The sequence below is a fragment of the Dicentrarchus labrax genome, unplaced genomic scaffold (genome assembly GCF_905237075.1).
Source record: "Dicentrarchus labrax unplaced genomic scaffold, dlabrax2021, whole genome shotgun sequence".
NCBI lineage: Eukaryota > Metazoa > Chordata > Actinopteri > Moronidae > Dicentrarchus > Dicentrarchus labrax.
In genome coordinates this window covers 292,779-355,000 of record NW_026136718.1, presented here as the reverse complement: position 1 = coordinate 355,000, position 62,222 = coordinate 292,779, and the positions used below count along the sequence as shown (strand labels likewise).

The 62,222-nt window shown below is 39.8% G+C and overlaps 4 protein-coding genes and 1 long non-coding RNA gene across 8 annotated transcripts in view; 3 read left to right on the top strand and 2 right to left on the bottom strand.

Moving 5' to 3' along the window:
- The first annotated feature begins 1,648 nt into the window (after positions 1-1,648).
- si:ch73-60h1.1 (calcium/calmodulin-dependent protein kinase type IV) lies at positions 1,649-24,642 on the top strand. Its single transcript, XM_051375629.1, has 11 exons — positions 1,649-2,450; positions 7,147-7,225; positions 9,192-9,254; positions 10,041-10,123; positions 10,758-10,830; positions 16,601-16,691; positions 17,270-17,344; positions 17,645-17,720; positions 18,156-18,282; positions 19,917-20,069; positions 20,277-24,642. Exons 1-11 carry the CDS (start codon positions 2,344-2,346, stop codon positions 20,787-20,789), a joined length of 1,440 nt encoding a protein of 479 aa, XP_051231589.1. The 5' UTR covers positions 1,649-2,343; the 3' UTR covers positions 20,790-24,642.
- Positions 11,812-14,053, top strand: LOC127349790 (uncharacterized). The gene is made up of 2 exons (XR_007880412.1): positions 11,812-12,018; positions 12,056-14,053. It is a non-coding gene; the product is annotated as an uncharacterized LOC127349790 (long non-coding RNA).
- A 14,788-nt stretch (positions 24,643-39,430) lies between the features above and the next one.
- sid1 (secreted immunoglobulin domain 1) lies at positions 39,431-41,090 on the bottom strand. Its single transcript, XM_051375674.1, has 2 exons — positions 40,922-41,090; positions 39,431-40,380 (listed from the first exon to the last, which is right to left on the bottom strand). The coding sequence occupies exons 1-2, from the start codon at positions 40,965-40,967 to the stop codon at positions 40,052-40,054; spliced, it is 375 nt and encodes a 124-aa protein (XP_051231634.1). The 5' UTR covers positions 40,968-41,090; the 3' UTR covers positions 39,431-40,051.
- Positions 41,091-47,927: 6,837 nt separating this feature from the next.
- si:ch211-1a19.3 (uncharacterized) lies at positions 47,928-58,946 on the top strand. Of its 2 annotated transcripts, none has more exons than XR_007880379.1 (5): positions 47,928-48,524; positions 53,218-53,314; positions 56,431-56,584; positions 56,891-57,171; positions 57,634-58,946. XR_007880379.1 is itself a non-coding variant. In XM_051375663.1 (5 exons), the coding sequence occupies exons 1-4, from the start codon at positions 48,198-48,200 to the stop codon at positions 57,042-57,044; spliced, it is 732 nt and encodes a 243-aa protein (XP_051231623.1). In that variant the 5' UTR covers positions 47,936-48,197; the 3' UTR covers positions 57,634-58,946. The 2 variants fall into 2 exon arrangements, 1 of the variants encoding a protein (XP_051231623.1); XM_051375663.1 differs by having other exon boundaries at positions 47,936-48,524; positions 56,891-57,044.
- Positions 58,947-59,059: 113 nt separating this feature from the next.
- Positions 59,060-62,222, bottom strand: part of LOC127349760 (survival motor neuron protein-like) — an 11,730-nt gene continuing 8,567 nt past the window's right edge. For 2 of the 3 annotated variants that reach the window (XM_051375645.1, XM_051375647.1), the window contains 7 exons: positions 62,086-62,222; positions 61,697-61,891; positions 60,439-60,528; positions 60,183-60,308; positions 59,968-60,102; positions 59,738-59,774; positions 59,060-59,311 (listed from right to left, as the gene is read on the bottom strand). The exon at positions 62,086-62,222 is cut by the window's right edge and continues 49 nt beyond it. In XM_051375645.1, coding sequence (XP_051231605.1) covers positions 59,739-59,774; positions 59,968-60,102; positions 60,183-60,308; positions 60,439-60,528; positions 61,697-61,891; positions 62,086-62,222 — 719 coding nt within the window. In that variant the 3' untranslated portion in view covers positions 59,060-59,311; position 59,738. The remainder of the gene's footprint in view (positions 59,312-59,737; positions 59,775-59,967; positions 60,103-60,182; positions 60,309-60,438; positions 60,529-61,696; positions 61,892-62,085) is intronic. The other variant, XM_051375646.1, reaches the window with a different exon arrangement.

Sequence of the window (62,222 nt, the reverse complement as noted above, 5' to 3'; positions counted from 1 at the left end):
TCTCTCTCTCTCTCTCTCTCTCTCTCTCTCTCTCTCTCTCTCTCCCCACCCACCTAGAGCCGGAGGATCTGTCCTAGGTTTCTGCCTTTTAACAGGCAGTGTTTCCTTGCCCTTGTCTCCAAGGTCTTGCTCATGGTGGTACTGTTGGGTCTCTGTAATTAAAGTTATAAGGAGTTCGGTCTAGACCTGCTCTATTTGAAAAGTGAGAGATAACTTCTGCGGGCACTGTGCTCTCGCTCAGCTGTAGGAAGGAGTCTAAACTACACACAGTAGTTTCATCATTCACTAATATTTATCAGGTATTTTACTGATAATGTTTTGGATTTCTGATTTATCTTTGTCAGACATGTGATTAATATTTTACAATTAGTTTTAGGATATTTTAGTATATTATTATTGATTATTATTGTTATCTGTAATCACTTTATTACAGATAACAAGCCCCAGAGACACATACATGTTCTTTTAATGAGGATCCTGAATATAACAACAGTTTACCTTATTTACATCATGATCTGATAATAATAATAATAATAATAATAATCAATGATAATAAACAATAAATACAATATCTTCTCCTATACTTCTGAGGACCCTCGCTGACCTCAAACCTGAATCTGACCCACATTCCTGAAGTCCAGATCCCACCAGTCCTCTCTTTACAGAAGCCTAATGTGGACTCTCCAGATCCTCCTGATCCTGATCCTGATCTTGTGCACAAGAAACTATTTTTGGACTTTGGGGACCAGTTAGTTAGTCACCCCCAGAAATACACCAGGTATGGTTTCTAAGGTGTTTTGAAGTGGTTGCTAAGGTGTTACTAAGTAGTTGCTATGGTGTTACTAAGTGGTTGCTAAGTGGTTGCCAAGGTGTTGCTAAGTGATTGTTAAGGTCTTGCTAAGTAGATGCTAAGGTGTTGCTAAGTGGTTGTTAAGGTGTTGCTAAGTGGTTGTTAAGGTGTTGCTAAGTGGTTACTTAGGTGTTGCTAAGTGGTTGCTTATGTGTTGCTAAGTGGTTGCTAAGTGGTTGCTAAGGTGTTTTGAAGTGGTTGCTAAGGTGTTGCTAAGTAGTTGCTAAGGTGTTTTGAAGTGGTTGCTAAGGTGTTGCTGAGGTGTTGCTAAGTGATTGTTAAGGTGTTGCTAAGTGATTGTTAAGGTGTTACTAAGTGGTTGCTAAGGTGTTACTAGGGTGTTGCTAGGGTGTTGCAAAGTGGTTGCTATGGTGTTGCTAAGTGGTTGTTCAGGTGTTGCTAAGTGGTTGCTAAGGTGTTGATTTAATATTAACTTAATATACTTGCAATGCTATTGATATTTAGTAGTACTATTTTAGTAAATAACATCAATAACAGATCAATAACAGATCAATAACAGACGTTTAAAAGCCTCCATGTGAATAAAAGCTGATCATCATCAAGTATTTAATTTAATGAGTAAGTGAATGACGGACACAGTCACGTGTTTCCGGGTGTGGCGGTGTGAGGTTGCGGGTTTGAGTCCCGCAGGATCAGCGCGCGCAGATGTCACTAATGTACATTTATGTATTGAGGTTATTTCTGTATTTAGGTTGCTGACAGGCTGCAGTGACTGACAGCCCGGCCGACCAATGGCAGCGCGGCTCTGCTCCCCTGCAGGGCTGTGATTGGTCGGCGCGGTGACAAGGGGCGGGGCTGTGAGATTACAGCAGCATCTCGGTCTCTGCAGATCCAGCGGACATCTGGAGCAGCCCTGCCCGGGAACCAGACCTCCAGGAGCCAGACCTCCAGGAGCCAGACCTCCGAGCACCGACATCCCGCTCCGACACTGCCCGCGGCTCGCTGCCTGATTCCCGGGGAAAACGCAGCCGGGCTCCGGTGTTGTTGTCGCGGCTCTCCGGGCTGGATCTCCGCCGGGAGGCTGCTGTGCTCCGGACGGACGGAGCGTTTAGTCCCGGTAAAAACACGGAAATACGAATAAAACCCGGGAGGAGGGTGATGGACTGAACTGATCCGGTATGTATGAGGGCCCATGGATCTGCAGCATCTGGATCCTGGTTCCTGCTGTAGTCCAGATTAAAGATCTGACTGAAGATTGAATTTATTGATTTTATTTTGTAGTTTTTTATTATTCCTCCTCCTCCTCCTCCTCCTCCTCATCCTGGTCTGGATTAAAGCCCATCAGGATCATGAATCATCCCCCCTCTGCTCCTCTAATCTGGGCTTTACCGAGCTGGATTTAAAACTGAGATCTGATCTGGATTACTCTGCTCCTGGTTCTGATCGGGTCACATCTGACCCGGTCTGAACTCTGGTCCTCCTGGTCCTCCTGGTCCTCCTGGTCCTTGGTTTTGGGGAGTTCTGCTGTCGCCATGCCGACGTCCCGGCCTGGTTCGGAGCCGGTGGAGTTCTGGGTGGACGGGTCGAGGCGGGACGGGGCGGTGGAGGAGTTCTACAACCTGAGCTCCGAGCTGGGCAGGTCTGGACCACATCCTAAAGGGGGCACAGGGGTAAAAACAGTGGGCGGAGCCTAACTGGTGTCAGAAAGAGGCAGTTCTGTGGTAGCTAGTAGCTTAGCATCGGCCAACAGTGACAAACACTGAACGCAGCAAAATAACTGACGATCATATTTATAATATTTATCATATTTATCATATTTATCATATTTATAATATTTATCATATTTATAATATTTATAATATTTATCATATTTATAATATTTATAATATTTATCATATTTATAATATTTATAATATTTATATTTATAATATTTATCATATTTATAATATTTATAATATTTATCATATTTATAATATTTATAATATTTATCATATTTATAATATTTATAATATTTATATTTATAATATTTATCATATTTATAATATTTATAATATTTATCATATTTATAATATTTATAATATTTATCATATTTATCATATTTATAATATTTATCATATTTATCATATTTATAATATTTATAATATTTATCATATTTATCATATTTATAATATTTATCATATTTATCATATTTATAATATTTATCATATTTATAATATTTATCATATTTATCATATTTATCATATTTATAATATTTATAATATTTATCATATTTATAATATTTATAATATTTATCATATTTATAATATTTATAATATTTATAAAATTTATCATATTTATAATATTTATAATATTTATCATATTTATAATATTTATATTTATAATATTTATCATATTTATCATATTTATAATATTTATCATATTTATCATATTTATAATATTTATCATATTTATCATATTTATAATATTTATAATATTTATAAAATTTTTCATATTTATAATATTTATCATATTTATAATATTTATAAAATTTATCATATTTATCATATTTATCATATTTATCATATTTATAATATTTATCATATTTATAATATTTATCATATTTATAATATTTATAAAATTTATAAAATTTATCATATTTATAATATTTATAATATTTATATTTATAATATTTATAATATTTATATTTATCATATTTATCATATTTATAATATTTATCATATTTATCATATTTATAATATTTATAATATTTATAAAATTTATAATATTTATCATATTTATAATATTTATCATATTTATAAAATTTATCATATTTATCATATTTATAATATTTATCATATTTATATTATTTATCATATTTATCATATTTATAAAATTTATCATATTTATAATATTTATAATATTTATAATATTTATATTTATAATATTTATAATATTTATAATATTTATATTTATCATATTTATCATATTTATAATATTTATCATATTTATCATATTTATAATATTTATCATATTTATCATATTTATAAAATTTATCATATTTATAATATTTATAATATTTATATTTATCATATTTATCATATTTATAATATTTATCATATTTATAATATTTATCATATTTATAATATTTATAAAATTTATAAAATTTATAATATTTATCATATTTATAACATTTATCATATTTATCATATTTATAATATTTATAATATTTATCATATTTATAATATTTATCATATTTATCATATTTATAATATTTATAATATTTATAATATTTATAATATTTATCATATTTATCATATTTATAATATTTATCATATTTATCATATTTATAATATTTATCATATTTATAATATTTATAATATTTATATTTATAATATTTATAATATTTATAATAACGTTTCTATCTGCAGTGTTCCTGTAGTTTATTTAGACCGTTAGCTCCATGCTAATAACTAGCTCACCGTTTACAAATCAGCCATCAGCCAACACCAGACCCACAATGCAACACCAGACCCACAATGCAACACCAGACCCACAATGCAACACCAGACCCACAATGCAACGCCAAGATACAGCCGGACAACCCCAGTTAGCTTAGCTACAGTTAGCTGCTGGATGCCCCTCCCTCACATCACTCTCAGCTAGCAGAAAGCTATCGTTAGCTTTGTGCATCATTAATAGTCAGAATACAGAAGTTAGCCGGGGAAGCTAACGTTAGCCAACCATAAACACTCGATAACAAGCTAACGTTACGATTAATCTGTTAATATCTCTGCAGCACCTTTGTTTACCTGGAGATAGCAGGAGAACGGGGTCACACGCCCAGCAGTGCAGGGGCATCTGCGTTACATGATGTAATACGGAACCGCCGTCGCCATCTTTCTTTTTGACAAACTCGTTCGACCTAGCAACGGTAACTAAGGGGGCGGGACTTTTTCTTAATGGAAGAACTGAAATTCACTTCCTGAGGATCAAAATCCTGTTTTTAAGTTTTCTAATCTAATAAGTGATTTTAACTCCAAAACATTACTTTACTCAGTTTTTGTGAATTCAAAAAGTTTCTTGGTTTCGATTTTACGAGTAATTTTAAGTGACGCTAACTTAGTTCTGTAAGTTTTCACAGTGCAAATAAAAATGACTAAATTAAACCCAGAATGTTTTTTATTTTACGAAATGTAGTTAATTCTTTGAGTTGCTGTCCATCCACGTGTACGATGCTAACGGGAGCTGCTAACAGCTAACTGAGCTACAGTTCAGGGCTATATGCTGCTGTTAGCATGTTAGCATATATCAGTTCCACTTTAACTCTAATGAAGGAGAAGAAGTCAGGAGCTCATTGGGTGTAATGAGGAAACCACTGACCTGAGATCAGCTGATGACCTGAACCAGGAAATGAAGGAAAGGTTTTCATTTTTTTATATAATTGATTACAAATCAACTTGTTCCACACTCTAAAAATGTATAATAATATAAATTAAACTTCTAATGATTTCGGTTACGTTGCAAACAGTATTTTGATGATTTGTGTTGACACAACGTGGAAAAATATATATTTATGAGAAGCCTCATCATCTTCCAACCTCGTGTTTATGCTACCAGTTATTGGTGATTAAAAATACTTCTTATGTAGAAGAAGAACATAACTTCATTAGACGTTGCAGAAACTCAGAAACACTGTAAATAATATTCCAGCTGCCAGAAAACAGTAAAATAACAGAAACTAATGACTCATAAAAATACAGCAATGTTCTATAATAATAAATATATATATAATAATTATACACTTTTTAGATTTAATGTGACATAAACTCTTGTGTATTTTAATGTTTAAATAAAGATAATTAAAGACATAAATACAGGTGAACTCTGTTGTTATTGGATTTGAGTCAGTTGTTGAGAACAGATACTGCAGTATATATACAGCACTGAATCATCACGCAGTAATAATAATAATAATAATAATAATAATAATAATAATAATAATAAACAGACTTTATGTTCTGGACTTTTCTCTCTGTTGTTAAAATGAAATCATTCACAGTTGATCGGTGTGTCCAATAATCTAATAAACTTTATTAGTACAGTTCAGATGATTGACAGACGATAATGAGACAGAAATAATATTTAAACAATAAATCCATTACAGGTAAAACAATAATAAATAAAATCAATAAAAAGGATAAAAAATAAAATATTAAAAATAAGGAAATAAAAGTTTCAGTCTCTTTAAAAAGTGTTTTTGTATTGATTATGAAAAAAGATCAATGAATTAGATTTCACAGGTGTACCTCGTACAGTGTGACATCACCAAAACTGTCCAATCAGTGACTTCTTGTTTACAACAACAACAACAACAACAGTGATTTTGTTGCTGAAGCTTTACTCAGTGTTTGTTTACAGTTTGTGTATTTCTGTGTGTGTTTAAACACAGTGTGTACTTGAGTGGTGTTGTCGTTATTTCAGTAAACAACAACAACAACAACAACAACAACAACACTACCAGCTCCGGGGAAACAGTGCGAAGATGTCAGCAGTGAATTCAGAAATGTGTGTGCAGGTCGCCACCAGCTCCATTACCAGGTGTCCTGTTGCCATGGAGACCAGCCAGGACTGTGTGTGTGCGGGGGGGGGGATCTGTTATTCTGCTGGGACAGATGGAGGAAACACACACACACAAACACACACACACACACACACACACACACACACACACACACACACACACACACTGACACAAACACACACACAAACACACACACACAACTGACACAAACACAGACACACAACACACACACAAAACACACTGACACAAACACACACACACACACACACACACAAACACACTGACACAAACACACACACACACACAAACACACACACACACACACAACACACACACAAACACACTGACACAAACACACACACACACACACACACAAACACACTGACACAAACACACACACACACACACACACACACAAACACACTGACACAAACACACACACACACACACACACACACACACAAACACACTGACACAAACACACACACACACACACACACACACACACACACACACACACACACACACACACTCACAGTGTATTTTCACAGAAGAAGGAAACTTGCTGTTCGTGTGAGATTTGTTAGTTCGACTGTCGACATCAAAACTCATTTTCACCTTTTACTAACTACATCAAAGTCACATGACTTCAGTGTCACCACCACTAAACCTCCAACGTGTAATTAAGATCTCATGTAGACACGTAAAGGCTGAGCAGCTGTTTACTGATGTTTATTGTCTCTAACTGTGGTTGCTGCTCTGTGTTTTCTTCCAGAGGAGCGACGTCCATCGTGTATCGCTGTGAGGAGAAACAGACTCAGAAACCCTTCGCCCTCAAAGTCCTCAAGAAAACGGTCAGTGTTGGGCCATTAAGGAGGACCAGAGGTCAGAGGTCAGGATGAGGGTCCCTGTTTGGAAAGAAAACGTTGTAATTAAAATGCACCAGTGTAACACATTAATGACTCATAATGACTCTAATTAAGTTTGAAATCTTTCCAACATGTTCAGTGTCTTTAAAAACTCTCAGGAACACAAACATTTGCTTCACTCACGCGAGCTGTGTTCATGAGGAGAACATGTCAACAGTGTTGGGCAAGTTACTTTTAAAAAGTAATTAGTTACAGTAACTAGTTTCTTCTTCCAAAAAGTAACTAAATTAGTTACTCAGTTACAAATTATAAAAGTAACTAGTTACTTCAGAAAGTAACTATTGCGTTACTTTCAAGTCAATTTTTAAATGCTGCAATGTGACCCCACCTCCACCCCTCTTTAACTGAACTTAAAATACATGTTCAATTATTTATGATAAATCTGAATATTATAATGAGATGGACTCTTACTACAATCCATTATTAACAGAAACAATGGACACAAATCTAAACTATTTTAATGTTGGGACAAAGTGAGACTAGCCTCCAATCAAATGCCATGTATGTAGATATTATGTTCATATAGTGGATCCATACAATAACACAATAGATGTTTTGGAACTTTTGATATTTATTGCCCCTCAACAGGCCACAACTGGGCAAAATTCAATTATGTTTGTTAAGCACTATACCAAAAATAAATAACAAATATATACACTCTTTATAGCGCAAATAAAACAAAAAAAACTTCAGACAATTGGTAGATATACTGTACTTCAAGTAACAGTGTAACAATATGAGGTGCTTTCAATCTAACATAATAATAATAATAATAATAATAGCATAATGTGCATTTCACCATTACATTGGTTCCTTTCATTCTTGGAGGGAACAGTAATGACTATACTTCCATTTAGAGAAGGCTACTTTTGGATTATTGGAGCTCGCCATACCTGTCTCTCGCTGACTGACTCTTGTGTTGTTCGTTGTGTGTCCGACTCTGCGTGCTTTCGAACATCGTCCAACTCTACCTCTGATTGGCTGCCCATGACTCAACCTCAGCCAGTCGTCAGCATTTATGCGTTTGTCTCGTGCACTGCCCACTAACCGAAGAACAGTAAAAAAAGTCTTTGCCTCTCGGCTCAGAGATCTAGTTGGTCTGATGAAACAAACAGCTTCAATTATAGTTTCTGGCAGTAACGGTAACGGCCTTATTCAGATGGGAAGAGTAATCGATTAGATTACTCGTTACTGAAAAAGTAACGCCGTTATAAATAAATAATGACTGCATGTGAACATGTGAACAACCTCCAGAGGGGAAGTTTTCTGCCGAGTTCACGTGTGCACGACTTCCCTTTGAGGCAGCAATAGGTGCTGAAAACATTTAGCCTAGCTTAGCACAAAGACTGCAAGCAGGGGGAAACTGTTAGCCAAGCTTCAAAAAGAGAAACTCTGTCTGATTTATATATTGTGCGTTAGCTAACATGCTAATCACCACTGGGTGTGGTTTTATAGAGCCAGGGGTCAAGATTCAGAAGCTAACTCTAAGCTAACAGGAAATATAAGCTTGCTAACTCTAAGCTAACAGGACGTCCGTGGTTTATGTTGCACGTTGTTACCTTCTATTGATTCCAGCATCATGTTAGACCTACAGGATGTAAATACATATTCCTGAATACAGTCGGCCCATATTCACTGTTATAATATTAAAAGAAGGATTATGAAAAAGAAAAGTGACACCTTTGATGGAGCTAGGCTAGCAGTTTCACCCAGTTTCAGTCCTAGTGCTAAGCTAGGCTAACTTTATGGTGGACCTACAGTCTCTCTGTACTGCACATGAGAGGAAACTGATCAATAACTGGATATTCTCAGCTGGTTGGTTAATGCGAACTGTGGAGGACATTTTGTGTTCATTGTCAGTTTGAATCAGATTTTGTTTCTTCTGTCGCAGATCGACAAGAAAATAGTTCGCACTGAAATTGGCGTCCTGCTGCGTCTTTCCCACCCGAACATTGTAAGTACGTCACTGATGATTTATTTCAGAATGATTCAGTGTGAAATCGATGGGATTCTTTGATGTGTATGTCTGGTTTATATACGTTTGTAATATTGTGTTTCTGTAGTGTTTGTCTGCTCTGTATGTACAGGTTCCCTCTACCAAGACGCTAACGCTAAGCTAACAGGGCCAAATGCTAACTCTAAGCTAACAGGACCGAGACTTTAGACGGATTTAGATATAAAGAATACGCAAAAATTATATTTTATACTGTGAAAAAAGTTAAAATATCAACGTCAGTTCAAACCGACAATGACAAAATGTAGATCATGAACGACATATTTTTATACCTGCTGCAGCCACATTAGACCACCTTTACATTTCACTGCCCCTGCTGTAATTAAAATATACTGAGTTATATTTAGTTCAATTTCAATTCAATTTTATTTGTATAGCGCCAATTCATAACAGTTATCTCAGGACACTTTTCAAATAGAGCAGGTCTAGACCGAACTCTTTATAACATTATTTACAGAGACCCAACAGTACCACCATGAGCAAGACCTTGGAGACAAGGGCAAGGAAACACTGCCTGTTAAAAGGCAGAAACCTAGGACAGATCCTCCGGCTCTAGGTGGGTGGTCGTCTGTCTCGACCAGTTGGGGGGAGAGAGAGACAGACAGACAGACAGACAGACAGACAGGTGCACAGCAACAACAGTAGCAAAAACTACACTAATAGTAGTGACTGATGATGATGAACATGACAACAGCAACGTCTAATGTTTTCACTCCTTCACCTTAGATCCAGCTGAAAGAGATCTTTGAGACAGACACTGACATCGCTCTGGTGCTGGAGCTGGTGACAGGAGGAGAACTGTTCGACAGGTCTGTTATATACACTGTATACATTATATACACTATACACTATATACATTATATACACTGTATGCATTATATACACTATACACTATATACATTATATACACTGTATGCATTATATACACTATACACTATATACATTATATACACTATACATTATATACATTATATACACTATACATTATATACACTGTATACATTATATACATTATATACACTATATACATTATACACACTAAATACACTATATACATTATATACACTGTATACACTATACATTATATACATTATATACACACTGTATGCATTATATACATTATATACACTATATACATTAGATACATTATATACACTATATACATTATATACACTATATACATTATATACATTATATACACTATAAACGATATATTATATACACTGTATACACTATACATTATATACATTATATTAAACTTTATACATTATATTAAACTTTATACATTATATACACTATATATACTATATACACTATACAACATTAAACATATGGAAGCTTTAATACATAAAACATAAATTATGTTTTCCATGTGGCTTTATTTGGATGTAAATGTTTACAGGCGTCATGTGACTCGTTGTAATGTTTTTATGTTGTTTCCAGGATCGTGGAGCGCGGTTATTACAGTGAGAGAGACGCTGCTCACGTCATCAAACAGATCCTGGAGGCTGTGGCGGTAAGACTGCTGCCTTCAGTGTCTGTTCTCACTGTCAGGAAAATCCATCACTGTCTGAGTTCCTGGTTCTCGTCACAGACTAGATCATCCCTCTGTTCATTAGATTACTGGTTCCTCTGTCTCTGCTCAGTCTGCAGCTGCAATCACTCAACCACAGATCATAAAGCAGCTGTTCTCAGATTCTGTTTAAACCAACTGTGAACCTATCGTGATGTAACTTTTCACTTTTCGTGACTAATTTTGCCCGCTGCCATGGGGGTTAGACAGAGCCAGTGGAGGTGACATACTGCGAGTTGAGCTGCTCTCATTGGCTGCTCTTGGTTTAAAAGGCTGCAATATAAACTGACCCCATTCACTCTAATGGAGAATGAGCTCAGTAAACAGTTTCCTGATGAGTTTCTGGTTTCAGTCTCTAGTTTTAGTCTTCTTCCATACAGCATGATGTTCATTTAGTAACCGATGGTCCCATTTAGAGTAAAACAGACCATAAAGCAGGGTATGCTTTAGGGCGGGGCTACCTTGTGATTGACAGCTCATTCTCAGTGAGTCTGTCCAGCTCAGTGCTGATCAGATATAGATCCATATTCTGTTGTTGTTGTTGTTATTTCTCTCCTCAAATCTGTTCACAAACACATTTTACTGTTTGGTTGCTGCAGTTGGTTGCTGTAGTTAGTTGTGCAGTTGGTTGCTGTAGTTAGTTGTTGTAGTTGGTTGCTGTAGTTAGTTGCTGCAGTTGGTTGCTGCAGTTGGTTGCTGTAGTTGGTTCCTGTAGTTGGTTCCTGTAGTTGGTTGCTGTAGTTGGTTCCTGCAGTTGGTTGCTGCAGTTGGTTGCTGTAGTTGGTTCCTGTAGTTGGTTGCTGTAGTTGGTTCCTGAAGTTGGTTGCTGTAGTTGGTTCCTGTAGTTGGTTGCTGTAGTTGGTTCCTGAAGTTGGTTGCTGTAGTTGGTGTAGTTGGTTCTGTAGTTGGTTCCGCTGCAGTTGGTTGCTGTAGTTGGTTCCTGTAGTTGGTTGCTGTAGTTGGTTCCTGAAGTTGGTTGCTGTAGTTGGTTCCTGTAGTTGGTTGCTGTAGTTGGTTCCTGAAGTTGGTTGCTGTAGTTGGTTCCTGTAGTTGGTTGCTGTAGTTGGTTCCTGAAGTTGGTTGCTGCAGTTGGTTGCTGTAGTTGGTTCCTGAAGTTGGTTGCTGCAGTTGGTTGCTGTAGTTGGTTCCTGAAGTTGGGTTCCTGAAGTTGGCTGTAGTTGGTTCCTGTAGTTGGTTGCTGTAGTTGGTTCCTGAAGTTGGTTGCTGTAGTTGGTTCCTGTAGTTGGTTGCTGTAGTTGGTTCCTGAAGTTGGTTGCTGCAGTTGGTTGCTGTAGTACTAGCGGCTGCCGTTCAGAAGCAGATTGTGTTTGGTGCTGTGGGAGTTCTTCCTCCTCAAGCTGATGATTCACTGCAAATTGAATCAAACGTGAAAGTGGCACAAAATCATATTCAAATGTCAACATGTGAACACCACGAGGCGTTCACTGACGTGCTTACACAACACTGCACCTTTCACAGCAACAAGGAGGTTGTTTGGGGCCAACATGGCTGAATGTGCAGAGACAGGAAACAAAGTGTAATTGAGTAAAGAAGTCAGTGATGATCATAACGTCTAATTATTGTCAGAATGACTCAAAATAATCTCCTGCACAAAAAGACCTACACAGGGCAAACTGCTCTCTTTGGAGTAGGTCTTTTATTTTGAAAATTCATTGTTGCACACTGGGTTCAGCTGGGTTCAATGGGGGATCAGGTCCAGAAGTTTGGACCCAGGAAGACTTAGTTCCTGTAGTTGCTGTAGTCAGTTGCTGTAGTCAGTTGCAGGTGTTGCTGCAGCAGCGTTGCTGCACACGGCGGCAGCGTGCAGCAGCTGCAGGTCTCTTATGTAACAGCAGCTTCCATCCTGCTGCTGAACAGATTAAAACCAGAGAGGATTAATACACACACACACACACAGCTGACCTACATCCAGCTCACAGGGAAACATACGCCTGTGTATGTTTGTGTATATGTGTTTATATGTGTGTGTGTTAGGATTACTGTACAGTTGTATTTGTTGTATCAGATGGGTGTATAGTGTTAATCTGCAGCGTAGAAACATCCTGCAGTCCCTGAACACACCAACATCTACCAGTTTCTCAGACTGGAGGTTGTGACCTCACCAGGTAGATGTTATTCTCATGTAGATGGAAATGCAGTAGAGAGCAGTAAATAAACACAGTAGAGAGCAGTTAATAAACACAGTAGATTGCATTGAATAGAGGAAGTAGAGTTCAGTAAATAAACACAGTAGATTGCAGTAAATAAACGCAGTAGAGTGCATTAAATAAACGCAGTAGAGTTCAGTAAATAAACACAGTAGAGTGCAGTAAATAAACACGGTAGATTGCAGTAAAGAAACGCAGTAGAGTGTAGTAAATAAACACAGTAGAGTTCAGTAAATAAACACAGTAGAGAGCAGTAAATAAACACAGTAGATTGCAGTGAATAGAGGCAGTAGAGTTCAGTAAATAAACACAGTAGATTGCAGTAAATAAATGCAGTAGAGTGCAGTAAATAAACGCAGTAGACTTCAGTAAATAAACACGGTAGATTGCAGTAAAGAAACGGAGTAGAGTGTAGTAAATAAACACAGTAGAGTTCAGTAAATAAACACATTAGAGAGCAGTAAATAAACACAGTAGATTGCAGTAAATAAACGCAGTAGAGTTCAGTAAATAAACGCAGTAGAGAGCAGTAAATAAACACAGTAGATTGCTGTAAATAAATGCAGTAGAGTGTAGTAAATAAATACAGTAGACTTCAGTAAATAAACACAGTAGAGTGCAGTAAATAAATGCAGTAGAGAGCAGTAAATAAATGCAGTAGACTTCAGTTAATAAACACGGTAGATTGCAGTAAATAAATGCAGTAGAGTGCAGTAAATAAACGCAGTAGACTTCAGTAAATAAACATGGTAGATTGCAGTAAAGAAACGGAGTAGAGTGTAGTAAATAAACACAGTAGAGTTCAGTAAATAAACACAGTAGAGAGCAGTAAATAAACACAGTAGATTGCAGTAAATAAACGCAGTAGAGTTCAGTAAATAAACGCAGTAGAGAGCAGTAAATAAACACAGTAGATTGCAGTAAATAAACGCAGTAGAGTGCAGTAAATAAATGCAGTACACTTCAGTAAATAAACACAGTAGAGTGCAGTAAATAAATGCAGTAGAGAGCAGTAAATAAACGCAGTAGAGAGCAGTAAATAAACGCAGTAGAGTTCAGTAAATAAACACGGTAGAGAGCAGTAAATAAACACAGTAGAGTGCAGTAAATAAAATAGCAGTACACTTCAGTAAATAAACACAGTAGAGTGCAGTAAATAAATGCAGTAAAGAGCAGTAAATAAACGCAGTAGAGAGCAGTAAATAAACGCAGAGAGTTCAGTAAAAAAACGGTAGATTGCAGTAAATAAACGCAGTAGAGTTCAGTAAATAAACACGGTAGATTGCAGTAAATAAACACAGTAGAGTGCAGTAAATAAATGCAGTAGAGAGTAGTAAATAAACACAGTAGAGCGCAGCTAATAAACGCAGTAGAGTGTAGTAAATAAATGCAGTAGAGAGCAGTAAATAAACACAGTAGATTGCAGTAAATAAACGCAGTAGAGTTCAGTAAATAAACGCAGTAGAGAGCAGTAAATAAACACAGTAGATTGCAGTAAATAAACGCAGTAGAGTGCAGTAAATAAATGCAGTAGACTTCAGTAAATAAACACGGTAGATTGCAGTAAATAAACACAGTAGAGTGCAGTAAATAAATGCAGTAGAGAGCAGTAAATAAACGCAGTAGAGCGCAGCTAATAAACGCAGTAGAGAGTAGTAAATAAACACAGTAGAGAGCAGTAAATAAACGCAGTAGATTGCGGTAAATAAATGCAGTAGAGAGCAGTAAATAAACACAGTAGAGAGCAGTAAATAAATGCAGTAAAGTGCAGTAAATAAACGCAGTAGAGTTCAGTAAATAAACACAGTAGATTGCAGTAAAGAAACGCAGTAGTGTAGTAAATAAAGACCGCAGATTTCAGTAAATAAACGCAGTAGAGAGCAGTAAATAAATGCAGTAGAGTTCAGTAAATAAACTCAGTAGAGGGCAGTAAATAAACGAAGTAGAGCACAGTAAATAAACGCAGTAGAGAGCAGTAAATAAATACAGTAGAGAGCAGTAAATAAACACAGTAGAGTGCAGTAAATAAACACAGTAGAGTGCAGTAAATAAACGCAGAAGGGTGCAGTAAATAATTGCAGTAGAGAGCAGTAAATAATTGCAGTAGAGAGCAGTAAATAAACAGTAGAGTGCAGTAAATAAACACAGTAGAGTGCAGTAAATAAACGCAGAAGGGTGCAGTAAATAAACGCAGTAAGAGCAGTAAATAATTGCAGTAGAGAGCAGTAAATAACAGTAGAGGCAGTAAATAAACGCAGAAGGGTGCAGTAAATAAACGCAGTAGAGAGCAGTAAATAAACGCAGTAGAGTTCAGTAAATTAACACAGTAGAGAGCAGTATATAAACACATTGCAGTAAATAAACGCAGTAGAGTGTAGTAAATAAACACAGTAGAGTTCAGTAAATAAACACAGTAGAGAGCAGTAAATAAACACAGTAGATTGCAGTAAATAAACGCAGTAGAGTGCAGTAAATAAATGCAGTAGAGAGCAGTAAATAAACACAGTAGAGTGCAGTAAATAAACACAGTAGAGTGCAGTAAATAAACGCAGAAGGGTGCAGTAAATAAACGCAGTAGAGAGCAGTAAATAAACACAGTAGAGAGCAGTAAAGAAATACAGTAGAGTGCAGTAAATAAACACAGTAGAGTTCAGTAAATAAACACAGTAGAGAGCAGTAAAGAAACGCAGTAGAGAGCAGTAAGTCCCCCATCGTTGCTGTTGTCATGTTCATCATCATCAGTCACTACTGTTAGTGTAGTTGTTGCTACTGTTGTTGCTGTGCACCTGTCTGTCTGTCTGTCTGTCTCTCTCTCTCTCTGTCCCTCTCTCTCTCTCTCTCTCTCTCACCCCAACTGGTCGAGACAGACGACCACCCACCTAGAGCCGGAGGATCTGTCCTAGGTTTCTGCCTTTTAACAGGCAGTTTTTCCTTGCCCTTGTCTCCAAGGTCTTGCTCATGGTGGTACTGTTGGGTCTCTGTAAATAATGTTATAAAGAGTTCGGTCTAGACCTGCTCTATTTGAAAAGTGTCCTGAGATAACTTCTGTTATGAATTGACGCTATACAAATAAAATTGAATTGAATTGAATTGATAGACTGATTAATCGGGCCGATTATTTAGCATTTTGAGGTAATCAGTATCAGCCGATGTCAGCGCTGACAGGGCCGATGCTGATATCGGCATTATATATCAGCCGACGCCAGCTCTGCTCTCTAAATATCGCCATCGGCCAGTGAAAGACCTGTATTGGTCGACCACTGGTAGAAAGACTTGCTGAGTGATTTATCTGTTATCTGTTGTTCGCGCTCTCTGATCTGAGGGGAGGAAGTGAGTGTTGAGGGAGCACCAGGGGATGCTGGGAGCTGGAGGAAAAGGCCATCTGTCAGTTCAGTCCTGCCAGATCATCCACAGACCTATCCAACACTTTCCTGTTGTGGCTGTAATGACCACTGCGGCCTGTAAGGGGCGCTACAGGCAGTTCACACTGTTAATCAGCAGCTTTTGCACTGTGTGTGTGTGTGTGTGTGTGTGTGTGGTTTCAGTATCTACATGAGAACGGCGTTGTGCATCGTGACCTCAAACCAGAGAACCTGCTGTACGCCGACCTGTCACTGGACGCTCCGCTGAAGATCGGTAACAGACCACGTTTGAATAAAACTTTATTGAACAGTCTGGGATCAGGGTAACAACACAGACTCATATTTTACTTTTATTTTAATTTACCAGTTTTTTCATTTTACATTTATTTTTAATCATTTATTTATTTACTTTGATTTTTACTTTTACTTTTAACATTTGTTAGGTATTTGTACTGTTTATGTCCATACAAGCTGAACTTGTGATAATGCTATTTTTGACAGCACTTGAATGTACAACAGGACGGACAGTGAACCATCGCTGGCTGATTGTTTGGTCCGTTTATAAACGGACCAGGAGAAGCCTCAGTGTGTGTCAGCCTCCAGATGGCCGGTGGGCCTCCGGCTAACAGATGGAAGAAGCTTACATTCAGACTCACCACCACCTTCCTTTAGTTCAGAGACTCTCCTGCAGAGAGACACATTCTCCTCCACCTCCACCTTCCACTGCTTTGCCTACTCGTTCCACTTTAAATAGAAACAGGAAACACATCAGTGCAGGAACAGATTTTTATCTCCAAACGTGAACAGTTAAAGAAACTATGAACAATGTTTTCATGTCCTCCTCTCTTACAGCTGACTTTGGTCTTTCCAAAATCATTGATGACCAGGTGACCATGAAGACTGTCTGTGGTACACCGGGGTACTGCGGTGAGTTTATCACCACTACTACGCCGAGACAAAGCTGGACAAACTGTACTACTTTCTGTACTACGAGTACTGGAGGGAGTAGCAGTAGTAGATGGTGTAGTAGCAGTAGTAGATGGTGTAGTTGCAGTTGTAGATGGTGTAGTAGTAGTCGCTGATGTGTTCTATGACCCCTGCGTTAGTGTGATATCCGGTAGTGGGCAGTGATGCGTTTACTGCCCCCACAGCTCTGTGGGATTTCACATAACTCTCAGTTAGAGCTTCTGTCAGCCATCTGGTGGCTAACAGCTCCTCTGCCTGCAGCTCCAGAGATCCTGCGGGGAAATGCCTACGGCCCTGAGGTGGACATGTGGTCAGTGGGCGTCATCCTCTACATCCTGTGAGTCCATTAACACCTCCCTGCAGACACACACACTCACAGTGGACTGACTCACTGCTGTCAGTATGGATGAAGTTTTCTGGACTTCCGTCCATCTCATAAAGCCATTAAAAGCGATGACATAATGAACACTGCTTCCTGTTAATCTGACTTTAATCAGTGTGTTAATGGTGCCTTCAAATGGGGTTGCTGTTGCTTCCCCAGCAGAGTCCACAATGACACATTGCTGCGTTCTCTCTGCTCTGCAGGTGGAAATGTGATATGATTGTGACATTTTAAAGTAGTTTAGTGCTTATTGTTTCAGCATTCATTTCTTGGTTGAAAGCCTTCACTAATTTAAAGAGAGACCTTGTAGCGTTTCCTGTTGTCAGTTTCTGATCCTTACTGTTTGTCATAAGTTAACCCCTTGATTGAACTGGAGCATCTGTTCCCCAGACTCTGTGGGTTCGAGCCCTTCTTCGACCCAAGGGGGGATCAGTACATGTACAGCCGTATCCTCAACTGTGACTACGAGTTTGTGTCACCGTGGTGGGACGAGGTCTCCCTCAATGCCAAGGATTTGGTGAGTTTCACAGACCCTCCTCCATTTTATTTCACGTGATCAATCAATGTGAGAGACTTGGACTCGTTGTAAATGACTCAGACTGGTCACTTGGACTTGGAGATATCTTGAAACTTTGTCTCAAATGACTTTGGTGTCTCATGATACTTGACTTGGATTTATCCTGAAGCACTTGAGACTGACCTTGGACCTGTTTCAAATACCTGGACACTCGACTTGGACTTAACTCAAATAACTTGGATTTATTTGGAAATGAGCAAAGACATTCCTAGTCGACCAGCAGTGGTTAGATAAAGCCAGTAGTCGACTAGTCGTCAAACGTTTCTGATATTCATTTAAATACATGAATCTCTATAGTCTAAGAGCAGCCTGTTAAATGCTAACAGCTGTAATGATTTACAACATTTAGTTCATTTATACAAACATAAACATGTTTAATTCAATTTAATTCAATTCAGTTTTATTTGTATAGCACCAATTCATAACTAAAGTTATCTCAGGACACTTTTCAAACAGAGCAGGTCTAGACAGTACTTAGTGTTACACTAAAACATGGAATACTTTACAGTTACTTAGAAATCTACTTGCTATCAACTCGCTCCTCTCCTGTCCCTGCCTGAACCCGCTGTGTCTAGTCCTGGTCAGATCCACTGTGAATCACCTGTCCTCCGACGGTGTCAGAGGTTGAGTTCGGTCTTGGTGTCGTGGTCAACGGGAGGCAGCTGCTCATTCTGGCCCCGTTTCCCAGCAGACAAACCTCCTAGGTCGAGGATACGACCGCTAACTAGCTCGTAAAGTTAGCATATGCAGTTGTCCCAGTGACAAGACACAGCTCCCCTTTGATGCTGTTTGTTTTTCTGTGAATATCCGATTTATGAAAGGTGTGTCAACTACAACTCTTCCTGTCAGCTGTGTTTTGAAAAACTAGGGCTTGTCTGGGATGACTTGAGACTTGACTTGAATGTTTCAAGACTTAACAGCTTGACACTTGACTTGGACTTGACTCAAATAACTTGAACTCTTGACTTGAACTTGTATCAGGACGTGTCCTGGATGTGTCTGGAATGACTTTATGCTCAACTTGGGCTGATGTTGAATGATTTGGACTTGGACTTGATTGACTTAAGACTGGCACCTTTGTCAAACTGCTTGAAAATTGACTTGGACTTGTTTTAAAAGACTAGGGATTGTCTGGAATGACTTGAAACCTTAAAAAATCTTGTGTCAGATGACATTACTTGCCTAAGCAGTTTAAACTGAACTTGGACCTGATTCATTGTGAGTCCGTCTAAATGTATGAATATGACTAATAACTGCAGCAGCACAGACACAGTCAGTGACTCACTGAAGAATTATTCTGAACATTCACACAATGACACTAAACTGATTCTAAAATACAGCTCTACAGACTTTAGACTTGACTTGAACGTTTCAAGACAACCTGACACTTGAACTAGAACCTGATTAATGACTTGTCAGGAAGGACTCTACCTGGATGTCTTTCATATTGCTCGGATGACTTGGACTTGTGTGGAGGGACCAGCACAGTTAACTGCTAATCAGACTTCTGCTACCTGAAGAGTTCCTTCCCGGACTGGTGAGCTGAGCTCGGTCCTGTCCCTGTTTGTCTGCAGGTCAGTAAACTGATTGTTCTCGACCCTCATAAGCGCCTCAGCGTCCGGGAGGCCCTGCAGCACCCCTGGGTGCTGGGCAAAGCCGCCCGCTTCTCCCACATGGACACCACCCAGAGGAAACTACAGGAGTTCAACGCTCGACGAAAACTAAAGGTGACGACGGCGTCTTAGTGTTGACCACTGAGTGGGTTCACTGACGTGTCCGTAATCATTCCTGAGGAGATCCCTGCCAGTCCTCATTATGTGTAGCTGCACTGTCACAGCCCGGCTGGGGATAAATTTTTTTAAAATGACATTCACAGTGAGAAAAGCAGATTAAAGCCGTGTGTGTGTGTGTGTGTGTGTGTGTGTGGTCTACAGGCCGCCATGAAAGCCGTCGTGGCCACCAGTCGTATGCACGAGGGTTCACGGCGTCGTACCGACAGCTGTGAGATTCCGGGTTCGGGTACTTCCAGGCAGAGCAGCATGCAGCAGGACCCGCCTCCTGAGTCCACAAGCCCCACCCCTGCAGACAAAGAGGCCCCGCCCCCAGATCAGCAGCCGCTGCAGGAAGACGACTCAAACCCTGGCGACCACAGTGCCCTAAACCCCTCCCCTCCACGCAGCCCCAAACCGCCCAGCTCTGATGTCACTCCCACAGGCCCCGCCCCCTCTAGACCGCCGCTGCGAATCGAGGGGCTGCGGCAAGCGTCCGTCGTCCAGAAACACACGCCGGTCCAGCCCCAACTGCCGCAGAAGAGCTACTCCGTGGTAGAGCCCGCCTCCAGGGCTGAGGCCACACCCACTCTGGCCACACCTCCGAGTCCCAACAACCTCAGTAACGGCTTCACGCCGGGGGCGGAGCCTGCCAATAAAACCACCCACTGCCAGTGAGCGGAGACGCTTCAGAAATCACTCAAATAATCTCCTTAGGCTCCGCCTTCCATAAACTGAAATCATTTATTGGGCCCAAATTAGACGAGAAGCACCCGGAGCCAACAACCATCCTCCACTCTGTAGCTCTGCTGTGATGCTAACATGCTAACATGCTAACAGCTGTGTACTCACCGAGGGTTCGCTGTTTGTCCCACATCAGGACGTTCAGCTCGCTTCTGATCAACACAGAAAAGAGCAATCAGTGGCATTGATTGGACGATGACATCCAATCACAGACCTTCTCCTTTACATCTGCTCTTAAAGGATGAGTCCACTTCTCATTGTTGTTCATTCTAACTCACAGAAAGCTACGGGACGAGCTAATGTAGCTAACTGCACAGAGATCTGATCAGTGTCATGTGACCAAGAGTTAGACAGCAGGAAGAGGCGGAGTCAGGTGACCTTTCAACTGTCACCTGTCAGTTTTTACTGATTTTGTTGAGCTTACGTTTGGTCACAAACAGATGATCAGTCTGTAGTTTACTGACACTTTAAAGGAAATTTTCTTTCTTTGGTAGTGTAGCTTAGCATAACACCTGGAAGCGGGGGGAAACAGCTAGCTGTAGGTGTGTGAGACTGATACCTGAACTGAGTATTGATCTGATACAATGATGATGAATATTATTATGATTATTAAACATAGCAGTAACCCTGTATGAGTACTGAAGGCTGCAGCTGGTGAAGGAGGAGTTAACTTTATACTGCTGGGTCACTGAATCAATAATAATAATAATAATAATAATCCTCAGCATTTATTATTGATTTATATTTTCTATTAATAATTTTAAATCTGTAAAAGTAACTAAAGTTATTAAATAAAAGTTGGATATTTAACCTCAAAATGGCTCTATTGATTAGACAATAAGCAGAGAGAACCAGAGGTTCCTGTTAGAAATGATTGGGACTATAAAGGAGGTTTTGGGGTTTTTGAGGATCCTGAATCCATTTCTGACATTTTCTAAATATAAACTGTTTCAAGAGGAAGTGGAAATATTCCCAGTGGCTGATTGTGAGTCAGTCTAAATGTATTAATACCCCCCCCCGTTACTGTTGTATATCAGAGTCCTATACTGGGCTCTGAGGGATGAGATGTGAGCGTCTCGCTGTCCGTTCTGATGTGGGACAAACAGACTGAGGTCTCTTCCTGCTCCGGGACGATGGAGCCGATTGATTGTATTTTATGAAACTTTGGTAAAGCGTCTGCGTGGAGGACAGAATCTCGCTCTGGTGTTTTTCTTCTTCTGCATCCCTTTCAGTTTCCAGAGGAGGACCGGGAGGGTTCTGGTTGCTCTACGAGAGCCTGAAGAGACAATGTGCTTTGAGTTTTTTATCCTTTCTACTCTTTACTGTCGCCTCCCGCTGGCTGTGTGACGAAGCCGTAGGTAGATTGCGCCTGTAGCCTGCAGGTGAGTGCCGTGTTGTGTTCGTGAGCTTCTAGTAAAAACGTGTTTTTCTCAGCAGTGATGATGATCTCCTGTTTGCACTGTACATAGTTTGGTTTCAGGTTCAGTGTTCTGTGCAGCCAACGAATCTTTATGAGAAATTAGAAAATTTATAGAACGGGTCGGTTTTGTTTTATTTTAAAAAAGGAAAACTTATTCCTTCTTTTCCATTTTTATTTTCTAACAATAAAGAGAAAACTGGTCAGTATTTCATTTCCTTTTTAACAGAAAACATAAAGTTATTTCATTTTCAGACAAAAATAACGGAAAACTTTTTTTGAACTTTTATTTTAAACCAGCAACCCGTTGTCTGTCCTTCGCTACAGAGTCCACTGACCTTTTATAGACAGACATTTACTGCTCCACTCCACCAGAGACACAGTCCGTGTTCAGACCCCCCAAAAAATACCAGATTTGACCTTTGACCTTAGTTGAAAATGAAACCCCTTCATCCGATCTGAAACCACACATTCTACCTCTTTTTGTACAGGGGCTTCCAAAACCATAAAAACGTCTCCGGAGAGAAAACAAATGAGCCCAGCAGGCAGAGCTGAGGCCACTCAGAGAGAAACACACAAATCTACGGTGGCTGAGACGGGCCAAATGCAGCAGTTTGAGAAAGCAGAAGCTGGTTCAGTTGGTCTCTGCAACAGGTTGAACGGAATCAGTGGAAGTCAGTGGAGTTCAGTCAGACGGGAAGCTGAAGGTTTATGTCTGCTTCCGTCTGGTGGCGTTAGATCGGTATAAACGCGTCCCACTGGAGGGTTTTGATTGTTCGTTAACTTAACGTGAGTCAGTATTCTCTCTCTGGTCCGTCTCACTGCAGCAGTATGATGGGAATCAGCTGTTTCTGTGATTTAATATCAATAAACAGATCAATATATCAATATAATAACAACATCATGATGGCACCAGAGTCTGTAAGACGACGAGCAAACAACTCTTAAAATGCTTGTTTTCTGAATGGAGTTTGATTGATCAGGGCTACGCTAACTTAGCTCACAGTACAGTAACCGTGGCTCTCAGCAGACGGGTTGAGAAGAGAGACAGTCAGGACTCTGGTTTATATGGGTCCTGGTCTGAGGAGTTATATGGGTCCTGGTCTTCTCAGAGAGCTGTTTGTGTGGTCACAGTGACCGGCTGCTTTGCTTTTTGTCCTGTCTCAGCCACCGTCTGTGAAAGAACCTGGGTTGAGAAGAGGAACACATTCGTCCCTGAAGGGCTTTTACCTTTAAAGAGGAACCAACCTCAACCCTATATGTTACGTAGTTCTGAGGACTGAATGGACATTTAAGTTCACCTTTAAAGGAACCGTGTGAGAGGCTGCCCCACTTCAGTGTCTTTGGTTGTTTACTGACTGTGAACTCATTATGAATTATACAGCCCCCAGTAGTCTGAGACGTCCCCAGGCTGGAAACCCTGAACGAGACACTCAATGTTTTACTCAGCTAACAGACTTTCATGTGTTCTGCTGTATATTGTGGATACCTCGTTTATGGTCTTTTCTTGCGTTCTGAAATGAGAAAATCAAAATGGGGAAACAGCTTTTTCTTTTCAAACAAAAACACAGAAAACAGGTTGTTTCCATTTCCTGTTTTTATTTTCACTGTTATATATATATATTAAATATAATATATATATTTAATATATTTATTATAAATAAATATATGTTAAATATATATAATGATTTATAGCTTCTGCAGTGTCATCTATAACTAATATGAATGAATAATATAAATCAAACCTGCAGAGCATATAGCCCACAGGATATATAAATTGTCAATCAATATATCTATATGTATTATATGTATTATTTATATCATGAAATACAAATGTGTTTTGTTTGTAAAACTTAAAGATTCAAGTTTTTCTAAAAGAAAAAGGAATTATATTATTATTAGTTTTGAGAGTTTGACTGTGGCCAGATTAATGTAGTCTGTTCACTACTTCCACTAGGCTTCATGCAGTCCTGGTCTTCTCCACTCTGGTCTGAACAGGTTCCGGTCTGAACAGGTTCTGGTCTGTGGTTTGGTTCCTCTTTAAACGATCTGCCCATCTCCTGGTGGGCTGACGAGTCCCGGTGTTACCTGTCCACAGGTGTTAGTTGCCAAATGGATCACTGAATATCTATCTGTCATGGTAAAAGCATGCACTCTGTATATTTGGTTCACTCTATACTCTTATGTACAAACATGAATATTTTCTTCTATTTATCTTCTGAGGGACCTCGTTGGAGGTGGGCGGGGCTAAACTGTAAATGGTGTTTGTTTTGTGTTTGCTGAGTGAACTCCGATACACGTGTATCTCTGCATGTATTATTTCATTTCTGTTGATCATATCAGATTAAAGAACCAGAATCCTGCAGCTGATCTGGGTTCAGTCTCATTGAATTGAATGTGCAGTGAAGGACACACAGATATCTCACTGATATTATATATTATATAATATTCTATTGATCAGTATCAATAACAGCAGAGAACAGCTGATCAATGAACCCAAACAGTGAACTCAATCACTGCAGGAAGTTTGATTATTTCCTGTGAATATTGATCAGAGATTAGTTTTCCTGATATATTGATACATTATCTGTATTCTGTATTTTTATCATTTTAACAGTCAGACTTAATACTCTTCTTTCTGACAGATTCACTGTTTATTGATCTATCAGCTGTTTGCTTTCTGATGCAGGACGAGACTGTTGATCAGACTGAAGCTCTGTCACGGTACACTGTGATCAATAATAATAATAATAATAATATATACTGTGTTCAATAATAATAATATAATAATATACACTACTTCATTCAGTTTTATTCACAGAAATGAATGAAATAAAACAAAGTTGTTTTACAGCCCTAAAAATCAAGAAGTCCTCACAACCAGTGTTGGAGTGTAACTTATTACTAGTATTAATGTTACAGTAATAATATTACTTTCCCCAGTAACTATTCAATTCAATTCAATTCAATTCAATTCAATTTTATTTGTATAGCGCCAATTCATAACAGAAGTTATCTCAGGACACTTTTCAAATAGAGCAGGTCTAGACCGAACTCTTTATAACATTAATTACAGAGACCCAACAGTACCACCATGAGCAAGACCTTGGAGACAAGGGCAAGGAAAAACTGCCCGTTAAAAGGCAGAAACCTAGGACAGATCCTCCGGCTCTAGGTGGGTGGTCGTCTGTCTCGACCAGTTGGGGTGAGAGAGAGAGAGAGAGAGAGAGAGAGGCAGAGAGAGAGAGAGCGACTACTAGTAGTGTAACTAATTATTAATACAATTTGGGTAATAATTATAATGTTTATTTCCTCATCCAGCAGTTACAAAGCAACATGATCGTTCATTTAGAGAGTCAATAATTACTTGTGGGGTTCCTCAGGGTTCTATTCTTGGTTCTTTATAGTTCTAATTAAAACTCTTTTTAAATTGTGTTTTTGTCCAACTGATTTCAGCAGGAAACATCTGATAAATCATCATCCTATTGTGGTTACCTTGCTAGAATACATACACACCAGCAGTTACGGAGCAACATGATCGTTCATTGGCAGCCGTGTTTGTGTCACCTGAAAAAAAGTCCAATATTCTCTCTGTTTCTGCTCTCTGGAAATATCTGTCTCTTTCGCTATGTTCACCAGGTAGTCTCTAATTACATCAACACATCGTCAGTTCTTAAGTTGTTAGTATAATATTCATGAACATGTTCATAAAGACTGAAGACCCCCCCAGCTGTAAAACTCACATAATAAATGAGACATATTTGAATGAACCAGCAAGAAGCTGTATGTTTGTGTCTAGGCTGGGAGTCGAACCTGTGACCTCTGAATCACAGTCTGTCCCTCTAGCAGACTTTCTGTCTGTAAACTTGGCACTCGTGGATCGTCCCACACCAGTATGTGGATCTGGACCTCCAGTCTGCTGCCGGGACCTCCCACATCAAGGTGGCGCTGTAGGCTCCGCCCTCCTCTGACCTCATCCACGATACCGCCATGTCCGATGATGTCACCAGCGTGTCATCGACCCACCACAGGACATCCTGAAGAGGCGAGTTTAATCCAGTGAGGAGGCAGACCAGCAGGTGAGGAGATTGTGGATCCTGAGAGAGCGGGAGGGACGATAAAATCTTGACAGATGGACCAGAACCTGCAGACAGCATGGACAAAATAATACCAGTAATTTTTTTTAAAGTATTTTTTGGGGCTTTTATTGCCTTTATTTGATGGGACAGCTGGGGGCGGGCGGGGCAGAGGGAGGGGGGATGACATGCAGCAAAGGGCTGCAGGTCGGATTCAGACCCTGGGCCGGTGCAGGGACTGAGCCTTGGTACATGGGTCGCCAGCTCTACCCACTGAGCTATCCGGGCACCCCAATAATACCAGTAATCTTTATGTATAATATATTATATACTTTACTTTTACTTTACTTTATATACTTTTACTTTTCAAATTTACAAAGTGATTATCAGCAGGCAGGACATTAAACAACAGTAAATTATAAAATCATTAGTTGTTGTAAAATAGGGAAATAAATGAATTATTTATTTCTATACAATTTAATATTTAAGAATATAATTGAACCAGCTTTGTGGTATTCTGCTGGAAACTTTTACTAATTAGCATTAATCACTACTGAACTATCTGGATATGTTCCAAAATAAAACGGGATGTGTTTTGGTGAATTCTCTGTGATACATACGATTATCTGTTGTCTTCCACAGGCATAATATTGTTCTTTTGCAGATGATATGTAACTGTATATCCAGATAAAACCTGGTATTTCATTATCTTTTGCCCTGCTGGATAACGTTTCACAGTCAGAAAGTGATAGGAAGTGGGCTTTTCATCAGAACCCCTGCATGAAGAGACGTTTGTTGTAGGAAAGTTATAAAACTACAAAGAGATGCAAAACAACCGCAAAAAGACACAAAACTTCTACAAAGACACCAACACTGACTGGGAAGGTGACACATCTGATTTGGGCTGGAAGAAGAAGACTACCTGTTGTCTTGTTTCGATGATGATGAAGATTATCTCCATCACAATCAGTTAGTTCTTCACCAACGTTCACCAGCAGCCGAGTTCCACTGCTGAAGACCATCGAGAAAGAGACAGTCTGTCCTCTGGGCAGAGACCACGCAGACCACCATCTACAGCAGCAGAAACATATTCATAATAACATTAATAATAATAGAAACTGTAAATACTCGTCAGTAATCAGACCAACTGTGAACCCATCATAACGTCCCCCATCGGATTGTGGAGAATCGTTTTTAAGCCTTGAATTCAGCGTTTTGGCCTCCGCCATGACAGTAAAACGCAGCCAGCAGAGGTCACGTACAGCGAGTTGAGCTGCTCTCATTGGCTGCTCTTGGTTTAGAAACAAGATCTGGTATTCCAGATAAACAGTAAAATGTGTTTGTGAACAGATTTGAGGAGAGAAACAGTCAACAACAGAATCTGGATCCATATCTGATCAGCACTGTTTGACAGTTTGATCTGAGTTTGATTGAGCTGGACGGACTCACTGAGAATGAGCTGTCAATCACAAGGTAGCCCCGCCCTAAAGCATACCCTGCTTTATGGTCTGTTTTACTGTAAATGGGACCATCAGTTACTAAATGAACATCATGCTGTATGGAAGAAGACTGAAACTAGAGACTGAGACCAGAAACTCATCAGGAAACTGTTCACTGAGCTCATTCTCCATTAGAGTGAATGGGATCAGTTTATATTGCAGCCAGTGGAGCTCCCCCTGCTGGTCGTCACACAGAATGCAGCTTTAACACACATATACTGTCATTATATATACATTCATTATATATACATTCATTATATATACATTCATTATATAAACTGTCATTATATATAGAGTCATTATATATACATTCATGTAATATACAGTCATTATATATACTGTCATTATATATACATTCATTATACACAGTCAGTGGTTCAGACTAACCGCAGGAGGAAGATGAAGGTCAGCGCTGTGTCCATCCTCAACTCACTCTTCTTTCCTCTCCAGATGTCAGCACACAGCATCAGCCTGAAGTCACTGATCAATTATAGGCTACTGCTAATAAATAATAATAAAAATGTATAGAATGAAATAAATATAATAATAAATACTGATAAGGATGTTAAAAATATTATTAAAGGCTCACTGTAGTTTAAATGATCATATCAATAATCAATACGGTATCTCCTATAGTGATGGTGTTATCTTGATTAAAGTCCTCATAATTATGTTTTTTACATTCAATTAAAGTACTTTTAACTTTGATTTTTAACATTTAATAAAGTCTATATTTATATTGGTTAAGCATTAAATAAAACCCTAACCCATATAATGTAGATTTTCTTACTTTAAATTAAAGTGTCATTGAATGTGTTTTTATCTTAATTCAAGGTTTTTACTTGCTTTTATTCACTTTTTAACCCTAATTTAAATTCCTCAGTGTTTCCACTCAATTTATGTTTTTATCTTATCAATAATGTTTTTATCTTATCAATAATGTTTTTATCTTATCAATAATGTTTGACTGGAACAAAGTGAAACTGTGAATGAACACTTCAGAGGTTGCTCTGTGACGTGCTACGGTAAGCGTACAGAGTCATTCCCGGTTTACTTCCTGCTCTGTGTACACTGTTTGGTGCTGTAGCTCTGTCAGTGGACGCTAAATATACATTAGTTTTACTCATTACAGCGGTTATTTACCAGCTTAACATTTAAACGTAGACTAGTTCTACTTAAACACTCTGAGTTTCTCCTTCTTTTAGGGACTTTTCACTACTTTCAAAGTTTTTCATACACTCTAGTTTCATTAGCATTAGCAGTTAGCTATGGCTTCTCCCTCTCCCTCTCCTCTGTCCTGCTCAGTGTGTCAGATGTTCAGTTATTCCTCTGCCTCCTTTAATGATAATGGTACCTGTATTAAATGTAGTTTATTTGTTTATTTTTTACTGCGCTGGAGGCGGGGCTTAGTGAGTTAGAGGAACGGTACCGCACCACGGAGATATCTTTAGCCGCTATAGTTAGCCAGCCCCCGGTAGCCGGTTTTGGGGAAAATCTGGTCTGATTAGGAGAGACGGCATCCATCCCACTTTGGATGGAGCGGCTCTCTTATCTAGAAATATGGCGAAGTTTATTTCTAAAACCTGACAGTCCAGAGTTAGGACCAGGAAGCAGAGCTGCTGTCTTACACACTTCTCTGCTCTTTCTTTAGAACAGTCACCCACCCAAAACCCCATAGAGACTGTGTCTGTTAGTGATGGGTCGGTCGCGAACGATCCGGCTCTAAGAGCCGGCTCTTTGAAGTGAACGACGGGAGCCGGGTCCTGATTGGGAGCCAGATCCGAATTTTTTTTCTGTTAAAGCAACGTGATTGGTTAAGATGTGTGGCGGCGTCTGTGTATCTACACTCAGCAGGAGGGGGGAGGGAGGGGTTACAGACACACAGTGAGCATGTGAACAGGTGGGAGGAAGGCTTGACAGAGCGAGAGAACTTGCTACATAGACAGAGACTACACACTGGAAAGGTGAGGAAAATGAGTGACAGAAAACGTAGTACAGTTTGGACATATATGTCCATATATGTGATAGACGGTTCAAAGGCAGAGTGTAGACTGTGCAAAGTTCAAAATTTCATATTGAGCAGCTTTTTGTCTAATTGAGATGGGTCTTTGTTTTTGTATTTTATAATTTATTTTTGTAGCACTCTGTTCCATGTTGAGTATATTAATAAATCCATATAAATAATAAACATGATATGATGTATGTATTTACATTAGATATTCATTTTACACATAATTTGGTAATAAATTAATTTAAGCAACAAAAAATCTGAGGAGCCACTTGGGAGCCGAAAGAGTCGGCTCTTTTTAGTGAGCCGAGCCAAAGGAACCGGTTCTCTAAAAAGAGCCGGAATTCCCATCACTAGTGTCTGTCCCCCGACCACCTAAATTATTTAAAGAAATTAAAACAAGAGGAGTTCAACATAAAAATCTAATAAAAATTAAAACCAACTCCTCAGTAGCACAAAATAAGAGAATGAAATGTGGGCTGTTAAATATCAGGTCTCTGTCCTCTAAAGCTGTTTTAGTGAATGAATTAATATCAGATTATGATATTGATTTACTTTGTCTTACTGAGACCTGGTTGTCCCACGAGGAGTATGTTAGCCTAAATGAATCCACCCCCCAGTCATATTAATACTCACATTCCTCGAGGCACAGGCCGAGGAGGTGGAGCAGCAGCCATATATGATTCGAGCGTTTTAATGGACCCTAAACCTAAACTAAATTATAATTCATTTGAAAGCCTTGTTCTTAGTCTTTCTCACCCAAACTGGAAAACACTGCAGCCAGTTCTATTTGTTATAGTGTACCGCGCTCCTGGACCGTACTCTGATTTTATATCTGAATTCTCTGAGTTTTTATCAAGTTTAGTCCTTAAATCAGATAAAGTAATTATTGTAGGTGATTTTAATATTCATGTGGATGTTGACAATGACAGCCTTAGTAATGCATTTATATCATTAATAGACTCAATTGGCTTCTGTCAGAGTGTAAATAAACCAACTCATTGTTTTAATCACACTCTTGACCTTGTTTTATCATATGGCATTGATATTGAACATTTAATAGTCTTCCCACATAATCCTTTCCTATCTGACCATTATTTAATAACTTTTGAATTCATACTATTAGATTATAAGCCATTAGGCAAAACTTCCTACAGCAGATGTCTATCTGACAGTGCTGTAGCTAAATTTAAGGAGGAGATTCCTTCAGTGTTTAATTCAATGCCATGTCTGAATTTAACAGAGTCCTATAATAACTTTAATCCCTCTGAAATTGATCATCTTGTTGATAGTGCTGCAGGCTCACTACGATCAACATTAGACTCTATCGCTCCTATAAAAAGGAAATTATTATTAAACATAGGAGACTAGCACCTTGGTACAACCACCAAACCCGCCAGTTAAAACAAATAGCTAGGAAATCTGAAAGGAAATGGCGCTCTTCCAAATTATCAGAATATCGCTCAAATTGGCAAGATAATCTTAAGACTTATAGAAAGGCCCTCCGTAATGCCAGAGGAGCCTATTAATCAGCACTAATAGAAGAAAATAAGAATAACCCTAGGTTCCTCTTTAGCACTGTAGCCAGGCTGACAGAGAGTCACAACTCTATTGAGCCACATATCCCCATAAACTTAAGTAGCAACGACTTCATGAGCTTCTTCTATAATAAAATTATTACTATTAGAGAAAAAATTAATCACCAACTGCCATCAACAGTTATCAGTGGCTCTCCAAGTTCAGGGACTTCTGTCAATGTAAACTTAGATATATATTTAGACTGTTTTTCCTGCTATCGATCTTCATCAGTTAACTTCAAACATTTCTTCATCGAAGCCATCAACCTGTCTATTAGACCCGATCCCAACTAGGCTGCTTAAAGAAGTTGTTCCCTTAATTGGCACTTCTTTACTGGATATGATTAATCTTTCTTTATTATCAGGATATGTACCACAGTCCTTTAAAGTAATTAAACCCCTTCTTGAAAAGCCCACTCTTGACCCAGGGGTTTTAGCCAACTATAGACCGATTTCTAACCTCCCCTTCCTCTCTAAGATTCTGGAGAAAGTAGTCGCCAAAGAGTTGTGTGACTTTCTACATAACAATAGTTTATTTGAGGATTTTCAGTCAGGATTTAGAGTTCATCATAGCACAGAGACAGCTCTGGTTAAAGTTAATAATGACCTTCTGACTGCTTCTGACAATGGACTTGTCTCTGTACTTGTATTATTAGATCTTAGTGCTGCATTTGACACCATTGACCATAATATTCTTTTACAGAGACTTGAGCATCAAATTGGCATTAAAGGAACCACACTAAGCTGGTTTAAGTCATATTTATCAGATCGCTCGCAGTTTGTACATGTTAACGATGAATCTTCAATAAATACTACAGTTAGTCATGGAGTTCCACAAGGTTCTGTACTTGGACCAATACTATTTACTTTATATATGCTCCCTTTAGGCAACATTATTAGGAATCACTCCATTAACTTTCACTGTTATGCAGATGATACGCAGTTATATCTATCAATCAAGCCCAATGAAATGAATCAATTATCTAAATTACAAACATGTCTTAAGGACATAAAATCCTGGATGAGCTGCAATTTTCTGATGTTAAACTCAGAAAAAAACGAAATTCTTGTTCTTGGCCCCAAAAACCTTAGAGACTCACTGTCTAAAGATATAGTTACTCTAGAGGGCATTACCTTGGCCTCTAGCACCACTGTCAGGAATCTTGGAGTTATCTTTGATCAGGATTTGTCTTTTAACTCCCACATAAAGCAGACCTCTAGGACTGCCTTCTTTCATTTACGTAATTTTAGAAAAATTAGACACATACTATCACAAAAAGATGCAGAAAAACTAATCCATGCATTTGTTACTTCAAGGCTGGATTACTGCAACTCTTTATTATCAGGTTGCCCCAATAAGTCCATTAAAACGCTCCAATTAATTCAGAACGCTGCAGCACGAGTACTGACAGGAACTCGAAAAAGAGATCACATCTCTCCTGTACTAGCTTCTCTGCATTGGCTCCCTGTAAAATGTAGAATAGAATTTAAAATCCTCCTCCTCACCTATAAAGCTCTTCATGGTCAGGCCCCTTCATATCTTAAAGAGCTCATAGTACCCTATTACCCCTCTAGAACACTACGTTCTCTGAATGCTGGGCTACTTGTGGTTCCTATAGTCTGTTAAATGTTTGATTGTTTATTTTGTCTTGTTGATTGTTTCTTTTATGTCTTGTTGATTGTTGATTGTTGATTTCATGTCTTTTCTATTTATAGAAATTTATTTTTATTGCTTGTTGCACCGTGGGTCCGAGAGGACTGAAATTTCATCTGTGCTGTATGTTGTGCATATAGCATATTTGACAATAAAGCTGACTTGACTTGATATATATATATATATATAAATATATAAATGTATAAATGTATAGGTTTACCTGAGATAAAGACATCATATATATATAAATATAAATGTATAAATGTAAAGGTTTACCTGAGATAAAGACATTATATATATATATATATATATATATATATATAAATGTATAACTCCATAAATGTATAAATGCATAGGTTTACTTGAGATAAAGACATTATATAAATATATAAATGTATAGGTTTACCTGAGATAAAGACATTATATATATATATATATATATATATATATATATATATATATATATGAATATAAATGTATAAATGTATAGGTTTACCTGAGATGAAGACATTATATATATATATGTATAAATGTATAGGTTTACCTGAGATAAAGACATTATATATATATATATATATATATAAATGTATAACTCTATAAATGTATAAATGTATAGGTTTACCTGAGATAAAGACATTATATATATACTATATATATATATATATATATATATAAAAATAAAAATTATAAATGTATAAATGTATAGGTTTACCTGAGATAAAGACATTATATATATATATATATATAAATTATAACTATAAATTACAATATATGTTTCCTGAAATAAAGACATATATATAAATAAATATATAAATGTATAACTCTATAAATGTATAAATGTATAGGTTTACCTGAGATAAAGACATTATATATATATAAATATATAAATGTATAACTCTATAAATGTATAAATGTATAGGTTTACCTGAGATAAAGGTGTAATGCTGCTGCTGCGGAGCTCCTGTGTGCGTTAATGATCCCGGGCTGTGAATGTTTGTGGGAAACAGACAAACAGAAACTGTTGGAGCAGAACCGGCGGTCTCCAGAGGAGAACCAACTGCTCTGGGATCAGATCGACCGTTGCTGCAGTCAGTTGGTGAGACACAGAAAAACAGGAAATTTCCTGCGTCTCAGAAAGGATCCATTAACTGTCACAAACTGTCTCTGTGCTGTTTACAGAGGATCTGTGATGTTCACATATTACACTGAACAACATTCACTCACAGGAATCGATCAAAAAATATTGAAATGAGAATAAACTTTATTGATCGGAGGAGGAACAGCAGTAACATTTAACATTAAACACATTACAGCACGAATGTGAGCAAATATAAATATAAATAAATATATAATTACAGTAACAGCTAACAGTTTAGCTCACTATAAGACTAGTGTTAATATATTGGTGTTGTTGTTGTTTTTTCATTTTCTGTATTAATGCAGTAAAAAGGATTCTGTCTGTCTGTCTGTCTGTCTGTCTGTTAATGGTTTTAATTATATATAATATATATTATTATATAATAATAATGTCTGATTACGATGTCCTCGTTAATATGAGTGTGAACACTGAGAGTTCATTAATGTTCTTTAAAGCATTTGTTGTTTTTTAATTACATTTCTACATTTAAATGTTATTTCTTTATTTAATATTAATAATCTGTTTTTATTTGTTTATTCCAACCAAGGACAACAGATAATGGAAAGAGGCCTGTAGGGGGCGGCAGACACCCTCACTGTTACTGTAGCTACTGCATGTGTTAAATATAAGTCCTATAGAATTATCCTTATATCATATTATATAAGTATAATAATATAATATATAAGTTAAACAATATGTCAGATAAATCATAATACATTAATATGACACATAAAACAATAAACACAAGTCAGTAAAAAGTACAATATCTGCCTCTGAGATGTAATAAAATATAATTCTATATAATATGGTTGTAATAACTGACTGTGCTGTCGGTCTCTGGTGGTCAACTATCAATATTATTGATCAGATACAGTTTACATAGAGTTTGTTGGCCTCGCAGCAGCAGTAGGGGCCTTTTTTAGATATGATTCAACTTTATTGTCTTTACACAAAGTAATGTGCATACGTACAAGGATGTAAAAAACAACAATATATACTGAACAAAATTATAAACGCAACACTTTTGCTTTTGCCCCCATTCATCATGAGCTGAACTCAAAGATCTAAGACTTTCTCTTTGTAAACAAAAGGCCTATTTCTCTCAAATATTGTTCACAAATCAAAATCTGTTAGTGAGCACTTCTCCTTTGCCGAGATAATCCATCCACCTCACAGGTGTGGCATATCAAGATGCTGATCAGACAGCATGAGTATTGCACAGGTGTGCCTTAGGCTGGCCACAATGAAAGGCCACTCGAAAATGTGCAGTTTCACTGTATTGGGGGGGTCCGGTAACCAGTCAGTATCTGGTGTGACCACCATTTGCCTCATGCAGTGCAGCACATCTCCTTCACATAGAGTTGATCAGGTTGTTGATTGTGGCCTGTGGGATGTTGGTCCACTCCTCTTCAATGGCTGTGCAAAGTTGCTGGATATTGGCAGGACCTGGAACACGCTGTCGTATACGCCGATCCAGAGCATCCCAAACATGCTCAATGGGTGACATGTCCGGTGAGTTTGCTGGCCATGCAAGAATTAGGATGTTTTCAGCTTCCAGGAATTGTGTACAGATCCTTGCAACATGGGGCCGTACATTATCATGCTGCAACATGAGGTGATGGTCGTGGATGAATGGCACAACAATGGGCCTCAGGATCTCGTCACGGTATCTCTGTGCATTCAAAATGCCATCAATAAAATGCACCTGTGTTCGTTGTCCATAACACGCCTGCCCATACCATAACCCCACCGCCACCATGGGCCACTTGATCCACAACGTTGACATCAGCAAACAGCTCACCCACATGACGCCATACACGTTGTCTGCCATCTGCCCTGTACAGTGAAAACCGGCATTCATCCATGAAGAGAACACCTCTCCAAAGTGCCAGACGCCATCGAATGTGAGCATTTGCCCACTCAAGTCGGTTACGACGACGAACTGCAGTCAGGTCGAGACCCCGATGAGGATGACAAGCATGCAGATGAGCTTCCCTGAGACGGTTCCTGACAGTTCTTGCAGAAATTCTTTGGTTATGCAAACTGATTGTTGCAGCAGCTGTCTGGGTGGCTGGTCTCAGACAATCTTGGAGGTGAAGATGCTGGATGTGGAGGTCCTGGGCTGGTGCAGTTACACGTGGTCTGCGGTTGTGAGGCCGGTTGGATGTACTGCCAAATTCTCTGAAACGCCTTTGGAGACGGCTTATGGTAGAGAAATGAACATTCAATTCACGGGAAACAGCTCTGGTGGACATTCCTGCAGTCAGCATGCCAATTGCACGCTCCCTCAAAACTTGCAACATCTGTGGCATTGTGCTGTGTGATGGAACTGCACATTTTCGAGTGGCCTTTCATTGTGGCCAGCCTAAGGCACACCTCTGCAATACCCATGCTGTCTGATCAGCATCTTGATATGCCACACCTGTGAGGTGGATGGATTATCTCAGCAAAGGAGAAGTGCTCACTAACACAGATTTTGACAGATTTGTGAACAATATTTGAGAGAAATAGGCCTTTTGTGTACATAGAGAAAGTCTTAGATCTTTGAGTTCAGCTCATGATGAATGGGGGCAAAAGCAAAAGTGTTGCGTTTTTAATTTTGTTTAGTGTATATATATACAGCAGGTAAAATAAGTATTGAACACGTCACCATTTTTCTCAGTAAATATATTTCTAAAGGTGCTATTGACATGAAATTTCCCCAGATGTCGGTAACAACCCATGCAATCCACACATGCAAAGAAACCAAAATAAATCATGTCAGAAATTAAAGTTATGTGTAATAAAATGGAATGACACGGGAAAAGTATTGAACACTCTTACTGAAAATTCATTTAACACTTCGTACAAAAGCCTTTGTTGGTAATGACAGCTTCAAGACACCTCCTGTATGGAGAAACTAGTCACATGCATTGCTCAGGTGTGATTTTGGCCCATTCTTCCGCACAGTCTTCAAATCTTGAAGTTTCTGTGGGCCTCTTCTATGAACTCTGATCTTTAGTTCTTTCCATAGATTTTCTGTTGGATTCAAGTCAGGTGATTGGCTGGGCCATTCTAGCAGCTTTATTTTCTTTCTCTGAAACCAATTGAAAGTTTCCTTGGCTGTGTGTTTGGGATCATTGTCTTGCTGAAATGTTAACCCTCATTTCATCTTCATCATCCTGGTAGATGGCAGCAGATTTTTATCAAGAATGTCTCGGTACATTATTCCATTCATCCTTCCTTCAGTTATATGAAGTTTGCCAGTGCCGTATGCTGAAAAACAGCCCCACACCATGATGTTCCCACCTCCAAACTTCACTGTTGGTATGGTGTTTTTGGGGTGATGTGCAGTGCCATTTGACCTCCAAACATGCTGTGTATTATGGCATCCAAAGAGTTGAATCTTGGTCTCATCTGACCAGACTCCCAGTATTTCACAGGCTTGTCTGAATGTTGTGCAGCAAACTTTAAACGTGCTTCAACATGCTTTTTCTTCAGCAGTGGAGTCTTGCGCGGTGAGCGTGCATACAGGCCATGGCGGTTGAGTGCATTACTTATTGTTTTCTTTGAAACAATTGTACCTGCTAATTCCAGGTCTTTCTGAAGCTCTCCACAAGTAGTCCTTGACTCTTGGACAACTCTTCTGATAATTCTTTTCACTCCTCTGTCAGAAATCTTGCGAGGAGCACCTAGTCGTGGCCGGTTTATGGTGAAATTATGTTCTTTCCACTTGCGGATTATGGCCCCAGCAGTGCTCACTGGAACATTCAGAAGTTTAGAAATCCTTCTGTAACCAATGCCATCAGTATGTTTTGCAACAATAAGGTTGTGAAGGTCTTGAGAGAGCTCTTTGGTTTTACCCATCATGAGATGTTTCTTGTGTGACACCTTGGTGATGAGACACGTTTTTATAGGCCATCAGTTGGGACTGACTCTTTTTTTTTTCTTTTATTGCCTTTATTTGATAGAACAGCTGAAGACAGACAGGAAAGGGGGGCAGAGAGAGAGGGGATGACACTCAGCAAAGGGCCGCAGGTCGGATTTGAACCCTGAGCCGCTGCAGCAAGGACTCAGCCTCGGTACATGGGTTGCCAGCTCTACCCACTGAGCTAACCGGGTGCCCCGACAGGACTGCTTTCTAATTACTGGTAGATTTCAGCTGGTGTCTTGGCTTTCCATGCCTTTTTGAACCTGCCTTTCGTCATGTGTTCAATACTTTTTCCCTGTGTCATTTAAATTATTACACATAACTTAATTTATGGACATCTATGGTTTGATTTACCCTAACCCTTTGCATGTGTGGATTGCATTGGTTGTTACCGACATCTGGTGAAAATGTCATGTCAATAGCACCTTTAGAAATATATTTACTGAGAATAATGGTGACGTGTTCAATACTTATTTTACCTGCTGTATATATCAATATGCTAGCAAGATATGTACAGTATGCACATGAGCTAACGATAAGGATAGGGTTAGGTCAAAATAAAGTTTTATTTATACAGAACAGAAGTTATCTCAGGACACTTTTCAAACAGCAAACAGACAGTGCTATGGAAAATATCTGAATAATTAAAACAACCTGTTTGGTCATCTATAGATCGACTGTTTAAAATATAGATAGTCAATGCGGCACAATACAGAAGTATTCACACTACTCTCCAAAGGCACACTGCACTAACAGCAGTGTCTGTAAATCCTGAATTCTAGACAATTACAGGACAATGTTGGAATTAAAACAAAGGGAAACTTCATGTTCTCCACTGGGAACTCTGACTGTCTCCATCTGGGGGTTATTAGCTGAGCTCTTGTGATAATAGATAGTGATAATAGTTCATATATTACTGTGCTAGTGCTAGCTAGCTACACAGAGAAGGTATTACTGTGCTAATTAAAGTAAATGTGTCAAAGGTGAAACCTATAATAAAAATAATGCTTAAATTCTTAATGACTCGTCTGTTTCAACTTCTTTTTCAGTAAACAATCAGAAATCCAGATTTACTGTAATAAAGTCAGGACCACTTTTGTCTAAAGAACTTTTATTTCTAAAGCAGAATGTCACATATGGTGGTATGGCTCTGTTCTGGGACCTCCCTGCCCTTTACCTTAAGACAAGGAGAGCAGCAGCAGAGACCCACCAGGGTACAGAGACCCCCCCAGGGTACAGGACAGAGCGAGCATCTGTTGTGTATCAAAATGATCTTTAGGACATAAGACAAACAACTTCTCTCAGTTAAGAAGTTTATTTAGAATTTGTATAATTAAAATAATACTTGTACAAGGATCTTGTTGGATTGAGAAGCCACAGTCAGCGGACTGCTGTTACTCTGTCTTTTCTCGCCCCAAAAAGAGTAGTGATCAAAGGTTACAAGAGATGATATTTGTTTTACATTAAGCAATGCGATTGGTGGACAATATGATCAGAGGCAACCGTGGTTTAGACTTGGTGCATCCTTGTTGGTGCTCAGACTGGTCCCAGTCTCTTGGCACACGGCCCAACCAATTCCGAGAGGAGACAGCGCCTAAAAGAAAATTAATAATTCCACCCTGCTCTCCCTCCTAACTAATATTATTTAGGTAACTAGAGCGACGGTCAGAACTGGGTGCCTCCGACCTTGAAGATAACCCATTCTTCCTCCCACAGACAGGTGTTTGCAACTAGTGTAGCTCCCAAGCAGAGATGAGACAATGTGTCTGTGTTTATCTTTGTGTATTAGCTTTATAAAATGCAGGCTTTCACATCTATGTGTATTAAAATATATTAAAATGACTAATCCCTAACACATCAATGCAATCAGAAAATGATATTGATTAATTAGATAGAACATAAAAGGAGGAGATTCAATCATTTCATCTTCTGCTCCCCCCCCTGACTGATGCCACAGTAATATACGGCGGCGTCGCTCCTCTGCGAACCATGCAGCAGCAGCGAGCCGTCGGCTGCAGCCGAGACTTTATCCGGGTCGATGCCGGAGCCATACTTCAGGTTGGAACTGTTACTGGACCGGACAGACAGAAGCAGCTGAGGACCCTGTCCTGCTGCCTTCCTGTACCAGCTGAGGGTGGACCGGGTGCCGTCGGAGGGGTCCAGCAGGGGGCACTGCAGGGTGGCGTCCTCCCCGACTCTCACCTGCACGGTGGGGGCCGGCAGGGTGGCGGCACGCTGCTGGAAACCTTCAAAACCACAAAGTCTTACACGGCCAGTAAAGTGTCAAACATCTATCAAAACCTTATATTTTTATGTATATATCTAGATATCTAGATCGGTTTTTAGACCAGGAACAGAAAACAAAGAGAGATGATAAAAATAATAGTTATAAATGAGATTATAATCAGAAATATTAGTGTAAAGTGAAAATGATCAGACATTTTATCATCTTTCTATTGCGGCTGAACAGAATCATTGTGCGTTCATCTGCTGATGGTTTTTTCAATTGATTAGATTAATAATTGATTGATTAATAATTGATTAATTGTTTAATCTATAAAATCTGTGTTGACGTCTTCAGTTGAGATTTACTAAGATAGAAACCTGACTGAACGGTTGATCAATCTGTTGTATTGACTTTATGAATGAATCAACACAATCATATAACAGTTCCTATCAGACATTATCTTTATATTTTCTGTCTCGTTGCATTATATAAAAGCTTTAGTTTGAAGGCTTTTCAGAATAAAATGAGCTGAATGAATGAAGGAGAGAGAACAAACTCACCGGCAGCAGACAGCAGGATCACACAGAGCAGCACAGACGCCATCATCCACTGACTGTTGACTGACTGAATGTTGTTCTGTTCACCAGCGGAGCGTTTCAGCTTCAAAACAACAGCCAACAGCCAACAGCCAACGGCCAACAACCAACAACAACGAACCAACAACCAACGGCCATAAGTATGTGGACACGCTGGTGACGTCATCATGAGTGTGTAGTAAAACCAATGATCATGTGACGACGTCCAGGACATTTGGTCTTTTTAATCCATTTCCAGGTGTTTCCAAGACTGGAAAACTAGTCTCTACTGTTGAATATTGGTTATTGATTGAAATACTGAATTATGGATTACAGACAGTGAGCCTCAGACGACATTATACAGCCGTTGTTGGTGATATCTGAACTTTATGTAGCAGCTTTTCAAAAACTTAATATTCTGAATATAACATATTAATATTATAATATATTAGTATTATTTTTACTACGAATGCTGTAAGATTGCTGTTTCAGGGTTAATAAATATCAGATTTCAGTGTATTGGAGGAATTTTTAACAACAGTTTCTGTGTCACAATTACATTTCGCTGTCCACATACTTTTGGCCAAGAACTGTAAAGTATGTTTAATATTTATACATATATAATATACATATGTATATGTATATAATATACATATATATATGAGGAGGTCTGATGTGGTCTGAGGGGGTCCGAGGGGGTCCGAGGGGGTCCAGGTTTGGACCCAGCAGCTGTGGATCTGGATCAGACCTCACTGACAGTTGATGTGACCACCAAACACCTGCAGGTTCACCACCACCACCACCACCACCACCACCACCACCACCACAACAACAACAACAACAACAGTGTTAGATTTTTAATTAATGAATTGTTATTATTACTGATTCAAGCAACAGGTTGAGTTCTTAGTTATTCTTCAGTAATTAAAATGCAGATCCATTAATTAACTGATGATAATCTTTATTATTTATAAATAAGGATCTACTGAAACTTGACAATTGGAGACCAATAACTCTGCTTTGCAATGATTATAAAATACTAGCTCTTGTTTATACTAATCGACTCAAACTGGTTTTAGCTGAATTAGTGGATGAGTACCAGTCTGCTTTCATTAAAGGTAGGAATATTAATAACAACGTCAGACTAATATTAGATATGATAGACTATCAATCCCTTGATTTTTTTCAAAGCATTTGACTCCATAGAACATACATTTCTGATCAAAACACTTGAAAAATTTGGGTTTGGGGTTAAATTCTGTGCGATCATTAAAATGTTCTATAATGACATAATAAACTACATCTCTCTTAATCCAGGAATGACCCCTAGAATAAAAATTAATTGAGGAATTAGACAAGGGTGTCCCATATCACCCAAACTTTTCATTTTGTGTATTCAAATACTGACATATTTGATTGTTAATCATTCAGAAATGAAAGGGATTACCTTTTTTCAGCTATGATTTTCATATCAGTCAGTTTGCTGATGATACAGTATTTATTCTATGAGATAAATCTATAAATGAAAAAGCCTTAAACGTAATCTCCATATTCTGTAGAGCATCTGGTTTGAATTTGAACAAATGTGAGCTTCTCTCATTGTTCCCCTGCAATGAAGACCATATAATGTCCATTCCTGTGAAAAAAGAAGTCAAATACTTGGGTTTAAATATAATCAAAGATAACAAATCAAGGGAAAGTAATAATTTTCATGAAAAACTAGAGATTATGAAGAAAACTCTAAATCATTGGCTAACTAGAGATCTCTCCATTTTTGGAAGAAACATACTATCCAAAGCTGAGGGCATTTCTCTCTCTCTCTCTCTCTCTCTCTCTCTCTCTCTGTAAATAATGTTATAAAGAGTTCGGTCTAGACCTACTCTATTTGAAAAGTGTCCTGAGATAATGTCTGTTATGAATTGGCGCTATACAAATAAAATTGAATTGAATTGAAAAACTGGTTCATCCATGCCAGACTTTATTTGTTGCTCCTCAAAACATTAAGAAAGCCAACTCAATCACGGACATAATTTGGGGGGGGGGACAGGAAACGGGACAGGAGACATGTCCCCTGCACTTTTTCAAAAGGCCGTTTTGGTCCCTTGCAGTTTGTACCGTCCAAAAACAATGTTCTGCTATAGTATACAGAGACTCGTCAAGCACTAGGACCCAGCGGAAAACGGCCGACAGTCAGTCAGATGCTGTTCCTTTCACACACCTTTATATATTAGAGTTGGAAGCCTTGTTGTTTGTTGTGTTACAGTTCAGTATTGTCTAAAGTGTGTTTATAGTGTTACACTTTACATCCATGTTAAAGTGCACATCATTAATGTTAATACATTCCCATATGTTATATTATATCTGCAGTTTACTGATTCTTTGTATTCTATGCTAATCAGCATTTCACTGTAATGACAATAAGATCAAATCTGATCTAATTTGCACATCTTACATATATCATTCATGTACAGTACAGTGAAAGTAATGCATCTCTTAGGTTTTTCATTTTTATTATTTAATTTTATTCTTGGAATCATTTCTTTTATTATTAGACTGTAACACCCAATGGTATCACTAACTCCTCTTCTCTCTTCAGATGCGCTGTTGAAATATCTAAATCCACCTCCTGCAAATCCTGGGCCATCTACAGTCATCGCCGCTTCAACAGCATCAAGTGATCCTCCTGTCGCCTCCACCTCAGAAGAACCAGTGATGCAGCATCAGGAATAAAGGCTGCACCAACAGACCCTGCTGAGTGGCCATCTCCTCTAACTGATGACGTACAAACAGGATTAGTTCAAAATTGGTGGTACTGAGTTGGAGTGAAGTTGACCAACAAGGTGAAACACAGAATTGGGTGATAATGTTTTGCTACATGCTTTACAACCAGTCAAACCAAAAAAGGGAACAGTAAACTTAAAAGTAGCAACAGAGAACTAGAAGAACTACTAGAAAACACAGTGAACTGAAAAAGTTAGTTTTATTAAAAATACTTGTGTCCCCCCACCTCTGAAATCAAAATTTCGTCCTTGAACTCAATTACATATAATTTTATATGGAGAAACAAAACACATTATATAAAAAAGTCACAATTAGTCAAAAAATGTAAGCAAGGGAGGATTAAATCCATTACACTTTGAATCAATGATAGGAATGTTCAGAATAAATGGGATAAAAGCCTTTCTGTCAAAAACTGAATCCATATGGTTTCATATCCCCAAAAATATTTTTTAAAAAGTGGGAGGTTTGGATTTTTTGTTAAAGTGTGATTATGTAACTACAAAATTGCCTCTAAAACTATCTGAATTTCATAAGCAAGTATTGCACTACTGGAAAGTGTTATTTAGACATAATTTTAGCCCCCATGGCTCCACCTTATGGAATAACACAACAATCACAATAAATAGAAAAACTCTATTGACACAAAGTTGGTATGACAAGAAAATAATATTTGTAGCTGACCTGATGGATAATCAAGGGTCAATCATGAAACTTGATTCCTTCAAAATAAAATTGATATACAGTGCTCTTATAGAGAATACAGTAAAATATGTCATGCAATACCAGCTCCCTTAATCCAGCAAATTCAAAACACACTTCCACACATTCAGAAGTAAGGATAATCTTACCAGATATTGGACAAATCCAAATTGGAGATAAACAATGCAGCAATAAAGTCATACGGAATAAGTTTAAAGAAATTCTTTTTCATGATCTTACAAGAGATATAAATATAAAAACAAGCGAGAGCAACTCAAAAATCTCAAACAAGCATGTTAAATATATGAAATGGCCAATCTCCCCAAAAGCAAAAGAATTACAAAATGATCAATGGTTTGGAGGTGGAGCCATGTGGCTTCTGTCAATCAGATAGTGAAACTATCGAGCACCTTTTTTATTCATGTCCGGTAGTGACCCAGTTTTGGCAATCCATGTATGACTGGTTAAAAAATAAAACCAATAACATCACACCCTTTAATAAGGATCAAATGTTGGTATACAATGAAAATGTCCCCCAAAAAATGTCTGATCTAATCAATATAATTATAGTTTTAGGCAAATATCACATACACATTTGTAAGTGAAAAGGTAGATCACCCTCACTGATGTGTTTTAAAATGAGTTGAACAAGTACTTGGATGCCTTGGGTTTACTGGCAGATGAATATGAAGGAATTGGTGGGCTGATAGAGGCTGCTGTGTATGGTATGCCTTGATGAGTGTGTGTCTGTCTGTGTCTGTGTCTGTGTGTGTGTGTGAGTGTGTGTAAGATAGGTGTTGCCAGAGTAGGTCATTAGTGAGAGGCAGACTCAGGACATTGTGGTATAATTATCTTTGTGTGGGCATGTACAGAATGAACAGAACCTCTCTCTCTCTCTGTCTGTCTATCTGTCTCTCTCCCTCCTCCCAGAGAACTGATCCTTATATATTTCTTACCTGTCTGAAAACTAGACGTGGATTAAACCATCCTCACTTCAGGTGGTAATATTTACAGATATCTTTTATCAAGACACCAGCTTCAATAAACATCATTACCCATAACACCATTCAAATTTCCCATGGCACTTGAATGTAACACCAACTGAATATTCCTTATTCCTGCCATTCATAAGAGAACTAAACAGAAATAAATATTCAACTTATTCCCCGTTAACTTGGTACGTCCCTGACGTAATTGGTGACGTCATCGTATGCATTTAACCGGTGCATTATTAAGTATATTAAGTAAATAATTGTTTGAATTTCAAACCCCTTGAAAAGGCTTGTGGCTGAACAGTCGCATGTCCAGCTTGTAGAGAGAGATGGAAGAGGTGTACCAGCCGATACAGTTCTTCCTCGCCTGCCGACTGCCATACTGATGGTTGCTGTTGAAACTCCCGACTTTGTCCGAAGTCTGCAAAGTCTCTGACCAGTGCGGTCTCTGATGGCAGGATGAACGTAAGAGTGATCCTTGGTGATCAATTGGAACCTGCAGCCGGTTGGAGATGGTTAATCCTCCTCTGCCTGCCGCTCGCGTCTCGGCTGTAGGTTGTTGGACTTTTCTTTCTGCGATGATGGCTTGTTCGTTGCTCTGTCTCTTGAGTTGAAATTCTAAGTTCAAAGATGAGTTGCCCCGATGTGGTCGATCGATCAGCAAGTCTTGAACCCGAAAGCCAGCCGAGGACTAACCACGATCCCCCTTGTGTAGTCCCTTTTATCCCCCTAGGGTGTTCGGTTCAGGGCCGTGCTACTTCCTCTTGTGCTCCCCAAAAGACAGTTCTCTGTGTGCTCATCCTTAAATGGTGTGTTCTGTGTGTGCACTCCAACTTCCCTTTTCTCTCCGCACCAGACATGTCTGCTTGCAATTCGTGCCTTTTCACCCAGGTACTCAACACCTCAACATGATTTGCTCTCTTGACCTTACTTTCCATAGTTCTATCTTACTACTGATGTGTGTTATTGTGTGTGAGTGTGTTATTGTGTGAGTGAGTGAGTGAATATGTTATGGTGAGTGTGTATGTGAACAGAGCTGCTCTGATGTTTGAGAGAAACTTTCAGAGAAATGAAACTGAGACAAGTTTAGCAAGTGCTCCTTGTCCTCCCCCTACACTGTTACCGCGAGACGCTGAAATGGATGGATGCCTTGTTGTCTGAAAATGTCAACAGGCTTGTCTGTTTGAGTAACTGGCTCAAAGCAAAGAAGTAGTAGGCTTACCTTTTATTGGTAACCGTTACTGTTCATTCTTTCTGAAATAAGAGGCTGGGTTGAGCCTCTGGTGAATAAAGAGCAGCAGTCTGACTGCTATGTTCAAAGCAAACTTGAGAAAAGTATTAAGCCATGGTTTAACTGCACTATAGGCTGAGTCCTAGTTTACCTTACATGTGCACTTTGTAATTTTATTTTGTATCGCCCTGTTTTGATCCCTTAGAAAGGGCTGTTGAAGGGGCTGTTTGTGGGACAAAGTATTTGTTTCACCCTTTTATTGATGGACAGTGTTACATTGTGTGAGAGATTATTTGCTCCAAGTGAGAATGTTAGTGTGAAATTGAACACTACAGTATATGCCAATGTTGTTTTCAATAAAAACATTTGCACAAAGCAAGCCGATCCACTTTTCCATGTTGATAAGAGCATTAAAATGAGAAAAAATAATGGGACAAAAAGAAATCAAGGGACATTTAGAATAGATCAAAATGATTAATAGCGAGTTAACTACGACATTAATGCGATTAATCGTTTGACAGTACTAAATAATATTAATGTGTTTGTGTTGTTGTGACCTCAGCTGAACTTAGAGTACTTCCTGTGTTTGGTTGAAGGAAACAGGTCAGAGGACAACCGGCGTAATAAACATTACATGTGACTGAAACAGGAAGTGATGAGCCCCAAGACCTCCTTCAGGACGCTAAGAGACAGAGAGACAACATCACACTCCTCCCTCCTCCTCCCTCCTGCTGCAGTTACAGATGTTTGTGTTGTCTGTTTCCAGGAGTCCAAACGCTGCAGCTGTCAGCCAATCACAGCACAGAGAGACTGAGGGGGGTGGGGCCTCTGCCAGCTGTGTGGCAACAGCTGGCAGGAGGTCAGGAAAGAGTGTGAGGAGGAGGTGGAGGGAGGAGAGGAGGAGGGAGGAAAGAGGGAGGAGAGGAGGGAGAGGAGGAGGAGGAGGGAGGAGAGAGGGAGGAGGGAGAGGAGGGAGGAGAGGAGGGAGAGGAGGAGGAGGGAGGAGGGAGGGAGGGAGGGAGGGAGGAGAGGAGGGGAGGGAGGAGGAGGAGGAGGAGGAGGGAGGAGGGAGGGAGAGGAGGAGGAGGAGGGAGGAGAGGAGGAGGAGGAGGGGGAGGAGGAGGAGGAGGAGGAGGAGGAGGAGGAGGGAGGAGGAGGGAGGAGGGAGAGGAGGAGGGAGGAGAGGAGGAGCACTTGCTGAACTTGCCTCAGTTTCATTTCTCTGAAAGTTTCTCTCAAACATCGTCATCAGGTTGAGAGGAAACAGAGCGGCTCTGTTCACACACACACACACACACACACACACACACACACACACACACACACACACACACACACACACACACACACACACACACACACTGAGGAGGAGGAAGAGGGGGAGGTAGAGGGTGTGGCTGAGGTTTCCTGTCCTCCTCTCACCCTCTGAAGGAGCTCCTCCCTGAGTTTCTGCCCAGCCTGTCGGGGAACTCCAGCTCACTTCGACCTGAGACTCACTGAGAGCAGCTCGTCTTCATCACATCATCTTCACCTCCATCTCCATCCTCCTCCTCCCATCATGGCCGCCTCCTCCAAGTCGTCCCAGAAGGGGAAGAACGTGGCGATCGTCCTGCTGGCGCTCTGGTCCATCGTGTCGCTGGTGGTCATCGTGGTGTGGGCGACGTCTCCGGACCTGAAGAGCTCGGCGCAGTGCCGGGCCGAGCTGCAGAGGACCACGGAACTGCTGGAGGGTGCCAAGGTGGTCTGGGACCGGAACAAGGTGGCTCTGGAGGAGCAGGTGGAGGCGGAGAGGGAGAAACAGGAGCTCCACAGAGCCCAGATCCTGGTCCTGCTGGAGCGCCTCAACGCCACCAACGCCACGCTGGAGGAGTGCCGGCAGGAGAACGTGAGTCTCAGTATTATTATTGTTATTGTTATTATTATTGTTATTGTTATTATCATTATTATAATAAATACAAACGACTCAAAGTGAAACGATGAATAAATGATGAAACAGTGAAGATGAGCAGCGATATAATGATCAATAATAACTTTAATAAAGCAGACATGATCAGGCCCAGTGCATGCTGGGAGTTAAACAGATTGACCTCGTTGGCTTCAACCAATCAGCAGTTATTGATCCACACGTCCCCAAACTGTTGGAGGGTTTGTTCTCACTGGAACAAGTTCATACAGTTTAATGGTTATTGATTATTGATTGAATCAGCTCCATATAGAACAGAGCTCTAGAGTTTATACACTGATTAATGATTATAGATCATTGATTGCAGCCAGTTGAGGTCTCTCTTTCCTGAAACTCATTACCAAAGTAATGAAACTGAAAATAAGCAGCTGCACCCCCCCCCCCCCCCCCACCAGAGCTAACAGCTTCCATCTGTCCTCACCCTCAGTGAGATGGATCAATAACGCAGAGAACATTCCTCACTGTTTCCATCTTGGGACACTTTCCCTCCACTGCACCCTGAACACTGTTACACTGTTACACCCTGAACACTGTTACACTGTTACACCCTGAACACTGTTACACTGTTACACCCTGAACACTGTTACACTGTTACACCCTGAACACTGTTACACTGTTACACCCTGAACACTGTTACAGTGTTACACTGTTACACCCTGAACGCTGTTACAGTGTTACACCCTGAACACTGTTACACTGTTACACCCTGAACACTGTTACACTGTTACACCCTGAACACTGTTACACTGTTACACCCTGAACGCTGTTACACTGTTACACCCTGAACGCTGTTACAGTGTTACACCCTGAACGCTGTTACACTGTAAACCCTGAACACTGTTACACTGTGAACACTGTTACACTGTTACAGTGTGAACACTGTTACACTGTTACACCCTGAACACTGTTACACTGTTACACTGTGAACACTGTTACACCCTGAACGCTGTTACACTGTTACACCCTGAACGCTGTTACACTGTTACACTGTGAACACTGTTACACTGTTACAGTGTGAACACTGTTACACTGTTACACCCTGAACGCTGTTACACTGTTACACTGTGAACACTGTTACACTGTTACACTGTTACACCCTGAACACTGTGAACACTGTTACAGTGTGAACACTGTTACACTGTTACACCTTGAACGCTGTTACACTGTTACAGTGTGAACACTGTTACACTGTGAACAGTTACACTCTCAGCAGGCTGACTGTTTAAACTGTGAACAGCTCCAACATTTCCAGGTTCATATTCTCAGAGTTGTTGGTAGGAAAAAGTGAGTGTTTGCCTTCCTCCTCTCCCTGTTCCTCCCTCCTCCTCTCTTCTGACTCATTCCTCCTTCTCTTTCCTTCACCTCTGCTCCACTCCTCCCTCTCTGCTCCCTCACTTTCTCCTCAGTCTCACACGAAGGGGAAACTCTCACACCATCGCTGTGGATTGTGAATAATCCCGAATATCAGTGTTATTAATAGAAACACACACACACACACACACACACACACACACACACACACACACACAAACACACACACACACACACACACACACACACACACACACAGAGGAAAAACACGTTCCTGTTTACAACCATTACTACAACTCCCAGAATTCAGTGAATTCTCAGTCTCTGTGGCGCCGTCGTGAAGCACAGTGTGGTTGGCTTTTTTCAGTCACCATCTTGGCAGTCCCCGACCTCAACGCTCATTTTTGGATTTGCTGGCTAACTAGCTAGCTTATCTACATTAATGGTTAGCTAGTTATACCTAGCTAATATACCTTAATATCATTAAAAGGGGAGAGTCGTACAGTGATGAACGGGGGAATTATCTCTAGAGAGCAAAAGGCTGTAAATATGTTTGTTTCTGCAGTTTAATATGGAGCCTGACTCACTGCTGGAGCCTCTTAGTGGCCGTTAGAGGGACTGCAGGTTGGATTCCACAATCATTGAGATTATAAACTCACCTGTAAATCTGGCTTCGGTTTCTAGTTGTATTTCTTACTTGGAAGTCATTCCCAACTGAACTGTAGTATTAAAACACAGTTGCAGTTACTACCAGTGACCACAGAGGTCGCCAAAGCAACCAGGACTGAAAACAAAACGAATAGTTGAGCAGTGCCTGTTCGTCCTCAGACGGAAACATGAGGATGAATCGAACACCGATGACTCTAATATTAATATTGCTGTTTGAGATAACTTCAGACTCCACCAAAAAATGCAGTCTAATGCAGTTATTGTCTCCTGACTCTATGTGACCTCTGCACCAGCTCTACCAGGTGAGCTATCCAGTTGCCCCATTATATATATATATATATATATATATATATATATAATATATAATGTTGACTTCCATTCACTGGGCCTGGTCCCTGCAGCTGTTAGCCTGTTAGCATTGTGACTCGCTAACACTTCTCAGGAAGGAGTTTTAAACTGAAATCATTTGTTTGTCAGTTGAGGAGCTGTGAGTCAGCGAGTTGCTATCAGCAGACGATCAGTTTCTTCTTCATAACTCGTGACCACTTCCTGTCGTAGAAACACTGATATCATTTAACCCCTTCAGGTCCGTGTCGGTGCTGCGCTAGTGTTCACTGTGAACTCCTTCCTTCAAAATAAAAGCATTATACAGGAGCTTTTCAACTGTTTCCAGCTGCTGCTTCAACACGTCACTGATTAAATCCACCTGAAGCCCCTCGCTCTTTACCCCGCTGCATGCTGGGTAGTTATTTTACCTGTTAGACGGTCTGTTCTTCCTGTAGAGGTCAGTGGATGTCAGCGATGTAACGGAGGCCTGAAGCTGCTCTCAGCTGTGAAAGCTCTCACACAGCTGTGATATCTGCAGCTGCTGTGTGGTATTTTCAGGGAGTGGACTGTGTTTTCTTATTACTGATCGCATCAGCTGATCTTTGAACAGTGATCAGTTTGTTCTGATTTTGTCTTTTAATTTGTTTACTTCCTTCCATGAGTTTGTCAGTGTTTGTTGTTGTTGCTGTTTGTTGTTGTGTCAGTGTTGTTGTTGTTGTTTTTCCTGTGAATCGGTGATAAGATCAGTTTCGCTGTGGATATTAATGAAATTATCAATTGATTATTGATTGACACCTCCAACACAAGAAACAGTGTCTGTATACTTTTGGCTACATAGTCTTTCTGTTGCAGTCCGTTTTCCAGGAGTCCTTGAAGAGGTTCTAGAGGTCCTTGAGTGGGTTCAAGGGTCCTTGAATAGTTTCCAATACATCACACACAGACAGGTTTCTGTCACACAGACAGGTTTCTGTCTGTCTGTCTGTCTGACTTTAGAGCAGCTCAGTGGTTGTATAGGAAGAACCAGCATAGAAAGCTGCTTCCTGTGTGTCACTTCCTGTTGTTGAGTTTGTTGGAAGTTTCTGAACAACTTGCTTGTAAAGCTTCATTACAACCTCAGACATCAGAATCCACACAGCCAGACGGGGACGACTGTCCTCAGTATGCAGATGGACTCCAGTCTGAGAGGTCAGAGGCCTCCAGGTCCTGTAGAGACCAGAGTCAGTCAGTGTAGCTGCAGTGAATCAGGACCAGACTGGGCCCTGTTTGAAGGAGGAGATCAGGTCTCACTCAGACTGTCTGATTCAGAGTCCATGAGGTGGGCTTGTTGTCTCCAGTCAAACCTTATTGATCAATGAGTTGATCAATGAGTTGGACAAATGCGTGCAGTCATTGAGGGTCTGGGATCAGTACCCTGGCAGATGAGAACCATCAGGACCAGGTCACTTGATCCAGACTCAATAAATCCGGCTGTCACCATTGTCATTCCTCTCTTATCAATAACAACTATTCATCACAAATAATCTCAACTCACTGTCCTTTAAGAGGTCCTTGTAAACGTAGTACAGTAGCATTATTAGCAGTACTCAGTGTACTCTGTATGTGCTATTATAGACTGTACTGTCCCTTTAAGAGCTGCTCTAACAATAACTGCTGCGTTCAATCAAAGGAATGTTTCTGTTTGCTGCTTTCAATCAGCAGCTTGGACCGCCTGGCACAGCCCGGCCTGGCACAGTCCGGCCCGGACCAGTTGAAGGTACTTCAGACCAGGTTCATAATTCTGAACATGGATCGTGTTCCTAACAGTGAATTAGAGACGGGTTCACTGTCCTTGAACATGTTCCAGGTATTCTCCGGCTAAACTCCGACTGTTCTCCGGCTGAACTCCGACTGTTCTCCGGCTGAACTCCGACTGTTCTCCGGCTGAATTCCGACTGAACTCCGGCTGAACTCCGACTGTTCTCCGGCTGAATTCCGACTGAACTCCGGCTGAATTCCGACTGAACTCAGACTTTTGTGTTTTACAGAATAAAACAGTTACAGGTGGTTAAAAGGTTTAATTAGTGGGAGTGTCTGAGTAAAAGTAACATTTATCATCATTAATTTAAACTGCTCTGGTTTCATTTCAGTAACTGATCAATGATCAATATTTCACTAAATTTAAATGTAACATTGATTATTGATTAACAATCCAATAACCTTACATACAGTCACATACTGCACTACTTTTACTGCATGAAGTTGATGGTGTGCTCTGTGTGTGTCAGTAAACCTGTGTTTTCTCTCTGGGTGTGTTTGTTTCTCGCTGCAGGCCGTCCTGAACGGGAACATCAGTGTTCTGCAGGAGAACGTGGAGCAGCTGCGTCAGATGGAGCTCAACCTCACGGCTCGCCTCGAGCTGCAGGAAGGTAGGAAGGAAAAACTCCCTCACTGCCATGAAAGGAGACTTTCTCACAGAGCGCTGCCGCTATTCTGAGCTGCATTTTCCCCCCGGTTACCATGACGACCGCTGACTCACTGTAAACAAACACACACCATTGGTCGAGTGTTTTCTGCTCCGAGAGAGAAAGAAAAATTTAAGTACATGGAGCACCATATTATTAGTACTTTCACTGCAGTAGCAGAGTATTAATGAAGTACAAATGTAGAAGAGGAATGAATACAGTAGAGATTACAGTACTGCTGTAGAGTACAGTAGAGATTGCAGTGACAGATCAGACCCTGATAAAGTCTGAACCCAACATTAATGAGATATTATATATATCAGTAACAAACCACATTTACACATTATCAGTTTATAAAATGTGACACTTGTTATTGTTATTAAACTACCCAGCAGTGGGTTAACATGTACTTATATATTTATTATTAGTGCTGTCAGTTAAACGCGTTATTAACGGCGTTAATGCAAACCCATTTTAACAGTGTCAATTTTTTTATCGTGAGATTAACGTTCTTTTTGGCCTAGTACACTTTGTAGTTTTTTCACATGCTGTTGCAACAACTAGTAACGTTACAAAAACTACAACACCACACCGGATCTAGCTAGACCGGAAACAGAACAACAGGCACGCTGCACACACTTGTTTAAGAGTAGTAGACGTTGCGTTTTGAGTGGATGGCGAGCGCCAGACGCCGAAATGGACGCCAAGAATATAGTATATGCCAATGTTGTTTTCAATGAAAACAAAAGCAAAGCCGATCCACTTTTCCATGTTGATAAGAGCATTAAAATGAGAAAAAATAATGGGACAAAAAGAAATCAAGGGACATTTAGAATAGATAAAAATGTGCGATTAATTGTGATTAACTGCGAGTTAACTATGACATTAATGTGATTAATGGCGATCAAATATTTTAATCGTTTGACAGCACTAATTTATATTTATATATGCCTAACCTATTCTGCATAATGAGTACAATCAGATCCACCATATTGATCCCACACTGGGGAAATTCCCTCCAAAAGAAAATACATAGAAAAAATACAAGATACAATACAAATATAGGAATAAATACACGTACATATAGTTTTGTAGTATGTAGACTGTCCAGCTGTTTATAACCAGATGCGATTGTTGAACGTTGGAGGTCAGAGCAGGAGGTAGAGATCAATAATGTTGCAAACAGCAGTGTAATGTACAGGCACTCACACTGTGTATTAATACTGAATGTGTGTAATAAATAATAATAACTCAGTGGTTCCACATTAAACTGTCTGATGTTTATCAGCAGTGAACAATGCGTCTCTCATATCAGCCTCACACACACTCCATCATTTCCTCTCAGAGCAGGAAGTCACCTTCATTACAGTCTGCTTCCCATCAGCCTCATGTTCCCGCCGCTGGAGAGGATTAGTCACATAAAATACCCTTAATGACTTTAACAAAGGGGCTTATTTCATCGCCCGCTGGAGATGAAAACTGGAGACAGAGAATTCAACTTTATACTAAGAAATCTCTGTTCATAAACTTCTGCTGAGACAGTGATTGTACACAGTGAGTACACAGTGAGTGTACAGTGAGTACAGTGAGTACACAGTGAGTGTACAGTGAGTGTACAGTGAGTACAGTGAGTGTAAGTGAGTACACAGTGAGGACAGTGAGTACAGTGAGTGTACAGTGAGTGTACAGTGAGTGTACAGTGAGTACACAGTGAGTGTACAGTGAGTACAGTGAGTACACAGTGAGTGTACAGTGAGTACAGTGAGTGTACAGTGAGTACAGTGAGTACACAGTGAGTGTACAGTGAGTGTACAGTGAGTACAGTGAGTGTACAGTGAGTGTATAGTGAGTACACGAGTGTACAGTGAGTGTACAGGAGTACAGTGAGTGTACAGTGAGTGTACAGTGAGTGTACAGTGAGTACAGTGAGTACACAGTGAGTGTACAGTGAGTACAGTGAGTGTACAGTGAGTACAGTGAGTACAGTGAGTGTACAGTGAGTACACAGTGAGTGTACAGTGAGTACAGTGAGTGTACAGTGAGTACACAGTGAGTGTACAGTGAGTACACAGTGAGTACACATGAGTGTACAGTGAGTGTACAGTGAGTACAGTGAGTACAATGAGTACACGAGTGTACAGTGAGTGTACAGTGAGTGTACAGTGAGTACACAGTGAGTGTACAGTGAGTGTACAGTGAGTGTACAGTGAGTGTACAGTGAGTACAGTGAGTGTACAGTGAGTGTACAGTGAGTACACAGTGAGTGTACAGTGAGTACAGTGAGTGTACAGTGAGTACACAGTGAGTACACACTGAGTGTACAGTGAGTGTACAGTGAGTGTACAGTGAGTACACAGTGAGTGTACAGTGAGTACAGTGAGTACACAGTGAGTGTACAGTGAGTACAGTGAGTGTACAGTGAGTACAGTGAGTGTACAGTGAGTGTACAGTGAGTACAGTGAGTGTACAGTGAGTACAGTGAGTGTACAGTGAGTGTACAGTGAGTGTACAGTGAGTGTACAGTGAGTGTACAGTGAGTGTACAGTGAGTGTACAGTTGATACTGATCAATATGATGATCAGTTTACTGACTGAGAGAACAGCTTGTATTAGTAGTTGAATGTAGAACGTGTTTATAAACTGTAACTGTCAGTGAACCTCTGAGGTTTGGTAGTATGATGATAGAATCCCAAATGAAACACATTATCTCTTTCCTCTGAAGAGAACTGCAGTGACCTCACTGATCCAGGATCTGATCCAAGTACACAAACAGGAGAGCTGGCAGCCCGGCTCATTCCTGAAATAACAATCAGTGATAAGAGTCAAAGTTTCAACCAAACCCAGTTCATATTCTGCTGCTTTCTGTGAGATTACACTGCGCCCCCTGGTTACTGTTGCTATGGTCTGCTCAACATCACCACACCAGTGAGGAACCAGCAGCTCCTCCCACTGACTGACGCTGTTCATCTTCAGCTTTACTGATTCACAATCAATCACTTATTATTTCCATTAATATATACAGTGACCACAGGGGTCGCCATGGCAACCAGAACTGACTGCTGACTCTGTTCGTATGTTCAGAACGCATCGAGACCCTGCAGCACAACGTGACCCAGACCCTCTATGAGACCACGTCCTGCCTCAGTCTGAAGGTGGCGGCTGAGAGCCAGATGTTGGCGGCTCAGAGTCAAACTAAAGCCTGCGAGTCTGCTCAGCAGTACCTGCAGAAACAGCTGTAAGTCTCACTTCCTGTTCCACAACAAAGATTTTGACCCGAGTCCATTATGGAGACATCTGACATCTCTCTGTGGACAACAAACCACAGAGAGGCTGCGATACAACACAGGCAGAGGGAGAGAGACACCATGTGACTGTATACAGAGAATATAATGTTTAATATCTCATAAAACCTTATAATGTATTTAATGTGTATTTATTTATGTTTTATTACAGATCAGAAATAATAATTATTAATCAATGAATAAAATATAGATCCCAGTTTCAGTGTCCTGATGTCAGTGCTGTGTTTGTGTGTTTACAGTCAGAAGTGTAAAGTCGGGGAGCCTGAAGCTCCTCAGGAGACGCAGCCTCAGGACTCCGCCTCCCAACCGTCCTCCGCCGGCGCCGTCTCGCCCCTCTGTGGAATTCCCGCACTGACGCTGCTCATCTGCAGCGCTCTGCGTCTGATTACCTGAGTACGACTGCGTCCAACAGTTAATGACTCACACATTGACTGTAAATGAGTTGTATTACTCCTGTTAGCAGAGAACAGCTCCCCCTGCTGGCCACTGCACAAACACACAGAGAAATAACCACTTAAATGTAAATGAACATGTTTTGTTAATAATAAATAATAAATAATAATAAGAAATATAATTTGCAGTCTTTGTTTGAATAAAGTTCCAGGTGTTTCCATGACTGGAAAACTGGTCTCTAATTATCCAGGTTTTCCAGGATATCTGCTCGTCAATAACAAGCAGTAATCAATATTAACATTCAATCCAGGTTGGTTAACAATGCATTCTGGGTAATCAATGAGTATTCATTGTATTTCTTTTTGCATGTCAGAGCGTCCGCATGTTTACAGTCTACTGTCAGTACACAGAATATAAAACTACTGAAGGCTCCGATCATCACTATTGATTACTATTGATTACAATATACAAACATTCAAACTTAATAATAATTAATATAAGATCAATAAAATACTTACAGTCACTTCAGTATTCGGATCTTTATAAATTCATAAACAGGAAATAAACTTCGGGCTGTGCTGTGTTTCAGGAGCCCGGCGAGGCGTCGACCTGCCGAATGACGGCGAGCACTGCGGTCCGGGCCGGAGGGGGCGGAGCCTGGACGGACTGAACGACTGCTGTACAAACTTCCTGATCGCCATGGAGACGCCACGCTGTCGTATGACTGGACACAGACTTTGCTTGAAGAGCTGAGGCGTTCACTGACCGACTGAAAGAACTGTTTATTTTACCACTTTCAGCTGTCCATCAATCAGTTCTTATATTGATTTATTGATTATTGATTCACTGCAGAGAAACAATCAGTCAGTGCACCACGATGCATTTAGGGACCTCCTCTGTCCTTTTACAAAAATTGTTTGTGAAGTCAAAATCTCCAGATGAAAAAATATGTGTTTTATAAATCGTTCCAACAGAATCAGAGAGGAAGAAAAGTCCACCGTCCGTCGACCAATCACAAGCAGTCCTGCCCGAGCAAAGCTCTGATTGGCTGCAGAGTCCAAAATGGAGGATGCTAACGTAGCTTATTAGCTGCTCTGGTTCACACACTTGCATCAGGAGTTTAAATACAGTCCCACAGACTGCACTGACCACTGAGCACATGATCACTAGGAGTACTTTATATTATTGATTACAGTTCTGTGAGGCGGACTGATTGGTTATCTCTCTGCAGGAAGTGATTGATTACAACCAATCAAATCAATGTAGAACTGATTGGTTTAGAAAATAATCAGCAGGGATCAAACGTGAAGCTCGACGTGACTTTTTCAACCCAGAGACCCCGTTTACACCTGACAGAGCACAGGATGTCCCAGCATGCACTGGGCTCAGCAGCGCCATCTGGAGCCTGAACATAACCCAACACAGCTGATATTGATTGATTTTATGATCAGTGAGTATCATCAGATATTGATCAGTCGGGTGTTAACGGGGTCGTAGTGTGTAAACGACTGAACTCACAGCTTGAAGCTCCAAACGACTCGACTGACAAAAGCTTTTCTATGGTGTGTGTGTGTGGGGGGGGGGGAATAAACCTGAAGAGTTTCTACGATGCTTTCTGTGTCCTGATTTACAGCTGAACTATCGCACTGTACTGGGATCAGTTAACTCCCTCTAACCAGAGGAGGGCGGCCCACATCCCCCATCCTCCCCCAGCCTTATTTTATTCAATTATTGATCAATAAATCACACTACTGATCGATAAATCAAGTTATTGATCGGTGTCACTGTGTGAACTGTGTTTACACGCAGTGAGAACTGAATGTTAGTGTCACACTGATCAATAACCACTGTTGTTCAGATAAGATTATGTTTACTCAATAAAATCAATCACATTGATCAATACTTTATACTAAATATTGTGGAACTTATAATCAGACAGAAGAAGGTTCCAGCAGTGGTCTGACAGCTGAATGCTGAACTTTTAAATACTGAATTTATTGACAAGATACAGACACTAAAGTGATCATCTTTCTTTTAATATTTCCATTTCATTTTCTAACAGCAGAGTTCAGAGATTTACAGAGTGACACTGAACCTCTCAACCGAAACATTCACAACCTGAACTCAAAGGGAACTCAAAGGGAACTCAAAGGGAACAACCTGAACCAGCAAAACATTTAGCAAATAAAATGAGTCTAGAATAAATAAAAGTACAAAACTGTAAATGAAAGACGTCCAGTTTCCCCTCGTCCCATAATGCTCTCTGGCTGTGAGGCAGAAACAGAAACAGATCTTTAATTGTTTGTGTCTGTAAACGCTGTTTATCAGTTTTATTTCACATTGAATGAGCTCCAATAACACACAGCCTACATTTCCCAGAATGCAGCTGGACAGTGTTTTTCATTAGACTCCTGTCTGTCAGACTGATGATGACTCAGATATCATCATCAGTGTCTGAGGACGACACCCCTTTAACTTACTCTGTTTACACCACCTCACCTGTGTGTACCTGAGTGTGTACCCGAGTGTGTGTACCTGAGTGTGTGTGTGTGTACCCGTTTGTGTGTGTACCCGTGTGTGTGTACCCGTGTGTGTGTGTGTGTGTGTGTGTGTACCCGAGTGTGTGTACCCGTGTGTTTGTGTACCTGAGTGTGTTCCTGAGTGTACAGGTGAGTGCAGTGTGACATTCCTACCTCAGTCTTTGGAGCTTGACTTGAACTCCTGCTGAGCCTGAAACATTCAAACACATAAAACACGATTAACATGTGACCTCACAGTTACTGACCATGTGACCTCACAGTTACTGACCATGTGACCTCACAGACTGTAACCGTGTGACCTCACAGTTACTGACCATGTGACCTCACAGACTGTAACCATGTGACCTCACAGACTGTAACCATGTGACCTCACTGTTACTGACCATGTAGCTGCCGGTGTGGAAGCCACACATGTACCACAGCATCAACATGCTGGAGGTGGCGCTGACGGCGGACTCTTTCCCACCAAAAGCCCAGAGAGGAGGAGGAGGAGGAGGAGGGATAAAGGACATGGGGTCCTGAGGGAGAGACAGTGAGTCATCAGAAGCAAAAATATCAGTAATAAGCTGATCAATAAATATTAGTGAGTCAGTTTCACCCCTGTGCTCGACTGAGGAGGAGGAGAAAACGGAGGGAAGAAAGAAGAGCTGTGATTGGTTGGTTTCTCTGCTCCTGTCTTCTTATCTTCATTCTCAACTTTACTCTGACTGCTGGGTTTCACCTGCTGACACAGTACAACAAAACACAGCCCATAATCAATCAATACTGGATCAATATCAGCAACACATTAAACTCCAGTGTGATCACATGATCACTGGTGTACGTCCAGCAGGTGGCAGCATCTTCACACTCACCCAGGAGGAGCTGTGCTGATCATCTCTCCTCACTGACCTCCTCTCTGCTCCTCTCTCCTGGTTCTCCCCCCTCCTCCTCCAGCTGTTGCCCTGCAGAGAGCAGCCGATCACTAATCAATACCCACCTTATTAAAGCATCAATCAAACTAATACCGTCAGACAACCTTATCAGACTTCGCTAGTGTTTCTGTAGTGGAGACACAGTGTATACTGATCAATAAAGATACAGTGTATACTGATCAATTATCAATAAAGATACAGTGTATACTGATCAATATCATCCATAAAGATACAGTGTATACTGATCAATAATCAATAAAGACAGTGTATACTGATCAATAATCAATAAAGACAGCGTATACTGATCAATAATCAATAAAGATAGTGTATATACTGATCAATATCATCCATAAAGATACAGTGTATATACTGATCAATAATCAATAAAGATACAGTGTATACTGATCAATAATCAATAAAGACACAGTGTACACTGATCAATAATCAATAAAGACATAGTGTACACTGATCAATATTCAATAAAGATACAGTGTATACTGATCAATATCATCCATAAAGATACAGTGTATTCGGATCAATAATCAATAAAGATAGTGTATACTGATCAATAATCAATAAAGACAGTGTATACTGATCAATAATCAATAAAGACACAGTGTATTCTGATCAATAATCAATAGAGATACAGTGTATTCTGATCAATATCATCCATAAAGATACAGTGTATATACTGATCAATACCATCCATAAAGATACAGTGTATATACTGATCAATAATCAATAAAGATACAGTGTATACTTATCAATAATTCATAAAGATACAGTGTATTCTGATCAATAATCCATAAAGATAGTGTATTCTGATCAATAATCCATAAAGATACAGTGTATATACTGATCAATATTATCCATAAAGATACAGTGTATACTGATCAATAATCAATAAAGATACAGTGTATTCTGATCAATAATCAATATAGATACAGTGTATACTGATCAATATATCCATAAAGATAGTGTATTCTGATCAATAATCAATAAAGATACAGTGTATACTGAACAATATCAATAAAGATACAGTGTATATACTGATCGATAATCAATAAAGATACAGTGTATTCTGATCGATAATCAATAAAGATACAGTGTGTATATTAATCGATAATCAATAAAGATACAGTATATATACTGATCGATAATCAATAAAGATACAGTGTATATTGATGATACCCGGTACCTGGTCTCCGGTGGTCCTGCAGGGTCCGAGCAGCTCGTCTGGGTTCAGCAGGCTGTCGACCTCCTGCTCCTCCTCGTTGTTGTAGTCATCGTAGCGAACGCGGCAGCGTTGACCTTTGACCCACAGAACCACCGCCGGATAAACCAGACCGTCCTCGGAGTACTCGGCCCGGCACCGAGAACCAGGTCTCCAGTCCTGACACATAGACCACAACCGGGTTCAGGACTCACCCGCTGTGTGATCAATCTTATTGATCTGATCAATGCATGAAGGACTACACTGTGCTGATATATCTCACAGATCAATAACATCAGTGTTCAATTATACACACAACACTTTCCTGTCTGTCATCACCTGTCCTATCAAAATAAAAGCACCCGCAGTGTTACCTGAGAGGTGTGTCTGTGTGTCTGCAGAGCTTCTGGACTTCTGAGCGCGCTCAGTTCCACTTCCTCCTCGTTGCCATAGCCACAGAACCGGACTCTGCAGCGTCCTCCGTCCACAGACAGAACCTTCGCCCGGTACA

Coding starts and splice junctions, on each gene's coding strand:
- si:ch73-60h1.1 (XM_051375629.1), top strand. CDS start 2,344: ATGCCGACGTCCCGGCCTGGTTCGGAGCCGGTGGAGTTCTGGGTGGAC. Junction 2,451..7,146: donor CTGAGCTCCGAGCTGGGCAG/GTCTGGACCACA, acceptor GTTTTCTTCCAG/AGGAGCGACGTCCATCGTGT. Junction 9,255..10,040: donor GTCTTTCCCACCCGAACATT/GTAAGTACGTCA, acceptor CCTTCACCTTAG/ATCCAGCTGAAAGAGATCTT.
- sid1 (XM_051375674.1), bottom strand. CDS start 40,967: ATGATGGCGTCTGTGCTGCTCTGTGTGATCCTGCTGTCTGCTGCCG. Junction 40,381..40,921: donor GATCCTGCTGTCTGCTGCCG/GTGAGTTTGTTC, acceptor GTGGTTTTGAAG/GTTTCCAGCAGCGTGCCGCC.
- si:ch211-1a19.3 (XM_051375663.1), top strand. CDS start 48,198: ATGGCCGCCTCCTCCAAGTCGTCCCAGAAGGGGAAGAACGTGGCGATC. Junction 48,525..53,217: donor AGGAGTGCCGGCAGGAGAAC/GTGAGTCTCAGT, acceptor TTCTCGCTGCAG/GCCGTCCTGAACGGGAACAT. Junction 56,585..56,890: donor CAGTACCTGCAGAAACAGCT/GTAAGTCTCACT, acceptor GTGTGTTTACAG/TCAGAAGTGTAAAGTCGGGG.